The 60,461-nt window shown below is 39.6% G+C and overlaps 2 protein-coding genes and 2 pseudogenes across 2 annotated transcripts; 3 read left to right on the forward strand and 1 right to left on the reverse strand.

Annotated features, from left to right (window-relative positions):
• Nucleotides 1–7,631: 7,631 nt before the first annotated feature.
• Nucleotides 7,632–9,829, reverse strand: DEFB129 (defensin beta 129). Its single transcript, XM_008703250.1, has 2 exons — nt 9,772–9,829; nt 7,632–8,077 (listed from the first exon to the last, which is right to left on the reverse strand). The coding sequence occupies exons 1-2, from the start codon at nt 9,827–9,829 to the stop codon at nt 7,632–7,634; spliced, it is 504 nt and encodes a 167-aa protein (XP_008701472.1).
• A 33,213-nt stretch (nt 9,830–43,042) lies between these two features.
• Nucleotides 43,043–44,890, forward strand: LOC103674354 (annotated as a pseudogene).
• Nucleotides 44,891–48,670: 3,780 nt separating this feature from the next.
• Nucleotides 48,671–50,516, forward strand: DEFB128 (defensin beta 128). Its single transcript, XM_040637832.1, has 2 exons — nt 48,671–48,719; nt 50,254–50,516. Exons 1-2 carry the CDS (start codon nt 48,671–48,673, stop codon nt 50,487–50,489), a joined length of 285 nt encoding a protein of 94 aa, XP_040493766.1. The 3' UTR covers nt 50,490–50,516.
• Nucleotides 50,517–55,066: 4,550 nt separating this feature from the next.
• On the forward strand, nt 55,067–58,210 carry LOC103674484 (annotated as a pseudogene).
• The last annotated feature ends 2,251 nt before the right edge of the window (nt 58,211–60,461 follow it).

The raw sequence follows: 60,461 nt of genomic DNA on the forward strand, positions 1-60,461 counted from the left end.
AGAAATGTAAGATGAACACAGGCCTGCCCTGATTTATGATACAGAAGGAAAAAAACCCATTTCTATTGAGTATAACTGTGGGCTACAGAGTGTTCCAGGGGTGTTATATAAGTGATATCATTTAGTACTTTTAACTGTTATTCCAGGCAAGGAATATTCTCCCTATTATGCAGATAAGGAATTGGAGGCACTGGGGATTCAAGTTTCTCAGCAGAGGTCTTACTATGAGTAAGTAGCAGAAATAAAATTCACATCCATGTCAATCTGACTCCAAGGGTGTGTGTGTGAGAGGCTGGCACCTTGGTTGGAGGAAAGGCGTCAAGGCCATGACTGAGGCAATAATAGTAATGCTATAAGGTGAAGCTGCAGCCAGAGGATGCAAATCAGGAATCTTTTTTTATGAGGTAGCAAGAGACGGACGAGCCAAGCAGAAGGGCAAGATCTGCAGAGCGAGCATGGACAAATGTGCGCCCCAGAGGCTAGTGGGGGACATGGCCCTAATTGTCCCCAATTGTTTTTTACAATTTTTTGTTCCCTTTTCAAACCAGAATCCAATGAAGGACAATGCATTGTATTTCATTGTTATGGCTCTTTATTCCTTTTTAATCTAGGGTAGTACTACCCTCCCCCACCATCATTGTCTTTTCAAGAGCTGAGGCAGTTTCCTTGTAGAAAACTTGATTCTTGATTCATCTGATTATCTTCTTGTGAGGTTGTTTAATTTGTTCTTCTGTTCTCTGAATTTTCTATAAACCTGCAGTTAAATATAAATAGTTCATTCAGTTTAGGTTAAACATTTTGACAGTAATATTTCACGATGTTGCTGTGTGTTTCACATAACACCCCATTAGGTGGCACACATTTTCAGAATGTACCAGTATGTCATGGTAAGTCTGGACACTGGGTTAAGTTGGTGCTGCTGGATCTCTACCTTCTAAAGTTACATCTCCCCCTCTGTCACTGGCTAATAACCTGTGGGGTAAAACTTTGACACCAAGCAAATACCTAGTTCTCCATCAACATTTCACCTAATTTTTAAAGTATCTGTTTATGATTTTTATTGGAATCTGTTGTTTCATTTGGGACTACAAATCGGTGATCTTCTCATTCTATCATTTGAGGAATGCATCTTTTTGAGGCCCATTACCATATGTGTGATGAAATGATGCAGGCATGCTATGTCCAGGGAGATAATCTTTCGGATACTCCTGGCTGAGTCGAAGTAGCCATCCTTGTCTTTAGGTCACTTTTCTCCAGGCACCCTACTAGCCTGATCACTCAGTTCTTTACTTTGCACCTGGCAATCCTGGGATAACTAACCAGGTGTCTTAGTCTGTTTGGGCTGCTATAATGGAATAACATAGAACAGGTGATAAAAACAACGGACATTCGTTTCTCATTTCTGGAGGCTGGGAAGTCCAAAATCAAGGCTCTGACCAATTCAGTGTCTGGTGAAGGCTTGCTTTCTGGTTTATGGATAGCTGTCTTCTCACTGTGTCCTCACATGGTGGAAGGGGTGACTGAGCTCTCTGGGGTCTCTTTTGTAGGGTTACTAATCCCATTCCCAAAGGCCCACCTCCAAATAATGGTCACATTGGGGGTAGGATTTCAACATATGAATATATATTTTTCAAGATTTTATTTTGTTTTTAAAAAAGATTTATTTATTATTTTAGAGAGAGAACACTGTGGGAGAGGGGCAGAGGGAGAGGGAGAGAGAGAATTTCAAGCAGATTCCTCATTGAATGTGGAGCCTGACGTGGAGCTCAATCTCATGATCTTGAGATCATGACCTGAGATGAGATCAAGAGTTGGATGCTTAACCAACTGAACCACCCAGGCACCCCTTAAGATTTTATTTTTAAGCAATGTCTACACTCAACGTGGGGCTCCAAATCACAACCCCAAGGTCAAGAGTTGCATGCTTCACTGATTGAGCCAGATAGGCACCCCTCAACATACTCATTTTGAGGTGACGCAGACATTCAGATTATTGGACTTCTAGTTCTGGCCCTAGCTTATTGGTTAGCCCAGCTTGAGGTTTGCAGGCCCTCACCAAGGCATTTCAGCCAATCAGTGGTAGAAATGTCTGTCTCATGGAGTTTCTTAGTGATTGAATTGAATGTTCAAATTTATATTCCGAATCCTTGGGCTGGCATATGAAGCAGGCGCAGCCTTGTGGACATGTTTGTTTGTGTGTTAGGCAGTGAACACCACAGTAAACCTCTGACTAAATATGGAAACAGGGATAATTTGTATAGAAAACCAACTCAAACCAGCTTAGGCCCAAAAAGACATTTATCAGCCCAAGTATCTGAGGTGTCTAGAAATGTGGCTGCTTCAAGCAAGCCGGGTCCAGTGATTGCAGTGTCATCCAGACTCTCTAACCATGTGCTTCTCTCTGGGTGTTGATCTTGTTGTCCTGTTCTGCAGACAGAATTCTTTGTGTGATAGAGAAGGTGGCTCAGAGCAGCACCAGATTCATTCCTTTGCAGGATGAGGTCCTGAGACAAGATCTTAGTTCCAAATGGAAATATCCTGGGAAAGAATTCTGATTGGTCCAGCTGGAGCCACTTGTGACACCATTCACTTTGGCCAGGCCAATTTCAATTAAAAAAAAAAAAAAAAGGGTGAGACATAGGTCTGAGCACCCAGTTTGCGGTCGGGGGAGGAGGTAGTGTGATTGATGGAGTCAAAAAATGATTTGGTTTGGGAGACAAGCAGAGAGCTAGACTCAGAAAACAGCAACCATTCATTCCATAATGGAACCAGCAGCCAGTTTTCTTTACATATTCCTTTGCCGATCAGTCAGCATTTGATAAGAGTTGGTTAATAGTTAAGTGGTTGTAGGCTTGCAGACTCCCAGAAACTCTGGGTGAGAGAGCAGGGCAAGGGAGCAAGAGGAAATAATCTGCCCTGGATAGGTGTGGGGATGGGGGTTGAGATGGGGGATGTGGGTAGAGAAGGGGGGGTGGGGAGGGGTGCTCTGGGAGCAAAGATTTCCTCTGACACTCAGTGTCCAAGAGAGCTTACTCTGGGATGAATATACTTTTTTGCTGGAGGTGGGGAAGGGTGGGTCCAGAGCAAAGGTTGGAATCACCCAGTTGAAGTTAGACCCCTACATCCCTCACTCCCTCGAGACCAGAAACACTGTTAGCATCTTCTCTGAGTTCAACAGACAGTGAATGCATCTTGTTTGTAAGGAATAATTTGAGTGCTGCCCAGTAATCTTGAGGAGGTCAAGGATGAGGGTCCCTCAGGTCTTCTTGCCACTGACTTTGGAGCTTGGATTGCTACATGGGCTTTCCACATTCTCTCCCACTCAAATCTCAGAGATCAGATAAAGCCACCCAGGTTCTCTGGCAACTGAGAGTACACATTCTGTTGCCCCCACTGCCCCTACACTCTTAGTCATGCAGTTGCCACGGTGTTGAACCTCCCTGCCTACCTCCAAAAGTCCCACCTCACACACAGACACCTAACTCTACTCAGTCTTTTTTTTTTTTTTTTAAGATTTTATTTATTTATTTGACAGAGAGATGCAGCGAGAGAGGAAACACAAGCAAGGGGAGTGGGAGAGGGAGAAGCAGGCTTCCCACCAAGCAGGGAGCCCGATGCGGGGTTCGATCCCAGGACCCTGGGATCATGACCTGAGCCGAAGGCAAACGCTTAACAGCTGAGCCACCCGGGCGTCCCATAGCTCTACTCGGTCTTTAAGAACAGGTCAGGTATTGCCTCTTCCTGGAGCCCACCCCTGTTTCCTCTCTTCCACAGCCTCAGCACACACCCCCTGCCTACCCAGGGCTAGAGGCTCTATTTTTTCCCTTGAAGATATATTTATTTGAGAGAGACCTAGCACATGGGGTGGGGGGGGGGAGGTGGAGGTGTGGGGAGAGGGAGAGAGAATCCTAAGTAGACTCTGCGTCAAGTGTAGAGCTGGATGCGGGGATCCAGTCATGACCTGAGTCTGATGCTTAACCAACTGTGCTACCCAGGCACTCTGGAGGCTCTTTCTACCTGCAAGTGGCAGTGAGCACTTTTACTGCGGCCTCTTACTGTTCCACAGTCATTTACTTTCTATTTCTCTATCTTGGTTGACTGTAAGTGTTTTACAATACAAAAATAATCAGAGGTCATTCATCTGCCAATCCTTAGTGTCTTGCCCAGTGACCAGGAAGGAGTAAATGCTAATAAATATTTGCTGAATGCCTGAAGAAATGTAAAGAATGTACTTAAAAAAATTCAGGGCGCCTGGGTGGCTCAGTCGATTAAGTGTCTGCCTTCGGCTCAGGTCATGATCCCAGAGTTCTGGGATCAAGTCCCACATCGGGCTCCCTGCTCAGTGGGGAGCCTGCTTCTCCCTCTGCCTCTGCTGCTCTCCCTGATGTGCTCTCTCTCTCACTCTTTCTCTAGCTCTCAAATAAATGAATAAATAAAATATTAAAAAAAATGAACACAAAAAAGTTGCCAGCCCCTTCTCATTGACCTGGCCTACTTACAGTCAAGTGGAATAACATTTGTAGTCCATTTTGATTGAAACTGTGAAGGCAGAGAAGCCATATTTGCTCAGTGTCATTACCACCGTCAAGGAGAAGGAAATAGATTTCCCTCCCCTCTTTTGATTAGTAAACTCAAACCCAGTGTATGTGCAAAAATCCAAATTATTTGACAACAATTAAATAACCATTCCATGCTTGTTGCCTTCCACTATGCATTCTGTGAGTTTTACTCTTATAATTAACAATAAATTGTCCCATCTGACCCCAATTTTTGTAAACTGATATCTTGGGTTTAAAAATCCTAGTAAGGTTGTTCAGCCTTGCCTAGAGTCAGTGACTGACAAACCCAGAACAAAGGCTCAGGGTATTCTCAGAAGCACCTGTGGTTCCTATATCTTTTTACCTAGAGCTCAGAAAGGAGGAGGAAAGGATCTCATCTCTTTTTTGGGGCTGTATCAGTTTGCTTGGGCTACTGTAACAAAATACCACAGACTGGGCGGCTTCAACAACAGAATGTATTTTCTCACAGTTCTGGGGGCTGGGGTTTAAAGATCACAGTACTGGCAGGTTTGATTTCTGCTGTGGCTTCCTCCTTGGCTTGCAGATGGAGAAGGATATTCCCCAGTATTATTCATGCTGAGAAGACGGGTGAGTTCTATGATAGGACTCAAAAGGAGGCCTTACATTTAGACGAGAAAGAAATTTCTCTTCTTTTGGAGGGTAGACAATGAAGAGGGCACTCGAACTGTGGGAAGGTAAACCGGACATTCAAGAGTTTGGCAAATAGCGTAGCAGGGAGGGAATCTCATGCCTGTAAGATACTTGGGGTTCTTCGGGGATACGTGTTTAGCAGGAGTTGAAGTTATTCTTTGTATGGCAACTCTTTCGTGTTGTACAAAAACTTCCAGGAGCATGTTTTATTTTTATTTTTAAAATATTTTTAATTTAAATTCAATTTAATTAACATATACTGTATTATTAGTTTCAGAGGTAGAATTTAGAGATTCATCAGTTGCATATAACACCCAGTGCTCATTCCATCAAGTGCCCTCTTGAATGCCCATCACCCAGTTACCCCTTTCCTCCCACCCACCTCCTCTCCAGCTACCCTTGGTTTATTTCCTGGAGTTAAGAGTCTCTTATGGTTTGTCTCCCTCTCTGTTTCCATCTAATTTTGTTCTTCCTTCCCTTCCTCTATGTTCATCTGTTTTGTCTCATAAATTCCACATATGAGTGAAATCATATGGTATTTGTCTTTCTCTGACTGACTTCCCTTAGTTTAATACCCTCTAGTTCTGTCCACATCATTTGCAAATGGCAAGATTTTGTTCTTTTTGTTGGCCGAGTAATATTCCTGTGTGTGTGTGTGTGTGTGTGTGTGTGTGTGTAACATCATCTTTATCCATTCATCTGTTGATGGACATCTGGGCTGTTTCCATAGTTTGGCTATTGTGGACATTGCTACTATGAACATGGCGGTTCAGGTACCCCTTCAGATGACTACATTTATATCTTTGGGGTAAATACTCAGTAGTGCAATTGCTGGGTTGTAGGGTAGCTCTATTTTCAACTTTTTGAGGAACCTCCATACTGTTTTCCAGAGTGGCTGCACCAGTTTGCTTTCCCACCAACGGTACAAGACTGTTCCTCTTTCTCTGCATCCTCACCAACATCTGTCATTTCCTGACTTGTTAATTTTAGCCATTCTGACTGGTGTGAGGTGGTATCTCATTGTGGTTTTGATTTGTATTTCCCTGATGCCAAGTGATGTGGAGCATTTTTTCATGTGTCCATTGGCCATTTGTATGTCTTCTTTGGAGAAATGTCTGCAGGAACATATTTTAAAAAGATCATGGGAAAATCTTTGCCTTGCTTAGGGTGACACTGTAGTAAAGAATCAGTAGCTTAAGGAAAGGTCGTCTTTAACTTGAAGGAGGTACTAGATAGTAGAGAGGAACATGCTCAGAAACTGGAGTAGGGTCTGTGCCGTTTTAATTTGGGCAATAAAAGAAGCGTGACCTGGGATAGAAGAAAGTAGATTCTGGGATGTAATGTCGTGTTTACATCTCAGTTTGTGAATGATTAACAGATGCTCATATATGGATCAATTTTATACCACAGCCCTTAGAAACATGGCTGTCTTTTGATTAGCACCATCCCCTTCGCCTAATAGTTCAGTAGCTGCTTGTGCCCTCAAAACTCTCTAACCCGATGCTCTCCAATATGGTAGCCACTAGCTTCCACTTGAAATGTAGCCAGTATGAATTGAAATGTGCTGTAATGGTAGTATACATGTGAGATTTCAAAGACTTAGTGCAAAAACAGAATGCAAAACATCTCAAATAATTTTTTATATTGATTATATGTTGAAATGATATTTTAGATTTAGCTCATCAAATAAAATGTATTATTAATATTCATTTCATCTAGTTTTACTTTTTTAAATGTAGCTATTAGAAAATTCAAAATGACCTATAGGATTTGCATTTGGTTCTGCATTCTGTATCTGTTGGAAGCACTACCCTGCCTATTGCCTGTTGTCCTTTGGGAAATGCTTTGGACAGAGATAGCAGTCCTGTGCCTCTCCCTTACCGCTCCTCCCTTCCACTATTCCCCCATATTTTTATCTTAAATGGCTCTGAACTGGGTTATACGCTTTTGTGGGGAAGGTAGACTTGCCACCCCCACATTCTGTTTTTGCATTTGGGCCTTTTCCACAAAACCTATGAAAAAAGAAAATAATGTCTTTTGCTGTTTTTTGTCCTGTTACCTCAAGGAAGGCACATCATATGAGAACCATAAATCCTTGTTACAGAGGCCTAATCTGAGCTATCCGTGAGCCAAATTCAATGCTACAGTCACCATTCCTGGTGCTTGCTTTTTCTTGGGCATACAAACTAAAATTCCATTCCTCTCCAGCTCTACCTCCTCTGTGAGGTTTCTGTGCGAATGATAACATGATGTAAACTATAGGTGCTGAAACAGTATTTATTGAATGACTGATGACCAAGGAAACAGTCCTATGTTTCATTTTACAGCTAGCAAAGAAGAGAGGAACTTGGTGCTCTAAGGGAAAGGTCCACAGCCCTGCTCATCTGCTTCCTCCAGCTCCAGTCATGTCGTTGGTAGCGTCTATGGCGGTGGTGCTGGTTGTGGGGAGTCAGCAGCTGAGTTTCTGCTTTCTTTGGTGTCTCTCTTGGTAGAAACAGCAGTATATGAAATCTTTCCTGAGAACACAGGGTTGGTGATGAGAGAGTTTACATTGGTGGCATTTGGGCTGATGAGGGTGTTGATGTGGGCAAAAGGGCTGATGCGTTTGATTTGGGGGAGAAGAGATAAAATCTGACTTTTTGTTTGTATCTCAGCATCAGAATTCTTGGTAGTTTGTAGGTGTTCTTGGGAGCCTTCTCCAAGTGTGTTGGACATTTCATTCTGCATGTAGTTTGTTATCATTTGAACCACTTTTGGTCCAATGCAACATTTTTTCTTCTTGCATTTCTGTATCTCTTTTTCATCCACGGCACAGTGGTCTTTGCATCTTCCAAAACCCATTAAACATCGTCTCAATCCGAAGTACTCTGCACAAAGAAAAGAGAAAACCATTGGGCTAAGGTTACTAGCTAGATGTGATGTTAAGACTGCTGAAGGGTGAGGCATAGAATAAGAGGGTGTTTATTAATGCTAAGTTTTAAGTACAGTGTTTAGGGATGTTGGTGGAAGCACCTGGCAGAGCAAGAAAGTCTCTGTACACCCCTGAAATCCAAAATAAATCTCTCTAGTCCCCCCCATTGAGTAACTTTAAAAATCTAGGGCACATAAAGGAAAGGAGAAAAGGGAATACATTTTTTTTTCTCCAGAATAGGATTTTAGACACTCCAACTTAGACACTTAGACATCTTAGACACTTACGGAGCATCGCTCTCTCCTCATGACCCTAGGAAATACCAGCAAGACCAAAATCTGTCATAGAACTAATCCAAGAAAGACTTTCAAAAGAGATGACTAGGACTTTCAGGATGCTGACTTCTTGCCAAATCCAGTGGTGCATGACCTCACTCACGCTCCTTGACAAGTGCTTGACCTGTGGTTCCTGGGGCATGGTGTTCTATCATTTGTAGTCTCTCTGGACATTCTGTCCCTCAGAGGCCTTACTCATCAAAACAGCCTTGACCTCATCTCTATCCAGGGAACTCCCACATGGTTATCCATAGCTCTAAATTCTCTGCTCAGTTTAGTACTTCCTCTGCTGAATTTTTTTTTCATCCCAGTGTCTCACCTTTTTTCCTGAATCAAGGACATTCTCCCTCACTCTGTACTCTTAATGAGAACTACAATTCAGCTGATTTCCCATAAATAACAAGAAACTTATGTAGCACCTAAGATTCACATACATTTCAACATCATTTCTCTCCAGAGACAAAACAGTAAAATTCTTATATTTCAAGCAGCTACATTGATTAACCTGCTATACTCATGTGGAATTTGGGGCTCAAAGTGGCTAAGTGACTTTACCCAAGATGACACAGCCAAACTTGCTTATGTTACTGCTCTTCTCTTAAAGGTCCCAAGATAAAAACATTAGAAATATCTTGACTCTTTCACTTTTTCTTCCCTGACCCTTGCCAGTTATTCTAAATATCAGGGTGATTCTTTTATTCTGAAACAAATTTTCATGCTTCTCTATTCTTTCCAAAAAACAATGCCCAATCCTCTGGTTCAGCCTTTTGCCAAAATGTATTCCTAGATGCCCTGATGAGTGATTTGGGGGTTTCCAAGAAGACAAAGCCTGAGAAAATCTGAAAAAGTTGAGATGGAGAACGTAGACCTATTTACTGGATCCTTAGAGGAGATTTTTTGAACACAAGGGTAAGGACTTCCTCCTTATTATACCAAGGTATAAACTAATCTGAACATTTGCTTCAAGAGATGGTTTAAATTAGAAATAGAGCATAAATGAGGTATACTTGGCTGAGTGCCAGATGATAACGATGTGAGGGCAGGAAGGCAGCCTTTATATGTTGGATAGTTTCTGAGTACACAGAAAACATCCTGCTTTCTCTGTAGCTCTCTATGTATCCCCATCAGGCAGAGTCTAGGGTTGGGGCCTATGGGGATGCATGGGGGATGGTGCATGATTGAGGCAATAGGTAAAGTCTTCAGCCATCTGTTCGGGCATCTCCTCTTTCAGCATTACTGGGGTTCCCATTGTCATGGACAGGCAAATCCCTGCTTCCCCACACTGACCCCTTCTAAATGCAGGATTCCACATTACCTGTGTTCACCTGGTGCTGTAGCAGGAGGCTGGCAAAGATAGGAAAAAGGAGCTTCATGGCTGGGTGCCAGAGAGGAAGCCTTGGATCTGGGTTGGTGTTCTTGAGCTCCAGCCTTTATTGGCCTCTTCATGGCCTTAGGCCATGAGCAGTGAAGTGCAGCCAAAGCTCATAGCAGTTACGTTTTCACTGATTCTGTCCCAGAACAGCCTTTCTTCTGTACAACACATTCCCTGCTCTTGGTCCTGGGGGAAACATAAGACATATAAGATATGAAAGAAAGTGCATCCCTTCTTAATATGTGAGCATGGCAAGAGTAATATGTTTGTTTTTCTATTTGTCAGCTAATTATGCCTAAGGCACTTAACGTGGGAGAGTCAGAAGCATAGAAATTGCTATAACCATAGAGTCTCGGAGGATTGTCTCTTGTCTTTTTTGTACTGGTGTCTCCACTGTTAGTAGGGGCACTGGATCAACATCAGAGCTCAGTACATGCATGTTGAATGAGTTTGTTGGAGGCAGCTCCTGGCATAATTTTAACTTCTTTTATTGAAATATAATTGGACATATAACATATTTGTTTCAAGTATACAAGATAAAGTTTTGATATTTGTATAAATTATGAAATGATTGATAGTAAGTCTAGTTAACATCCATCACCACACTTTTAAGACTTACTCTCTAGCAACTTTCAAATATACAAAGCAGCATTATTAACTATAGTTACCATGCGGGACATTACACCCCTGGGGCTTAATGATTTTGTGACTGTGCATTTGTACCATTTGATGATCTTTACCCATTTTGCCCCCTAGCTCCTCCTCTGTACCTTGGCAACCAGCAGTCTATTCTCTGTATCTATGAGTTCATCTTTTTTTTTGATGTTACATATAAGTGAGATCATATGGTATTTGTCTTTCTCTGTCTGACTTAATTCACTTAGCATAATGCTCTCAAGGTCCATTCATTTTATTGCAAATGGCACTGTTTTCTTTCTTATGGCCAAATATATGCCATTATATATATTACATTTTCTTTATCCTTCATTCATTAATGGACACTAAATGTTGCTTTCATGTCTTGCTATTGTAAATAATGGTGTAATGAACTTGGGGATGCATGTATGTTTTTGAGCTAATGTTTTTGTTTCTTTCAGAAAAATACCCAGAAGTGGAATTGCTGGATCATATGATAGATCTAGTTGTCATTCTTTGAGGAATCTCCATACTGTTTTCCATAGTGGTTGAATCAATTAACATTCCCACCAAAAGTACACGAGGGTCTTGTTTATTCCATATCCTCACCAGCACTTGTTATTTCTTGTCGTTTTGATAATAGCCATTCTAACAGGTATGAGGTGTTATTTCATTGTGATTTTGATTTGCATCTCCCTGATGATTAGTGATATTGAACACCTTTTAATGAACCTCTTGGCCCTTTGTATGTCTCTTTGGAAAAGTATCTATTCAGATTCTTTACCCATTTGTTAATCAAATTTGTTGTTGTTGAGTTGTATGAGTTCTTTATATATTTTGGATGTTAACTCCTTATCAGATATATGATTTTCAAGTATTTTCTCCCATTTGGTAGGTTGCCTTTTCTTTTTGTTGATGGTTTCCTTTGTTGTGCAGAAGCTTTTTAGTTTAATATAGTCCCATTTACTTATTTTTGCTTTTGGTGTCAAATCCAATTTCTGTGGTATCAGTTATAACATCTCTTTCATTTCTGATTTTATTTGAATCTCTGTTTTTCTTGGTGAGAAGATTTGTCCATAAACAAATTATCTTTTCAAAAAACCAGCTCTTAATTTCATTTATCTTTTCCATTGTCTTTTTATTGTTATTTCATTTATTTCTACTCCTATCTTTGTTATTTCCTTCCCTCTACTAACTTTGGGGTTAATTTGTTCTTTTTCTAGTTCCCTGAGGTGTAAACTTAGGTTGTTTATTTGAGACTTTTCTTGTTTCTTAAGCCTGTATCATTATGATCTTTCCTCTTAGGACTGCTTTGCTGCATCATATATGTTTTGGTATGTTGTATTTCCATTTTCATTTGTCTCAAGGTATTTTTTAAATTTCTCTTTTTATTTCTTCTTTGACCCATTGGTTTTTCAGTATCATGTTGTTTAATCTACACATATCTGTGAGTTTTCCAGTTTTCTTCATGTAATTAATTTCTAGTTTCTATACAGTTACTGTCAGAAAAGATGTTTGTGCAGTGCCTGGATGGCTCAGTTCGTTAAGTGTCTGAATCTTGATTTCAGCTGAGGTCATGACCTCAGGGTGTGAGATCAGGCCCGTGTTAGGCTCTGCACTCTGCAGAGTGTCTGCTTCTTTCTCTCCCTCTTGCTCTCTTCCTGCTCATGCTCTCACAGTGTCTCTCTCAAATAAAAATAAATAGGTAAAGAAAATCTTAAAAAAAAGAAAAGGTGTTTGATATGATTTGGGTCTTCTTAAGTTTACTAAGACTTATTTTGTGACCTAACATGATCTATCCTGGAGAATGTTCTATGTATGTTTAAGAATAATGTGTATTCTGTTGCTTTTAGATGAAATGTTCAGTATATGTCTGTTTAGTCTGTCTGGTCTAATGCCTAGTTTAAGCCCAATGTTTCCTTATTGATCTTTAATCTAGATTATCTATTCATTGATGAAGCTGGGCTCTTAAAGTCTCCTACTATTATTGTATTGCAATTTCTCCCTTTAAGTCTGTTAATTTTGCTTTATCTATTAGGTGCTGCTATGTTGGGTGCATAGACATTTAGAAATGTTATATCATCTTGTTGGATCACTCCTTCATCATTATATAATTACTTTCTTTGTCTCTTATTAGTCTTTGCCTTGAGTGTGTTTTGTTTGATATATAAGTGTAACTATCCCAGTTTTCCTTTAGTTTCCATTAGTATGGAGTGTTTTTTTTTTCATCCCTTCATTTTCAATCAGTGTGTTTACCTATATCTGAATTGAGTCTATTGTAGACGCATTTAGATGGGTCTTATTGTTTCATCCATTCAGCCACTTTATGTCTTTACATTTACAGAATTTACATTTAAAGTAATTATTAGTGGGCATGCACTAATAGCCATTATGTTAATTGTTTTCTGGATGTTTTGTTACTTCTTGGTTCCTTTCTTCTTGCTCTCTTCTCTTGTGACTTGACAGGTTTCTGTAGCAGTATGCTTAGATTCCTTTCTCATAATCTTTTGTGTATCTATTGTAGGTTTTTGATTTTTGGTTACCATGAAAGCTTACATAAAACAACTGATAACAGTCTAATTTAAATTGATAACAGTTTAAATTCAAATGCATTCTAAGGCTCTACAATTTCTCTCCCCTTCCCATTTTGTCCTTTTGATGTCAAAACTTATGTTTTTTATTTTGTGTATCCATTAACAAATTATTGTGGTTATGTTATTTTACTACTTTTGTTTTTTTAACCTTCATACTAGCTTTATAAGTAATTAACCCATCACCTTTACAACATTAAATTGTTCTGAACTTTACTATGTATTTACTTTTACCAGTGAAATTAATACTTTCATGTTTTCCTGTTACTAATTAGTTCCCTTTCATTTCAGCTTAAAGAAGTCCCTTTAACATTTCTTGTAAGGCTGGTCTACTTGTGATGAATTTCTTTAGATTTTGCTTATCCAGAAAGCTCTGTATTTCCATCAAATCTGAAGGACAATTTTGCCAGGTAAGTAGTCTTGGTTGGCAGTTTTTCTTTCAGTGCTTTTCACATATATTGTGCCACTTTACTCTGGCTTGCAGAGTTTCTGTTAAAAAAAATCTGCTCATTGTCTTATGGTGGTCCTTGTAGGTAACAAGTTATTTTTCTTCTGCTGTTTTAAGATTCTCTTTTTGTCTTTAAATTTTGAAACTTGAATTATAATATGCCTGGTGTGGGTCTCTTCGGGCTCATATTTTTTGGAACTCCCTGGGCTGCCTGCATCTGGATGTCTGTTTCCTTTCCAGGGTTAAGGAAATATTCAGTCATTATTTCTTCAAATAAATTTTCTGCCCTTTTTTCTTTCTCTTCTCTTTCTGGGACCCCTGCAATGTGAATGTTGGTCCACCTGGTATTATCCCACAAGTCCCTTAAGCTTTCTTCTTTATTTTTCATTCTTTTTTCTTTTTGCTGTTCTGATTGGGTGAGTTTCCACTGTCCTTTGTGGTCACTGATCCTTTCTTCCACTGCATCTAGTCTGCTGTCAAACCCTCTATTCTACTTTTCAATTTAGTTATTATATCCTTAAGCTCTGTGACTTTTACTCTGTAATTTTTAATATATATATTTTTTATTTCTTTGGTGAACTTCTCACTTTGTTCATCCATTCTTCTTCTGAGCTTGGTGAGCAACTTTATGACTGTTATTTTGAACTCATTATCTGGTAAATCACTTATCTCTGTTTCATTAAGATCTTTTCCTGAAGTTTTTTTTTTATTTTTTTTATTTTATTTTTTTTTTTTATTTTTTTAAAGATTTTTATTTATTTATTTGACAGAGATAGAGACAGCCAGCGAGAGAGGGAACACAAGTAGGGGGAGTGGGAGAGGAAGAAGCAGGCTCATAGAGGAGGAGCCTGACGTGGGGCTCGATCCCGGAACGCCGGGATCACGCCCTGAGCCGAAGGCAGACGCTTTAACCGCTGTGCCACCCAGGCGCCCCTGAAGTTTTATTCTATTCCTTTGTTGGAACATATTCCTGTTTCTTCATCTTCCTTGACTCTGTGTGTTGGTTTCTATGCATTAGATGAAACAGCCACTTCTCCCAGTCTTGAAGGATTTGCCTCAAGTAAGAGATGAATCTTATTGTTCAACCTTACCTTGGCTTTGGTTGTCTCTCAAATCGTTGTGATTGTCCAAGCAGCCTAATTTATTTTTAGTGACTACCAATAGTTGAGGTGTGACAAGACCTGTCAGCGTTCCAAAGGGAAGGATCTCAGTCAGCGCTTAGGTTCAGGCTGATTGGAAGCCTGACTCAAGCAGCAACTTTTAAAATACGTGAATATACTTTTTCCAGGAGGAGACTGGGAGATGGGCNNNTTCCTGTCTGCTCCGTCTGCACTGAGCTCTAGGGAAACAGCCATTTGAGAGATGTTTCTTTTTTTTGCTATCATACCACTGAACCTGTGAACACAAGCCTCACTGGTTACCAGAGCCAGGCTCTCAAGGGATGTGTCCTCTGGGTGGCAGACATGGAAGCTGGGGTGCAGATGTATACACAAGCTCCTTTCCTGGAGACACTGATGACTTGGGGCAGGTCAGAGGGAGAGCATGAAGATGGCACCTGCTGGTCTTCCTGGTCTCTAGAGAGGATTGCTGGTGCACCCTAGATGTGTGTTTAATTTGAAGCCTATCCCTCAGGCCACAACTGTGAAGGAAGCTAATAGGCCTCTTTCACAGAGAGACTGGGGATGCATTTCAATCTGATGTCACTGTGCTGTGCCCTGCAGGAGGGTGTAACTGGCTGAGAATTCTTTCTTCCTTTGTAACAGTCCTGCAGGCCCTGTGAGTGCAAGCCCTGCTGACTACTAGAGCCAGGTGATAAGAGATGTCCCCTGTGTGGCAGCTGCAAAAATCTGGGTGCCCTGTGAATACACAAGCTTCTTCCTTGGAGATACTTGTGACTCAGAGTGAGGCAGAGGGAAAGTAAAAAGATTGAGGCCACCGGCCTCTGTCCCCAGAGAGCATCTCAGTAGGCCTCTAGATGTTTTCCAAACCAGAAGCTCCAAGATAAGAAATAAGCTTCTTTCACAGAAAGGCTGTGCATGTATTTCAGTCTGCTGTCCCTGCATTGTGCCCTGTGGGTTTGGTAGCTAGCCAAGAACTGTCTCTCCATTTGTTACAATCCCATGAGGCCCATGAATGCAAGCTCTGCTGGTCATCAGAGCCAGGCAATCAAGAATTGTCCCTTGGGTGGCAGCCACAAAAACTGGGGCACCAGATGTAAAAACCAGGGCACAATACATGTGTATAAACTCCCCTCTGGGCAATAGTGGTATTCTGTAGCAGCAGAGGGAGAGAGCAAAGATAAGTGCCTTCCTCTGAAGTCTCTGGAGAGGATAACAGTTGGTTCTTAGAGTGTGTTTAATTAGAAGACTGCTTCTCAGCTGCAGCTCCGAAGATAAGCTGATAGACCCCTTCACAGAGAGACTGGGCACCTCAGTCTGTTATTGTCCTGTGGGACCTGTAAGTGTAAGCCCTGCTGGCAACTAGAGGCAGGCAGTCTAAGGGTGTCCCCTGGGCAGCAGCAGCAAAACCTGGGGGGGCCAGATGCTGTATAAGCTCCTTTCTGGGAGATAGTGGTGAACTGAAGTGAGGCAGAGGGAGAGCACCAGTGTGGCACTCACCAGCGCCAGTCTTTGGAGAGTATTTCAGTAGTCCCCTGGATGTGTGTTAAAATAGATGTCTGCCATGCTGGGGGTTGGGATTTATAGGGAGATTGTGTCTCAGCCTCTCCTACCTACTTTAGTGTGTAGGTCCATTTGTCCAACGTGTAGGAGTTGTTCAGCTAGTCCCCCATCCCTGTGGAAATTGTTCTGTATGTAGCTGTAGATTCAGTGTGACTGTGGAAGGAGGTAAGTTCAGGATCCTCTTACGTTGCCATCTTGAATTGGACCCTCCTTGCCTGTCTTTTGATTGATTAAATGTTTTTCACTTTAAATTTTTTCCCATCCCTTGTTTGGAAGGCATACACTATATTTACTTAATTGTTAACTTAGAAATTTTATTATACATACTCACCTATCGAAATCTAAAGTTAATTAGTATCTTTCTCTTCCTTATAAAGATTTAGAGCATTATAACTCCATCTCTCTGGCTTATTCACAATAGATATTGTGTATTTAGTTTTATATATATTTAGTATTATATATATATAAAATATTTGTTACATATATAAATATATATATATATACTTTAGTTATATAATTTTTAACCTGACATCAATATTATTGTTTTATAAGTCAGCCTTTTCTCCTGATATTATTCCATGATCTGAAGTCAACTTTGTTGGATATGAATACAGTAACTCCAGCTTTCTTTTTCCTGGTGTTTGCATGGTATATCTTTTCCCACCCTTTTATTTTGAGACTATTTCCATACAAAATATATGTATATATTTATAAATAGCATATAATAGTTTAAAAATCCATTTATGTTTAATATATCATTCATCATTAGGGAAATGCAAATCAAAACCACAGTGAGATACTACTTCACACCCATTGGGTAGCTACTCTCGCAAACCCCAGAAAATAACAAGAGTTGGTGAGAATGTAGAGAAATTGGAACTCTTGTGCACTGTTGACAGGAATGTAGAATGGTGCAGTTGGACAGGAATGTAGAATGGTGCAGTTGCTAAGCGTAATAGCATGGCAATTCCTCAAAAAATTAAAATAGAACTACCGTATGATCCAGCAATCCACTTCCGTGTATATGACCCAAATAACTGATAGCAGGGTTTAGAAGCTGTATTTATACACTCGTATTTATAGCAGCGTTATTCATGATAATCAAAAGGTGGAAGCAACACAAGCTACAGACCAATGAATGGATAAACAAAATTATGATAAATACATACTATGGAATATTATGCATATTTGAAAAGGAAGGATGTTCTGAAATGCGCTGTAACATGAATGAACCTTGAGGACATTATGCTCTATGAAATAAGCCAGTCACAATAAAGACAAATACTGTATGATTCCTTTTACATGAGGTACCTAGAGGAGTCAAATTCATAGACACAGAAAGTAGAAGTGTGGTTTCCAGGAGATGAAGGGAGGGAGAAATGAGTTATTGTTTCATGGGTAAAGAGTATCAGATTTGCAAGATGAAAAGAATTCTGAAAACTGGTTGCACAAAATGTGAATGTATGTAACACTATTGAATTGTACACTTAGAAATGATTAAGATGGTAAATTTTATGTTATGTCTGTTTTATGACAATTAAAAAATATTAAAATAAGCCCTGGATCTTTTATGGGTCACTAATTGTCTAGTGAAATAAAAATCTATCCATTTTTAAATTTTGTATTTAAATCATTTGCACGTACTATGATTATCAATATGTTTGGAGTTTGGTCTTCCATTTTAGTATTTGTTTTCTGTTTGTTCTCTGTCTTTTTATCTCCCTATTTCACCTTTTCTGCCTTCTTTTGGATTATTTGAATATGTTTCTAGTATCTCTTTAAAATTTTTTTAGTTTTTTTTTTGACCATATAGTTTTTTTGTAATTTCTCTAGGGATTACAATATATAACCTTATCGTTTCATAATCTACATAGAATTAATATTTTATCATTTTGAGTGACATGTAGTATTCTTACTACTTTACAAGTCCCTTTATACTATCCTCTTTATGTTGTCATATATATTACATTTACATATAATGAAAACCACATGAGACATATTATAACCGTTGCTCTCAATTGCTATACATATTTTAAAGCTCTTAGGAAGAAAAGCTAGTCTATTGTATTTACCAGAATATTTACCATTTCTGTTGCTCTTCTTTGTTGAAGTTCCATTTCCCTCTGTTCCATCCTCCCTCCCCACTCCCCTTTTTGGGAAGAAGTTTCTTCAGTATTTTTTTTAGAGCAGGTCTGCTAGTTTTCCTTTATCTGAAAATAGCTTTCTCTCTTTTTTTTTAAACCACTTTATTGGGGTATCATTGGCATCCAAAAGGTGTATGTACTTAATGTATGCAATTTGATGAGTTTGGAGATAGGTATACACCTGTGAAACCGTCACCACAATCAACACCACATACTCAAATACATGTATGACCTCTAAAAGTCATTTAAAATCTATTTAAAATCGTCCTACATTTAAAATCTATTTTTTAAATTTGAACATTTAATATTTTATCATTTAAAATATATTTTTATTGTTTTAAATTAATTTAAATTACTTTTTATTTGTTTTTTGAAAAGTTTTATTTATTTAAGTAATTGCTACACCCAACATGGGGCTTGAACTCATGACCCTGAGATCAAGACTCACACAGTCCTCCAATTGAGCCAGCCAGGCACCCCTAAAATCTATTTTTTAATTTATTTAGTGATAAGAACACTAAACATAAGATATACTGTTTTAGCAAATTCTTAAGTATGCAATGCAATATTGTTATCTGTGGGCACTGTGCTGTACAGTACTTATTCATGTTTGCATAACTGAAACTTTGTACTCTTTGACCAACATTTCTCCATTTCATCTTCCCTCCAGTCCCTGGTGACCACCATCCTGCTCTCTGCTTCTGTGTGTTTGGTTAACGTAGATTCCTTATTTAAGTAGGATCATGTACCATCTGTTCTTCTGTGTCTGGCTGATTTCACTTAGCATAATATCCTCCAGATTTGCCCGTGTTGTCACAATGGCAGGATTTCCTTTTTTATTAAGGGTGAATAATATTCTATCATACATAAATACCACATTTTCTTATCCATTCATTCATCAATGGACATTTAGATCACTTCATGCATTGGCTATTGTGAATAATACTGCAGTGAATATGAATGCAGATACCTCTTTGAGTTAGTGATTTCATTTCCTTTGGATATATACCCAGGAATAGGATTGGTGGATCATTATGGCAGTTCTATTTTTAATTTTTTGAGGAACCTCCATACAGTTTTCCATAGTGGCTAAACCAGTTTTCTTCCCAACAACAGCGTACAAGTGTTCCAAATTACATATCCTTGCCAACACTGGTTAACTTTGTTTTATTGGTAATAGACATCCTAAGAGGAATAAGATGATAATCTCATTGTGGTTTTGATTTGCATTTATTTCCCTGATAATTAGTGTTGTCAAGCACCCTTTTCGTATGCTTCTTGGTCGTTTGTATATTTTTGGAGAAATTTCTATTGAGGTCTTTTACCTGTTTTTAAAAATCTGGTTAATTTTTCTTTTGCTACTGAGTTGTAGGAGTTCCTTTAATATTTTGGATATTAATTTCTTATCAGATACGTGGTTTACAAATGTTCACTCCTATTCCATAGATTGCCTTTTCGCTCTATTGGTTATTTTCTTTGTTGAGTAGGAGCTTTTTAGTTTGTTATTTTGGTAATTGTTTGCTCCTCCTCCTCCTCTTCCTCCTCCTCTTTTTTAAAAAAAAATTTATTCATTTATTCATTCATTCATTCATTTATTCATTTGAGAAAGAGAGAGAGCACAACTGGAAGGGGCAGTGGGAGAGGGAGAAATAATCTCAAGCAGACTCGTGCTGAGCATGGAGCCTGATGTGGGGCTTGATCTCATGACCTGGAGATCATGACCTGAGCCGAATCAAGAGTTGGACGCTTAACCAATTACAATTAAACCACCCAGGCACCCCAAGACTTTCTTTTTTAAATGAAATTTTAGGTTCATTGCAAAATTGTTGGTGGGGGGAGATACAGAGATCTGTCACATACTCCCTGCCCCTGCACTTGCACAGCCTCCACCATTGTCAACAAACTCCAGCAGAGTGGTTTACTTGCTACGATTAGCATATAATAATCGCCTAAAGTCCATAGTTTACATTATGGTTCATTCTTGGTGTTGTATTTTCTATGGGTTTAGGCAAATGTATTGACATGGATTCATCATTCTAGTATCATAAAATAGTTTCACTGCCTTAAATACTTACTGTGCTCCACCTACTCTTCCATCCCCCCATCCCAATCCCTAACAACACTAATCTTCTTGTCTCCATGGTTTTTCCTTTTAACAAATGTCATACAGGTGTAATCATACAGTTTGTGTCTTTCTGAAATTGGCTTCTTTCACTTAGTCATATGCATTTAGGTTTCTTCTATGTCTGCTCATGGCCTAATAGCTTATTTCCTTTTTGACACTGAAAATATTCCATTGTCAGGATGTATCACAGTTATCCCTTTACCTTCTGAAGTATATCTTGGTTGTTTCCACATTTTGGCAATTATGAATAAAGCTGTTTTAAACTTCTGTATGCAGGTTTTTGTGTGGGGATAAGTTTTCAACTCCTTTAGGTAACTACAGGTTTCCCCCAGTATCCAAAAGTGGAGCATTCCTATGAAAACTTTTGTGAGATGAAATGGTGTAAATAAAGAGATAGTTATCATTAACTTATATGGAAAAATTTGAGGGTGTTCCCAGACAGGAAAAGTAACCTCTCTTAGGCTTTTCTGAGACCTTTAGACACATCCTGTCAATGAATGCACTAAATAAATTGAGATAAAGCACAGATGCTCACTGATCCAGTTTAAAGGCCTGGCAGCTTGATGCTGGGTTGCTGAGATGGTGAGTGTGGATCTAGGGGAAGGGGTTTGGCGGCGTCACCCTCGTTACTCAGGGTGCACGCTGCCTCTGGAATAGCTTGCCGCAAAACAAATGCTGAATGCTGTTTTCACTTTTTTGCTTTTTTTTTGAAAAAGCAAGAATCCTCTTAAGATTTCTTTTGGTTAGTGAAAACAGTACTAATGGAGGTCTTTTGTACAGGTGAAGTGGTGTAACGTGAACTTTTGGGAAGTGGGGGATACCTGTACTGAGGAAGCACAATTGCTGAATCATACAGTAAGAATATGTTTGGTTTTGTGAGAAACCCCCAAACTGTCTTTCAAATTGGCTGTGCCATTTTGCATCCCCACCAGCAATGAACGAGGGTTCCTGTTGTTCTCCGTCCTCACCGGTATTTGGTGTTGTCAGTGTTTGGATTTTGGCCATTTTAATAGGTGTGTAATGATATCTCACTGTTGTTTTAACTTGAATTTCCCTGATGACATATGATGTGTAACATCTTTTCACATGCTTATTTGCCATTTGTGTATCTTCTTTGTTGAAGTGTCTGCTAAGGTCGTTGGCCCATTTTTTACTTGTTTATTTTTTTATTATTGAGTTTTAAGAATTCTTTGTATATTTTGGATAACAGCCCTTTATCAGATGTGTCTTTTGAAAATACTTTTCCCCAGTTTGTGGCTTGTCTTCTCATGTTCCTGACATTGTCTTTTGCAAGGCTGAAGTTTTTAATTTTAATGAAGTTTACCTTATCAATTACTTCGTCATGGATTGTGTCTTTGGTTAGTCATGAAATACTTCAGCTCTAGGGTTTTTTTGGGAAGGGAGGGGCAAAGGGAGAGGGAGAGAGAGAATCTTAAGCAGGCTCCACACCCAGTGTAGGAGCCTGACGTTGGGCTCGATCTCACCACCCTGAGATCATGACCTGAGCCGAAATCAAGAGCTGGGTGCTTAACCATCTGAGCGACTCAGGTGCCCCTAGGAATTTTTTTTAAAGTGATTTTTTTTTTTTTTTTAGATTTTATTTATTTATGTGACAGAGAGACAGCCAGCGAGAGAGGGAACAGAGCAGGCGAGTGAGAGAGGAAGAAGCAGGCTCCCAGCAGAGGAGCCCGATGTGGGACTCAATCCCGGAACGCCGGGATCACGCCCTGAGCCGAAGGCAGACACTTTAACGACTGCACTACCCAGGCGCCCCTAAAGTGATTTTTTTTAAACTTATTTTGTTTAAGTATTGTTTTCCTAACTTTATTTAGTTGTCTGTCTGTGTTTTCTTGTAGTGCACTGAACTTCTGTAAGAGGATTCTTCTGAATTCTTTGTCATTTAGTTCATGTATCTCTATTTTTAAGTATCAGTCATTGAAATCTTACTAGTTTTCTTGGGTGGTGTCATGTTTCCCTGATTATTTGTGATCCTTGTATCCTTGTACTGGTGTCTATGCATTTGAGGAAGCAGTCACCTCTTCTAGTCTATACAGGTTCAGTTTGGATGGAAAGACCTTCACGACTCCGTTGAGCCCAGGGTTCTGGTTGGGCTAGCTCAACCTTTCACTGGCAGGTGGGGCTTGCCAAGGGGTCTCTGTTTGGATGGAGCTCCTGCTTGTGCTGTGAGCTTTGATAATGCTGCTGGCTGGGCTCCCACCCACTGGGTGGGTTCTGTAGTTGAGCAGGGCTGCCTGTTGGGATCTGTGGTCAGGCAGGGCCAGTTGCTGGGCTCACGGGGTGGATATGAATGCAGGCTGGGCTCCTTCTGCCACTGGCTGGACTCAGTAACTGGTCAGGCCATTGGCTAGTTTCTGCAGTCACCCCTGATTGGTTGGGGTTGCAGTTTGTACTCCCCGGCAAAGTGGTGCCTCTAGCTGGATTTTATGTTTAACGAAGTTGCAGGCTGTGTTTCATAGTTTGGTGGGGCTACTGGCTGTGGCCTGCAATTGGGCAGGGCTACAGGTTGTGCTTTGTGGTTGGTTGGGGGTGTTGGCTTTGCTCTCTGGTCCAGTGAAGTCACTGGCTGTTCTCTATGATTGGTAAAGGTCCCTGACTGTGTACCATGATCAAGCAGGGCCATAGTCTGTGCTCTACAGCTGGGTTGGACCGCTGGCTGAGGCCAGGCAGAACTGCTGACTGTTCTCTGGCTAGAGGGACTGTTGACTTGAGTTCACAGGTGGGAGGAGCTGCTGACTGGCCTCTCTTTGGGCAAGATCACTGGCTGGGATGTGGTTGCAGTGCTAAGATCCACTTGCTGGTCATTCTGAGCCCCACCCCTTCTTTGTTCCAGCTGCCTTCCTGTGGTCTAGGTCTGTCAGTTGTCCCAGTGTTCTCCAAGATAGAAGTGGGCTTCCAGGGAGTAACCCAGAAATGCTGGGGAGGCTGCATGTCTGCTTCTGGTCCTCTCTTCTCCACTGGAGGAAATCGTGGGCCCAGAAGATCACTCTTGGTGCGGCACTTGTTGGCCTGGGGAAGGGTGATATGGTCAAAGTGAACCTGCTTCTCTTACCTTTCTAAAGTAGATTTTTTTGGTTTTCGTGCTTCAAAGGACATGCTTCAGCCTCACTCCCAAGTTCTGGGATTTTCACAAAGGCATCTTATCTGTGGATATTTGCTATTTTGTATTTCTGTGAGGAGGATTTGATCCAGGGGCTCCTATTCCACTATCTTGCTTGCTTCAACAGCAGAAGTGCATTTGGTTGCAAGGTAGAGACCGAATCTGAGTGCATTCATAGAAGTTACAGTGGGGCTGGAGAGAATGGAAGAGCTTTGAGTAGAGAGAGTATTCAGAACACTGTGTGTAAAGTAGGAAGGTGGGATCTTAGGAATGCATTTCAATTTTCCTTTAATGCTGTCCTTTCCAGCTCCTCTCATGAGCGAACTCCTACTTATCTCTCAAGTTTCTGCTTAATTGTAACTTCCAAAGCAAGTCTCTGTAAATCCTGGACTACTGTTGACCACTTTAAGCTCTTATTCATTTAATTTCTTCATTAGATATTTATTGAGCATGTATCATGTTCTAGAAACTGTCTTAGGGGCTAGCAGTATGTACCACAGGCAGTTCCTACCATCATGGAGTTTACATTAAAATGGTTTGAAATAACAAACAAAACCAGATATTGCTCTTACTTTCATCAAGCCTTCTGTTGAATGGCAGTCAAATGGCTGCTACTGAGGGCTCTGTAAAGATTGAGAATGACAAATTCAGATGCCACTAATCTGTACAGCTTTGTGATTTTCCTCCAGCATTCTTATTAGGGTTGGGATTTTTGTTTGTGGAGAAGGCAAACACTTAAAAGGATCTGGGGTTGGGGTGCCTGGGTGGCTCAGTTGGTAAAGCGTCTGCCTTCTGCTCGGGTCATGATCACGGGGTCCTAGGATCGAGCCCCTTGTTGGGCTGCCTGCTCAGCAGGGAGTCTTCTTCTCCCTCTCCCTTTGTCCCTCCCCGCTGCTATGCTCTCACTTGCTTTCTTTGTCTCTCTCAAATGAATAAATAAAAAGTCTTAAAAAAAAGAATCTGGGGTTGAATTTTTTACTTACAGATAGGTGCAGAAAATAATAATGTTTGGATTCTTAAGATGCTGGCAAGAAAGCAATTGAAGTGATGAATCATGGAGTGGGCACTGATAAAGAAAAGTGAAGAAGGAAAAGTCTGATGCATGGAATGTGTTTGGGTCAAGGGAGTGTACATCTTGATGAATTCAAGGAGAAGGCTTCTGTAATAACAAAATCAGGGAGCTAAAGATGTGACTGGGTGTGATTACAGCAGGTGGAGTTAGGCAGAACGGATTTCATTCAGCTTGCACTGCGGATGCATTAACGAGACCCTGGAAAAGTCATATCAAACCTCTGAGCCTCAGTTTCCTAATTTAAAAAATGGTGGCAATGACATCAGCTCAAAGTGTTATGAGTTTCAAGTGTGATAACTTAAGTGAGACTCAGCACATGGTTGGTGCCCACAGAATATTTGCTCACTACTGCTTGATGCCACCCAGCCTTCTTTTATTCCTTTCTTCTCTCCTGTCTCTATTGTTAGAGGCCTAGCAGAGTTACTGTCCTATGAAATAAGATGAGGAATAAAGAAATTGTGCAGGAAAGGCAGGTTAAGGGACTAGAAGATAAAAGACCTGAAGTGGGAAAGCTTAGCAAGGTCAGTTCCTTTAGCTAGGTCACATGAGCAGGGTGATTTCAGGGATCAAGGTAGTCCAGTGTGGGAAGTACAGTGTACTGTTCAGGCAGCCTCTGATAACCCCTCTGTCTGGGCAGACAGATCCCAAACTCTTTGTACCTGTGACTTATCTCTCCTAGTCATACTAATGAGTCCTCACCCCAGGGCACAGCATGATCTGCAACCACTTGTGTACATACACTTCTGCCACGGTCCAGAGAGCAAAGCCTTAGGAGAGATTTCCCCTAATCTCCCAGAGAAGACAGTGTAGCATGCATGCCACTGAACATCTGGACGGGTAACTGTGGAGTGGATGCGAAGTACGTGCTCCTGTAACTCCCCAAAGGAGAAAACTCTGTGTCAGAAACAGGATAGCTTAATTTATAAAACTATATAATAGCAGCATAAGCAAGTTGAATACATGTAACAATTCTTTTTGTTTTGGGAGAGTGAACAATGGTTTTTTTGTATTGTAATAGCAAGTATAAAGAAAACATACCATTTTAATATAGTAGTTTCACATTTTGTGTAATCCCAGACTGGATGGAGTCCTGATTACTTAGCCACATAGTTACTTTTTAAGTTTAGACTCCTAATTACTTTGGTACAAAAATGTCTTTTCTTGGGGCGCCTGGGTGGCGCAGTCATTAAACGTCTGCCTTCGGCTCAGGGCGTGATCCCAGTGTTCTGGGATTGAGCCCCACATCAGGCTCCTCCGCTGGGAGCCTGCTTCTTCCTCTCCCCCTGCTTGTGTTCCCTCTCTCGTTGGTTGTGTCTCTCTGTCAAAAAAATAAACAAAATCTTAAAAAAAATGTCTTTTCTTGTTGAATGCTTGCATTTATAACAAAGGTTGTGCTTTCTTTTTTGGTGATTATTATTTGTGATACAAGAAAAGAGTTTTCACTCTTATTTATCATTTGGTGTCTATGACCTTCTGTAATAGATGTTTGACAGTTTCTTTTAGCTGCCCAGCATCTTTCAACTCCTCTGTACCTCTCTGTATCTTTCAACCCTCCCCTATACCTGTGGTGACTCTGACCAGCTTTCCCGTGAAATGCATCCTCCCCTTCCATAGTATATAATTGTCACTTGGGAAAGGTTGCCAATGTCCCATTCCCCCTACATCTAAGTGTGGTCATATGATTTGTTCTTACCAGTGGAATGTGAGGAGAAATGATTGGTGTCACTTTTGGGAATAGACTTTTAAGAATGAGGTATGACTTCCTTGTGTTTCCATACATTGGTACCAACAGTCTGGACCTCATTGATCTGTTTATGAGAAACATAAAGTGTATAAAGTTGTTAAATGATCAGAGTTAAGGTCTCCTTACAGTGGGATCCAGGTAGGAAGGCTTACTGATGTATATGATGGTGGCTTCAGCAAGTGACATTGTGGCAGTGCCTTTCTGCAGTGTAGCTAATGGGAACCCTAGTCCCTGTGCTGCTGCACAGCTTAATACTGCTTGTTAGGACAGATCATCAGGGACCCTTGTACTTGGTAATAGAATGGCGTAATGCATTTTACAGTAACGCAAGGCTTTATAATAACCTACTACCACATCAGGGAGCACCGAATGTCCTAGAGCACCCTCTAGAGGAGCGACAGGATGTTTTGCAGGTGTTTCTTGTAGGGCGAGTCCCAGTCTTCTCTTTACTGTAGATCTTATTTTCTTAAGTGCTATGGGCAGTGTGTGTGGTCTTCACTTTCTTAGTTGTATACTTCTAGATCAGTTTAGTTTTTACATAAAATCATATAGAACTTTGCCATTTTAGAAACAGAGTAGATTATATATAAAACTATAAAAAATGAATCACTCTGGTTGTTGGAGTGCACGATTGGTGGCAGGGAAGCCTGGGAAGAGAGACCTGCAAGAACAGGTGGGAAATAATGGAGTATGAAGCCGAGAATAGAAAGTGGAGCTAGGGAGTGGAGCATGGGTGTGGAGGGTTTAGGGGTGGCCAGTAGACGAAATAGCAGAGGATGAAACATCTAGGATTCTGTTCCAGTTACCAGTGTATGTGGTGTGGACACAACCTCCCCTCCCAATTGTCTCGTGTGCCCCCAAATTATAGAATGGGTCTTTCCTGAGAGGACAAAAGGGAATTTTCATCCCTGGGGATAAGCTGAACTCATGGCTTAGAATACAAGGACTTTGGTGGACATCTAGTCTAACATTTATATGTTACAGACAGGAAGAGTGAAGCTGAAGAAAGAGAAGGGAATTATCAAAGGATCACCATGAATTTGAGTCCTCACTGATTCACAGACCCACGATCTGTTTCCTTTATCCCTGAGACCCTTCTCATCCCCCTCTTCAGAAAAAACCAAGATTAAAAGTTGGTTGTATAGACTTCTATACATCTTTTAAGGCCTTTAGAAACACAAGCGCTTAGTACATTTAAAAATTATTATTTTTTAATGACATACAGTTGACATTGTGCCAGTTTAAGGTGTACAGTGACACTGTATAAGTTAAAGTTGTACATTTATATTTTGTAATGTGATTACCGCTGTACTGTTAGCAAACGCCTCTGTCATGTCATATAATTATCATTTTTTTGGTTCTTTTTACATTTTGAATTTTTATAATAAAACAATTTCTTTTTAAAAAAAGATTTTATTTATTTATTTATTTATTTATTTATTTGAGAGAGAGCACGCACTCACACTTGTGCATGTGTGGGGGGAGGGGCAGAGGGGAGGGAGAAATAGACTCCCCACGAAGCAGGGAACCCGAGGAGGGGCTCGATCCCAGGACCCTGGGATCACGGCCTGAGCCAAAAGCAGGTGCTTAACCAACTGAACCACCCAGGTGCCCCTATAATAAAAGTTTCAAGCTTACAGAAAAATTGCAAAAACAATACTGCAAAATACCCATATATCCTTTACCCGGATTCACTTATTTAGTCTCAGCGTTTTGCAGTATATAATACAATATTGTCTTCTATACTTAATATGCTGTGTTTTAGATCTCCAGGATTTATTTATTTACCCAGTTCTCTCACACCGTAGTCCCAGGTAATCACCATTCTACTCTCTGTTTCTACAAGTTTGGCTTTGGCTTTTTTAGTGATATCATGCAGTAGTTGTCTTTCTCTATCCGACTTCTCTCACTTAGCATAATACTTTCAAGGTCCGTTCATGTTGTCAGAAATAGCAGGATTTCCTTCTTTTCATGGCTGAAGAATATTCCATTGTAGATGTACATATAACACATCTTCTTTATCCCTTCATATGGAATAAAGCTATTATCATTAGGGGAAAACAATCCAATGCATCCTTTGAGGCCTATTTATATGTGTTTTCTTTGGGGAGCTTTCTTTGATCCATATTCCATGAGACCCCCAGACTGGAATGGGAGCCCCATCTTTTTTTATAGCTCTTGGCATGGCCCTATCTTTACATCCTCTTAAACCTCTGGTCTTTTTGTTGTTTGTGATGGTGGTCAGTGATACATTGTATTTATTTATTTGTTTTTTGTTTTTATCTTTGACCATCTTCACCCATTTCTCCCATTTCTCACACATTTACTCTGGCAACCACCAATCTCTTCTCTGTATCTATGAGTTTTTTTTCTTAAAGATTCCACATGGAAGAGAGATCCTATGGTATTGTCTTTCTCTGTCTGACTTATCTCATTTAGCATAATGCCCTCAGGGTCCATCCATGTTGTCACGAATGACAATATTTCATTCCTTTTTGTGGCTGAATAATATTTTGTTGTATATATATACCCCACAATTTCTTTATCCATTTACTCATCAGTGGACACTTAGGTTGTTTCCATATCTTGGCTATATAATGCTGCAGTGAACATGGAGATGCATATATCTTTTCAAGTTAGTATTTGTATTTGTTTTTGGATAAATATATATTATAAAATTTCAGGACCTGATGGCTGCACTGATAGATTGTACCAAACGTTCAATGTAGAATTAATATCTTTCTCAAACTATTCCAAAAAATAGAAGAGGGAACTCTTTCAAACTCATTCTATGAGGCCAGTATTACCCTGATACCAAAACCAGACAAGGACACTATAAGAACAGAAAATTGTAGGCCACCTATCTACTTGATATCCTATTTTCATTTCCTTTAGGTATGAAACCAGAAGTGGTATTGCTGAATCATATGATAGTTCTATTTTCAATTATTTGATGGACCTCCATACTGTTTTCCATAGCAATTTGCATTTCCACCAGCAATTTTTAAGGGCTTCCCTTTCTCCAAATCCTCACCAACACTTGTTACCTCTTGTCTTTTTGATGATAGCCATTCCAACAGATATGAGGTGATGTCTCATTGTGTTTTTTTTTTTTTTCTTCGTTTTACTGATGTTTAGAGATGTTGGACATCTTTTCACGTACCTGTTGACCATTTGGGTGTGTTCTTTGGAAAAATGTCTATTTCCTCTATCTACCTATTTGTTAATCAGATTTTGTTGTTGTTGAGTTGTATGAGTTCTTTATGTATTTTGGGTACTAATTCTTTATCTGATATCTTGTTTGCAATTTTTTTCTCCCATTCCATAGGATGCCTTTTCATTTTGTTGATTGTTACTTTTGCCGTGCAGAAGATTTTTAGTGTGATGTAGTTCCACTTGTTTGTTTTTGCCTTTGTTGCTTGTGTTTTTTATGTCTTATCTAAAAAATCATCGCCAGGACTAATGTCAAGGATTTTCTTCCTTATATTTTCTTGTAGGAGTTTTGTATCAGGTATATGAGGTCTTGTGTTTAGATATTTAATCTATTTTGAGTTAATTTTTGTGAGCGGTGTAAGGTAAGAATGCACATCTTTCTGCATGTATTTATCCAGTTTCCCCAGTGCCATTTGTTGAAGAGACTATCCTTTCCCCTTTGGGTGTTCTTGGCTCTCTTGTCAAATATTAGTTGACCATAAATGTGGAATTTTATTTTTTTATTCTGTTCCATTGGTCTGTGTGTCTATTTTTATGCCAGTATCATACTGTTTTCATTACTATAGCTTTATTGTTTGGTTTGAGATCAGTAAGTACAATTGGTGTTGCCAGCTTTGCTCTTCTTTGTTATGATTGATTTGGCTATTCAGGGTATTTTGTGGTTTCATGCATTTTTAGGGTTATTCTATTTCTGTGAAAGATATGATTGGAATTTTGATAGGGATTGTCTTGAATCTGTAGTTTGCTTTGGGTAGTATGGACATTTAAATGATATTAATTCTTGCAATCCTTGAGCATGGAATATCTTTGCATTTATGTATGTGTTCTTTAGTTAGTTTTCTATGGATAGGTCTTTCACCTTTTTGCTTGAATTTATTCCTAAATATTTTATTCCCTTTGATGCAATTGTAAATAAGCTTATTTTCTTAATTACTCTTTCTGATAGTTTGTTATTAGTGTTTAGGAATGTGATAGACTTTTGTGTATTAATTTTATATCCTTCAATTTTACTGAATTTGTTCATTTATTCTAATAGGTTTTTTTTTTTTTGGTGAAATCTTTAAGGTTTTCTATATATAATATTTTGTTATCTGCAAATAGTGACAGTTTTACTTCTTTCTTCCCCATTAGGGTGCCTTTTATTTCTTTTTCTTGCCTAATTGCTCTGGCCAGGACTTCCAAGACTATGTTGAATAAGTGGTGATGAGAATGGGCACCGTTGTCTTTTTCCTGATCTTAGAGGAAAAGCTTTTAATTTTTCATGGTTGAGTTTCATGTCTCTGTGAAGTAGATACAAAATAGCTTCTCCCATTTAACATCTGACAGAATATGTCATCTATCAGAAAGGTAGTCAAGAGACCTGACCCCATATCTGAGAAAGCAATATTAAAGGCAGTGACATGTTTGTGAATCAAAGTATCTAGCTTAAACTAAAGATATGTATCTTGTATAATAAAGCTGATTTAAAAAAAGATTCACTTCAGGATCATTTAATTTAGAGCTTTTCTTTAAAAAAAAAAGATTTAGTTATTTAATTGAGAGAGAGAGAGAGACAGTGTGAGTTGGGATTGGGGGAGGGGCAGAGAGAGGGAGAAGGAGAGAAGCAGACTTCCTGCTGAGTGCAGAGCCCGATGGCAGGGCTTGATCTTACCACCCTGAGATCATGACCTGAGCCAAAATCAAGAGTTGGATGCTTAACTGACTGAGCCACCCAGGCAACCCTAGAGCTTTTTCTTAACATAGTTTTTGCTTGATGTGGGTATGCTAGTGATGTGGTTGCGACTACTTGCCTCTCCTTTTATATGATTTTCAATTTCAGAACATATTGTGTACATAAATTTGTTGAGAGTTGCCTACACAAGGTGAAAACTATAATAGTTCCTTTTAAATTTTTAAAGGTTTTCCCCGATATTAGAAAGTTATTTTAAGAAACAAAACAGACGGGGTGCCTGGGTGGTGCAGTTGTTAAGCGTCTGCCTTCAGCTCAGGGCGTGATCCCGGCGTTCTGGGATCGAGCCCCACATCAGACTCCTCTGCTAGGAGCCAGCTTCTACCTCTCCCACTCCCCCTGCTTGTGTTTCCTCTCTCGCCGGCTGTGTCTCTCTGTCAAATAAATAAATAAAATCTTAAAAAAAAAAAAGAAAACAGAGGATCATAGGGGAATGGACGGAAAATTAAAATGAGACGAAATCAGAGAGGGAGACAAATCATAAGAGACTCTTAACTATAGAAAACAAACTGAGGGTTGCTAGAGGGTAGTGGGGATGAGGGAATGAGGTAACTGGGTGATGGGCATTAAGGAGGGCATGTGATGCAATGAGCACACTGGGTGTTATATACAACTGATGAATCACTGAACTCTACCTCTGAAACTAATAATACACTATATATTAATTAATTGAATTTAAATACAATAAAATAAAAAAGCAACAAAAAAAGAAAATTATTTTGTTAATGTTTTAAAGTCTCTAGATGTCCATGGATCATGCAGAACAATTATAAAAGCATATTGTTCATCATTTCTGGGGAGCTGTCTTAAAGTTTTGGAATTTGGAATGCTTGGTCAGCAAGTGAGAGGAGTTTCTTTGGCCACTAGGTGATACTTGAAATCCAAACCACCGAATTTTTAATTTTTATTTTACTTATTTATTTAGTTAAGTTTTTTATTTTAATTCTGGTATAGTTTGTAAGTGTTAAGTGTTATATTAGTTTCAGGTGTATAATATAGCAATTCAACAATTCTTTTTTTTTTATTTTTAAATTAAAAAAATTTTTTAATAAAATTCAACAATTCTATATATTACTCAGGGCTCATTGTAAGTGCAAACTATCTGAATTTGATAGTGAAAACGGGCTAGGCATTCAAGGGGTTTATGATGGAAGAAAAGGGGAAGGAAGCATGACTGTAATGGGTTTTGCAGGGGCTCCAGGGATATTGAATGGAGTATTTCAACTGGGAAAAATATGCCTAACATCTTCTGTTGCCTCTTGGGCTGATATGAAGGGAATAGATTAAGAACAGTTTTGACTAACCTGAAAGTTTATATGTGCTCTCTGAGGTATATCAATTTTATTGCTCGAAAATTTTATAATTATCTATAACTATTGTTTTAAACCTAAAATAATCAGGAATAACTCTAGATGAAGTCGGTATTTTGTTGAGCCATTACCTACATACATAGTTTTCTCTCAATAGATGAGTTTTCAAAATAACATTTTTTTTTAAAAATTTTTAAAAGATTTTATTTATTTATTTGACAGAGATAGAGACAGCCAGAGAGAGAGGGAACACAAGCAGGGGGAGTGGGAGAGGAAGAAGCAGGCTCCCAGCGGAGGAGCCTGATGTGGGGCTCGATCCCAGAACGCCGGGATCACGCCCTGAGCCGAAGGCAGACGCTTAACCGCTGTGCCACCCAGGCGCCCCCAAAATAACATTTTTATATCAACTTTATTTTGATAGAAAAAAATCATTTTCTCATTTTTTCTGGACATCTGAAGGTGTATATAAATTCCTTCTGGGAGTACAAGCTTTACTCTGTAACCGGCTGTAAGTTGGCCTAGAGGTACCTCAGATCTCTCTGGCCTAGAAGATACCAATTGTCCTGCGTGAATCAAGTCTCAGTTCACAGTTTGGAAGCTTGCTGGCAAAGTATGTCCTTTCTTTTTTTTTCTTTTAATTATGATATATTAGTCACCATACAGTACATCATTAGTTTTTGATGTAGTGTTCCATGATTCATCGTTTGTGTATAACTCCCAGTGTTCCATGCAATACGTGCCCTCCTTAATACCCATCATCGGGCTACCCTTCCCCCCACCCCCCTTCCCCTCTGAAACCCTCAGTTTGTTTCCCAGAGTCCATAGTCTCTTGTGGTTCATTCCCCCTTCTGTTTAACCCCCTTCATTCTTCCCTTCCTTCTCCTACTGATCTCCCTGCTATTCCTTATGTTCCACAATCCAGGGAGGTCTCACCAGTCGACGTCACAGCCAGGTCCAAAGGGCAGGTCTCACCTAACACAGGCGATGGCATCTCCTTTTTTGGTCACTTTCCTTCCTTGGCTCCTGGGCTGTGGATCTCTGCATCTGAGGCTGCTCATTTTCTTTCCTTTTTTTTACAATAATATTTTTTTATTATGTTAGTCACCATACAGTACATCCCTAGTTTCTGATGTAAAGTTCCATGATTCATTACTTGCATATAAAACCCAGTGCACCATGCAATACATGCCCTCCTTAATACCCATCACCAGCTTACGCCATTCCCCCGCCCCCCCAAAGCCCTCAGTTTGTTTCCCAGAGTCTATAGTCTCTCATGGTTCATTCCCCCTTCTGTTTACCCCCCCTTTCTTCTTCCCTTTCTTCTCCTACCGATCTTCCTACTTCTTATGTTCTATAAATGAGTGAAACCATATGGTAATTGTCTTTCTCTGCTTGACTTATTTCGCTTAGCATTATCTCCTCCAGTCCCGTCCATGTTGCAGCAAATGTTGAGAAATCGTTCTTTTTGATGGCCGAGTAATATTCCATTATATATATGGACCACATCTTCGTAATCCAGTCATCTGTTGAAGGGCATCTCGGTTCCTTCCACGATTTAGCTATTGTGGACAATGCTGCTATGAACATTGGGGTGCATATGGCCCTTCTGTTCATGACGTCTGTATCTTTAAAAATAACGACCATAAAAATCGCTGGATCATAGGGTAGCTCTCACCTAACTCTTTAGGACCTCCACACTGTTTTCCACAGTGGCTTTACCAACTTGTATTCCCACCAACAGTGTAAGAGGGATCCCCTTTCTCCACATCCTCTCCAACAATTGTTTCTTGCCTTGTCAATTTTTGCCATTCTAACTGGCATAAGGTGGTATCTCAATGTGGTTTTGATTTGAATTTCCCTGATGGCTAATGATTTTGAACATTTTTTCATGTGTCTGTTAGCCATTTGTATGTCTTCATTGGAAAAGTGTCTGTTCATATCTTCCCATTTTTTGATTTGTTTATTTGTTTCTTGTGTATTGAGTTTGAGAAGTTCTTTGTAGATCTTGGATACCAGTCTTTTATCTGTAGTGTCATTTGCAAATATCTTCTCCCATTCCGTGGGCTGGACCACATCTTCTTTATCCATTCGTCTGTTGAAGGGCATCTCAGCTCCTTCCACAGTTTAGCTATTGTGGACAATGCTGCTATGAACATTGGGGTGCATATGGCCCTTCTCTTCACTATGTCTGTATCTTTGGGGTAAATACCCAGTAGTGTAATTGCTGGGTCATAGGGTAGCTCTATTTTTAACTTTTTGAGGGACCTCCACACTGTTTTCCAAAGTGGCTGTACCAGCTTGCAATCCCACCAGCAGTGTAAGAGGTTTACCCTTTCTCCACATCCTCTCCAACATTTGTTGTTTCTTGCCTTGTCAATTTTTGCCATTCTGACTGGCATAAGGTGGTATCTCAATGTGATTTTGATTTGAATTTCCCTGACAGCTAATGATGTTGAACATTTTCTCATGGGTCTGTTAGTCATTCATATGTCTTCACTGGAAAAGTGTCTGTTCATATCTTCTGCCTATTTTTTGATTTGATTATTTGTTTCTTGTGTATTGAGTTTGAGAAGTTCTTTATAGATCTTGGATACCAGCCTTTTATCTGTAGTGTCATTTGCAAATATCTTCTCCCATTCCGTGGGTTGCCTCTTTGTTTTGTTGGCTGTTTCCTTTGCTGTGCAGAAGCTTTTTATCTTGATGAAGTCCCAAAAGTTCATTTTGCTTTTGTTTCCCTTGCCTTTGGAGATGTGTCATGAAAGAAGTTGCTGCGGCCAGTGTCGAAGAGGTTATAGCCTATGTTCTCCTCTACGATTTTGATGGTTTCCTTTCTCACATCAAGGTCTTTCATCCAATTTGGAGTTTATCTTTGTATATGGTATGAGAGAGTGGTCAAGTTTCATTCTTCTGTATATAGCTGTCCAATTTTCCCAGCACCATTTATTGAAGAGACTGTATTTTCTCCACTGGATGTTTTTTCCTGCTTTGTCAAAGATTAGTTGACCATAGAGTTGAAGGTCCATTTCTGAAGTCTGTGTTCTCTTCCATTGGTCTATGTGTCTGTTCCTGTGCCAGTACCATGCCGTCTTGGTGATCACAGCTTTGTAGAATAGCTTGAAATCAGGCAACATGATGCCCCCAGCTTTGTTTTTCTTTTTCAACAGTTCCTTGGCGATTCGGGGTCTTTTCTGGTTCCACACAAATTTTAGGATTGTTTGTTTCAGCTCTTTGAAAAATGTCATTGGTATTTTGATCGGGATGGCGTTGAAAGTGTGGATTACTCTGGGTAGCACAGACATTTTAACTATGTTTATTCTTCCGATCCATGAGCATGGAATGTTTTTCCATCTTTTTGTGTCTTCTTCAATGTCTTTCATCAGTGTTCTGTGGTTTCTAGAGTATAGGTCCTTTACTTCTCTGGTTAAGTTTATTCTGAGATATCTTATGGTTTTTGGTGCTATTGTAAATGGAATTGATTCCCTAATTTCTCTTTCTTCAGTCTCATTGTTAGTGTATAGAAATGCAACTGATTTCTGAGCATTGATTTTGTATCCTGCCACATTACTGAATTGTTGTATGAGTTCTAGTAATTTGGGGGTGGAGTCTTTTGGGTTTTCCATATAAAGTATCATGTCATCTGTGAAGAGAGAGAGTTTGACTTCTTCTTTGCCAATTTGAATATCTTTTATTTCTTTTCGTTGTCTGATTGGTGTTGCAAGGACTTCTAGTACTATGTTGAACAATAATGGTGATAGTGGGCATCCTTGTCATGTTCCTGATCTTAAGGGAAAGGCTCTCAGCTTTTCCCCATTGAGAATGATATTCTCTGTAGGCTTTTCATACATGGTTTTTATGAAATTGAGGAATGTACCCTCTATCCCTACATGGCAGAGAGTTTTTATCAAGAAAGGATGCTGTATTTTGTCAAATGATTTTTCTGCATCAATTGAGAGGATCATATGGTTCTTGTCTCTTCTCTTATTAATGTGATCTTCTCACACTGATCGATTTATGAATGTTAAACCATCCTTGCATCCCAGGGATGAATCCCACTTGGTCATGATGGGTAATCCTTTTAATATACTGTTGGATCCTATTAGCTAGGATCTTGTTGAGAATTTTGGCATCCATGTTCATCAAGGATATCGGTTTGTAATTCTCCTTTTTGATGGGGTCTTTGCCTGGTTTTGGGATCAAGGTAATACTGGCCTCATAGAATGAGTTTGGTAGTTTTCCTTCTGTTTCTATTTTTTGAAACAGCTTCAGGAGGATAGGTATTATTTCTTCTTTGAATGTTTGGTTTATAGGTTTCCAGGAAGGCATCCATTTCTTCCAGGGTATTTAAATTATTGGCATAAAGCTGTTGATAAAAGTTTCTAATGATCTTTCCTATTTCATTGGTGTTGGTTGTGATCTCTCCCCTTTCATTCATAATTTTATTAATTTGGGTCCTTTCTCTATTCTTTTGAATAAGTCTGGCCAATGGCTTATCGATCTTATTTATTCTTTCAAAGAACCAGCTTCTAGTTCTGTTGATCTCTGCTGTACTATGCTCCTCGTTTCTAATTCATTGATCTGTGCTCTAATCTTGATCAACTGCCTTCTCGTGTGTGGGTTAGGCCTGTTCTTCTGTTCCAGCTCCAGCTTCTTGAGGTGAGAATATAAAAACTGCATTTTAGATTTTTCTGTTCTTTTGAGTGAAGCTTGGATGGCTATGTATTTCCCCCTTAGGACTGCCTTTGCAGTGTCCCATAGGTTTTGGACCGTTGTGTTTTCATTTTCGTTGGTCTCCAAAAATTGTGTAATCTGATTTTTAATTTCCTGGTTTACCCAATCATTCTTGAGCAGGATGGTTCTTAGTTTCCAAGTGTTTGCGTTTCTTCCAAATTTTTCCTTGTGATTGAGTTCCAATTTCAAAGCATTGTGGTCTGAGAATATGCAGGGAATAATCTCAGTCTTTTGGTATCAGTTGAGACCTGTTTTGTGACCCAGTATATGGTCTATTCTGGAGAAAGTTCTATGTGCATTCGAAAAGAATGAGTATTCTGTTGTTCTGGGGTGTAGTGTTCTGTATATATCTATGAGGTCCATCTGGTCCACTATGTCATTCAAGGCTCTTGTTGTTTCTTTGTTGATTTTCTGCTTAGGTGATCTGTCTATTGCTGATAGTGGAGTGTTGAGGTCCCCTAGTATTAACGTATTATTATCTATATGTCTCTTTATTCTGGTTAAGAGTTGGCCTGTGTATCTAGCTGCTCCCCTGTTGGGGGCATAGATACTTATAATTGTCATATCCACTTGTTGGATACATCCTTTAAGAATAATATAGTGTCCTTCTGTATCTCTAACTACAGTCTTTAGTTTAAAATCTAATCCGTCTGATTTGAGAACTGCTATCCCAGCTTTCTTTTGAGGTCCATTGGCATGAAAAATAGTTTTTTTTTTTTAAAGATTTTATTTATTTATTCGACAGAGATAGAGACAACCAGCGAGAGAGGGAACACAAGCAGGGGGAGTGGGAGAGGAAGAAGCAGGCTCATAGCAGAGGAGCCTGATGTGGGGCTCGATCCTGTAACGCCGGGATCACGCCCTGAGCCGAAGGCAGACGCTTAACCGCTGTGCCACCCACGCGCCCCGAAAAATGGTTTTCCATCCCTTCACTTTCAGTCTGGATGTATCTTTAGGTTCAAAATGAGTCTCTTGTAGACAGCAAATGGACGGGTCATGTCTTTTTATCCAATCTGCAACCCTGTGGTGTTTTATGGGAGCATTCAGGCCATTCACATTGAGAGTGATTATTGAGAGATATGATTTTAATGATGTCAAGTTGCCTGTGAAGTCTTTGTTTCTATAGATTGTAAATTTCTGTTCTGTATCACTCTTGTGGCTTTTTTACTTTTATAGGCCCCCCTTAATATCTCATGTATGGCTGGCTTGGTGGTGGTCACAAATTCCTTCATTTTCTGCCGATCTTAGAAGGTCCTTATCTCTCCATCAATTCTTAATGACAGCCTTGCTGGATAAAGGATCCTTGGCTGCATGTTCTTCTCAGATAGAGCTTTGAAAATACCCTGCCAACCCTTCCTGGCCTGCCAGGTCTCTGTAGACAGGTTCTGACGTTATTCTGATATTTTCCCCTCTGTACGTAAGGATTTTCTCCCACCCTGGCCACTCTCAGTACTGTATCCTTGGATCTAATATTTGCGAAATGCACTATGACGTGACGTGGTGTAGGTTTGCCATGGTTGACCTTGGGAGGGGTCCTCTCTGCCTCGCAGACACGAATGCTTGTTTCCTTTGCCAGATTAGGGACGTTCTTAGCTACAATTTGTTCAAATATCTCTTCTAGACCTCTCTCTTTCTCCACCTCCTCGGGGATGCCGATGATTCTGACATTGGAACGTTTCATTGAGTCAGTAATCTCCTGTGATCTACATTCTTGAGATTGGATTTTTTTTGAGGCAAGTTTCTGTTTTAACTTCCTCTTCTACCATCCCATCCTCCAGTTCACTAATTCGTGCTTCTGCCTCATTTACCCTGGCCGTCAGAGCGTCTAGTTTAGACTGCATTTGATTCATAGCATTTTTAAAATCTGTCAGATTCACTCTCATTTCTGCCCTTAGAGATTCTATGTTCTCGTTAATATTTTCGTTAATATTTTTTTCAAGTCTACACATCGTCTTGACCATTGTTACTCTGAACTCCATTTCTGACAATTTGGTTATATCCATATCCATCATTTCTGTGGCAGAGGCCACAGTCTCTGTGTCCTTTCTTTGCCGAGGTTTTCTCCTCTTCGTCGTTCTGATGAGGAGAGGTTGTGGGGATGCACAGAGCCCAAATTATTGACCAGGACCCAGGCAGTGTGCACTTGTTTTATAGGCACCTTAGGGATGTGGGCTTCGTGATTTTTCAGCCTGCCTTCTGGGGGAGGGGCCTGCCATGCTGATACTCAGGCAACCCTGTTTGGGTAGAGTCTCCCTGTCCCCTGCAAGGGGGGATGGGGATTGGCACAATATGAACCGGTATTTCCAGGCTTTTGTTCTCTGCTGGCTTTCCCTGGCCGTTTTCTGTGGCTCTTCTGAGAGTCAGAGCAGCAGTGGCCAAATCCCAGTCTCTGTCTCAGAACAGAGAGATCGCAGTCCGCTCTCCACTGAGCTCTCCTGACCACTTTAACTCTGCTTCTGTCGGTGCTGCTAAAAACCCTGCAGCGTCCTGGGTTGTGCACCCCACAGCCACTCTCCCAGTCCTCGCTCCCAGGCCCCGGACGTCTCTGCCCTTTGTGCTTCTATCACTGCCAGCCGCCCCCTCTTCCCGCACGCGCACTCCTGAGCTTCCGGTTTCAGTCTGGTCCCCCCCCCCCCCCCCCCCCGGTTTTTTTTTGTCACCACCACAGGCGGCTTCTGCTTCCCGGTGCCTGAGCCTGGCAGCTCCCTCCCCCTTCTGTTTATCTTCCAGTATCTGTGCATAGATTCATGGCTCCCCGCTTCGTACCTCATTACCCAGCACCAGAGAAGTTTGTTTGTAGAGATCCAGATGTATCTTCTTGCGTCTCGGGCTGATTTTGTGGGTGTTCAGGATGGTCTGGTGGATAGCCAGCTCGATTCAGGGGACTGGCTGAAATAGGGTCCCCTGCTCCTCTGCCATCTTTTTTCATGACCTCAAGTTTGTCCTTTCTGACAGTACATGCTTTATTCCAGTCACTTGGCTGAGTCATGGAATTGTTCTAGATCACTGGAGGGAGTCTGACATGATAACATGAGATTGAATATTGTCTTAGTTTCCTATTGCTGCTATTACAAATTACAGTAAATTTAGTGGCTTAAACAAACACAGCTTTACCATCTTACAGTTCCGAAGTTAGTCTGAAATGGGTCTCACTGGGCTAAAAGCAAGATGTTCCCTTTGGAGTTTGTTTCTAAGGGAAAATCTCCTGGTCTTTTCCAGCGTCTAGAGGATTGAGTTCTTTGGTCATGGCCCCTTCTTCCATCTTTAGCTATGTAGCATTGTCAGATATTTCTTTGACACTGACTCCTACCTCTCCTTCCACATTTAAATGATCCTTGTTATCACATGAGACCCACCCAGATAATCCAAAATAATCTCCTTATTTTAGGGTCAGCTGATTAGCAACTCTTTTCCATCTACAACTGTGATTCTCACTTGCACATAACACATTCACACCTCTGAGAATTAGAATGTGGAAATTTTTAGGGGACCATTACTCTTCCTACCATAAATATTATTAATGCAATTTGTTTTTTCCATCTTTAGAACTCAAAATTGTACATACGGGTGGTTCCTGACTTACAATGTTTCGTCTTAGGATTTTTTGACTTTACGATGGTGCAAAGGTGACACATGTTCGGTAGAAACCATACTTTGATTTTGAATTGTGATCCTTAGGGAGGGGCAGAGGGAAAGGGAGAGAAAGAATCTTAATGCAGACTTCATACCCAGCCTGAAGTCAAACGTGGGGTTTGATCTGACAACCCTGAGTTTGATCTCATAACCCTGAGATCATGATCTGAGCCGAAATCAGGAGTTGGATGCTTAACCAACTGAGCTACCCAGGCGCCCCTTGAATTGTGACGTTTACCCAGGCTGGCGATATGTGGTAAGATACTCTCTCTTAATACTAGGTGGTGGCAGTGTGCTGCAGCTCCCAGTCAGCCATGCGACCATGAAGGGAAACAACTGATACACTTACAACTATACTGTTTTTCACTTTCAGTACAGTATTCAATAAGCTACCTGAGATATCCAATGCTTTATTATAAAATAGGTTTTGGGTTAGATGATTTGCCCAACTGCAAGTTGATATAAGTGTTCTGAACATGTTTAAGGTCAGCTAGGCTAAACTATGATGGTTAGTAGGTTAGGTGTATTAAATGCATTTTCAATTTATGATATTTTCAGCTTAAAATGGGTTTATCAGGATGTAACCTCATCATAAGTTGAGGAAAATCTGTATAATGTATTGTTTTTACTATCATCAATTTTCTATTATTGAGGGAGGAGAAGATAAATATTTAACTGAGATCAACTTGGGCTTAGATATTATAGAAGATGAAATATGAAAGCATCTGGCATGTCGGTTGATCAACAGATTGAGTTTCTTCATGTTTATCTTTAACTAGAGTTCCAAATAAAAGGATATTTGGACCATCCAGCCCTGGGCACGGCCTAATCATCATGGGCCTGCATGTGATTTTCTCTTCAAGTCATACCAGAAGCAGAGTCAATCTAAACCATCCAACACTCTTTGAACTTAACTTTATTTATTTATTTATTTGTCATGCGGACATTTATTTAATACTTTCTATTTCAAGAAGATGTTGCGTATGCATCTTCAGCTGTTCTGGGATCCCCAAGTCCAGGTCCTGTCTGGTTTTACCTTATTGGAAGTTGATCTGGGTGGAGTAAGAAGTAGTTGTCTGTCACCAGCCCCTTTCTGTATTCCTTCCTTCAGTAATATCTTGTGTCTTTAATTCGTGAGCGTTTCCTGTGTTTTTTGAGGCCAAGATAGGCTTGCTATTTGATGACTACTATTACCACAAGCTTAGATTTCAAATTTATCTGACCTGCAAAGTCAGCCACTACTTAGTCATCAGCTTTCCATTTTTCTAAGATGTTTGCTTGTCTGCTGTTTTCTCCCGCCATTCTCTTTGTACTTATGGGTTTATGCGTTTTTATTTATTTATTGTCATTTTAGTGGGGATTCAGGAGAAAGTGGAGATAAACAGTGTTCAGTAATCCATGTTTAGCCAGAAGTCTGAGCATTAGATTTTAAAAATTATTCTTGTATAAAAATGGTTCCATCAGCCTGGTGTGCTTGCTTGCTTTCTTTCTTTCTTTCTTTCTTTCTTTCTTTCTTTCTTTCTTTTTTTAATAATAATTTTTTATTATGTTAGTCACCATACAGTACATCCTTAGTTTTTGATGTAGTGTTCCATGATTCATTATTTGCATATAACTTAAAAAAAATCACTTTAAGTTTTTCAGTCCTTTATTACTGGAGACCTCTTCTGATCATTTCCTGAAAATAGATTCCCTAATTATCAATTACCATTTATTTCTCATTACTAACATATGATCTTTTTCTTTTATCTTGTGTCCCTCTGACCTGACAGTTTTCATCAACAAAAGACTGGAAGAATCAGGCAGACATGGGTAGCCCTACACACACACACACACACACACACACACCCCTCACCTGGAGAAAATTTTCACTTTGGCATGCTGTGGAATGCTGCATCAAAGCCGCAGGTGATAACTTTTCTATTTTAGATTAACCTTTCATGGTATTTTTTAACTATCAAAAAATAACAAAAACAGACCTGTGGGTTGCCGGAATTTCAGGTGCAAGTTCGGCTGTTGCTGGCTCTGGAAGTTTCAGAAGTATGTCTCAGGAAGGTGATTATGGGAAGTGGACAGTATCCAGTAGTGATGAAAGTCAGGAGGAAAAGACAAAACTAGACAAGCCATCTATTTTTTCCCTCCCCCATGCTGGGCAGGGAGCAGCAAACGAACCAAGATACACCCTCTGAGGCTAGGAGAGCTGCCCATAGAAGAAAATTAACACTTGTGAAGGTCAGCAACACAGAGTCACAAGTTTTACCTCCCAAAAGGCAGAAGAGTGGTTCCCAGGAAGACCTAGGTTGGTGTCTCTCCAGCAGCGATGATAAGGGGCAACCAGGAACATAGCAGAAGTAGGCTAAGAACATGGTGGTCAAAGAGGAGAGTGGCATTTCTTCTCCCAAAGACAGTGCAGCCCAAAGAACTGGGAATCACGGCCCTCCTGCCCACCATGGACTAAAAGAGGAGGAAAAGGAGTATGAAAACTCAGGGGAAGGCCAAGACATTTGGGACATGTTGGAAAAAGGGAACCCCTTCCAATCTTACCTCACTAGAGTCTAGGGAATTAAGCCAAAGTATAACTCTGGAGCCCTCCACATCAAGGATATTCTGTCTCCTCTGTTTGGGACACTTGTATCTTCAGCTCAGTTTAACTACTGCTTTGACATGGACTGGCTCATAAAACAGTATCCACCACAGTTCAGAAACCAATCCTGCTTGGGCATGGAGATAAACAAGAAGCTAAGGCTCACTTACATGCCCAGGCCAAGCCTTATGAAAACATTTCCCTCTGCCAGGAAAATGATGTTACTACTGTATGAAGAAGGCCCCCTGGGTTGTCACACACACTTCCAACCTCATCCGTGCTGACTGTCACCAGAAAACTCAGGGAGAATGGTTGACCCCTTTATACCCACGGATTATCCATGGAACCACAGATCTGGAGAATCAGCAACACATTTTAAAGCTGATCTCATCAGCTACTTGATGGCTTACAATGCTCCTTCACTCAAGGAGTGGATAGATACTGTCCACAAACGTGATCTCTCTGAAACCAATGTTTATCTTATTGGATCAACCCCAGGACACTTTCAAGGAAGTCGAAAAGATCACTAGGGACATTTTAGGCTTAGAAAGCTTCTGAAAGAGCATGCCTCATCCATACCTAAAGGAGAGTCTTGGCCAATAGTAGGTCAGTTTTCAAGCATTGGGTCTTTGGGAGCTGATGACTTGAAATGGCTGTGTTCTGAGTTTAAAGAAAGCTTGGCGACACTGGGGAAGGAAAGCAGGACCCCAGGGAAAAGTGCCGTTAGTCTTCACCTGATCTATCCTTCTGTGGAAAACGTGCGAACCAGCTTAGAAGAATATCCAGCTGGGGGCTCTCTTCCCTCTAGCATCCAGATAGCTGAAAAACAGAATTGTCTCCATTCCTATTTTCACAAACAGTCGGCTGACACATCTGGCTGCAACAATGCTATGCCACATATTAAAAGATATATGAGACCTTCTCCAGACTTCAGTCAAATTGCTTGGTTGCTTGTCACAAGCACAAATCTGTCCAAGACCACCTAGGGAGCATTAGAGAAGAACGGCAACAGCTGATGATCCATTCCTATGAGCTGGGGTCCTTTTCCTGCCGTTAGCATTTGGCCTGGACAGCTTCAAAGTAGAACAGAAATTATCAGGGAGCAAGGAGCCAGCAGCCACTTTTCCTGTGTCATATGACCTGCCTCCAGAGCTGTATGGAAGTAAAGATTGGCCATGAATTTAGAACATTCCTTATACCAAAGCACCAGATACACATGGGTGGGTTCCCTCCTGAGAATATTAAAGTACTGTGAAATTCAGGTGTAAGATGTCAAGCCCCAAACAATGTTCTTATATGTACTGGATGTTCACCCTTAAAGTTTTATCTACACCCCTAACAAAACTCTGCATAGCTCAAACAAAAACAAAAACAAATAAAACTTCAGATTCATTTTGATTTTATAAAATGATCTGAAACACACTGAAGCAAGGAGATAAAACCATGACATCATTTATTTCAAATACTTTAATCTTTTAGTAGTTCTGGGGGAAAAATAGTTAAATGGCATAATTAAAGCTACTTAAAGCACTTACATCTTTAGTATTTAAGCAAATACAGTTTATGAGCCAATATTATCACATGAGATATTTATATGCTTTTTGTGTAGTGTTTTACAATTACTGTCTGAACACACACATAAAACATCCAAATGTGCATTTCATAAAATATGACACATTCCTAGTATACTTAGGCCTCAGGAGTACAGTGCAATGAGAAGGAACAGTAATATATAGCAAATTGCAGCCCTAATTGGGTCCCATAGTCTTACCCAAATAAATTTATTTTGTGAGACAATTTATGGATTAAAAGCAGATTCTCTTAAAATGAATGTTATATTTCTAAATTTATATCAGTCTTCTGCAAGAGATGCATACATGTTTTGTTTCTATGATATTTTTTTGCCTATTTTCTACTAGGTCATTTGTCATTTTGTTATTGATTTGTAAACATTGTTTATATATTATGGTTATTAATCCTCTTATGGTATATAGTGCATTAATAACTTTTATTCTACTCTGATTATCTTTTAATCTTATACTGGTTTGAACCTTCTTCTGCATGGATTTTGTTTTTAAGATGTTATGCATTTTATGTAATCAGATTTTATGATTTTTAATAATTCTCTTCTGTCATTATTATTAGCTTTATTTCCTTTGAGGTCATTTATCCTTATTGTTCATTTAAGTTCTTCTCTTATATTGTTTATTTTCCTGAAACTATCTGGTGACGTGTATTTTGGCATAATGGTAGATTAGTAAAGACAGCTGAATGTGGTTCCTCTGTATTGTGTCATGTCTGTTTTGCCAATAGGCCTGCTTCTTGAAATGGAGTGGTGAATGTAGACTTCGTATGTGTATTAGTGTGTGTGTGCTCAGGGAGTGTTGACTAGCAGACTTTATTTTAAACCGAGTGACTGAAAAGCAAGCAAGCTTACTTTGTTTCATCTTACCTCTTACACAATTGTCAAATTACTTTTGGAGTGAAATATTTAGAAGGTTAAACACCAGAATGTTAACAGAGGTGAGATTATGGGTGGTCTATTTTCACCTTTTGGTTTATCTGTGTTTCTGATTCTTCTAGCATGAAATGTTAATTCAACTTCCTCACATCCCTAAACAAAGAACAACAAAAGAATCTTGCTCAACTCCTCCAGTCTTTATAAGAGGGAATTAGTAGTCCTCTTTCTTGCCTGGATTCAGCCTATTCAACAGTTTGGGAAGATAAGATCTTAAGTAGAATTCAGAGAATATTTCTAAGAAGTAAAACACATTTAAAATTCATTTATAAGTAAGGTATTAAAAGCAGTTTGTATGACTGTGGGTCACAGTGAGAGGTGCAGTAACAAATGTTGATGGGTGATTTTTTTTAATGACCATGACTAAAATGCACATTTAATTATTCATCCCAGCCTATTCAAGGGGAAATGTATTACTTAGCCACAAATGACTTTGAAAATGAGGAGACTGTGTACTACTTGTGCCCCACAAAGATTGCAGAAAGTCTCTTTGATATTAAGGAGTTGACAAACAGATTTAGGAATCTATTAAAACAAGCAATATTATTTCCAGGTTGTAACAGTATCATCTGTGGAAATCAGAAATATGAATTCTCTAGATAGACACAGCTCTCTGAGTGCTGAGTAGATATAAGAGGTAGGTGGGAGGAGGATGAACAGCCAAGTGCATGACAATAAATTTTGTGAACAAGCAACATCTTGTATTTGAATATTTTGTCTTTGTCTCCCAAAGATTGACCCATAGGAGGCAACTGGAGAGGCAGGTTAGCACAATGGCTAAGGCCTTTCCTTTTAGGTTCATGCAGACCTGGGTTGATCCTAGCTCATTCCTTACTAGCTATGTGACATTGGACACATTACCAATTCCCTAAATTGTAGTTTTCCAATTTGAAAGAGAGAGGTATTTAGTTTGTACTTCACGGTGTTCTTGTAAGGCTTAAAGTAAGTAATGTATACAGATGCATTTGTCATCTAGTAGGCACGTGTTAGAGGTCATGAAGCTGAGACCAGATGCGATACTGATGGGGCTAGTGCAAAGCTGGTGGGGCCACTGGTCAATTCTCATTCGCGCACCTTGACATATCAGTAGCATTTGATACTTCCTCCTCATTGACAAATTTAATTCATTCTGGCAATCTATATACAATACTCATTCCTAACCCTAGCCCTAACCTGAACCCTATGTTCTGATAACAAGTTTAATCATCATTAACAAATACTTATTCAGCCTTCACATATTCCAAAACTCTTCCAGGTACTGTCACAGAAAGGTATTTGGGTGGGCCCTAATTACTGTAAGGTCAAAGTTCTGGTGTCCAGAAGTTATAGAACATGGTAAACAGAATTCTTTAGGAAATGTCTTAATTAACTTTATTACTGTCTTGGGGTATTTTATAATATTATTATTTTTTTATTATTATTTTTATAATATTTTATAATAATTTATTTGGTAGTTTGCAATCATTCTTTCTATAATTACATACTGAGGATATAGTATGAGTTTCATACTGTGCATTAAGAACTCCAAATTGAATGAAGCCAGTGGCCTGCCCTTAAGGGGCTCATAGGTTATTACAGATGAGCGGATAATTGGAACATGACATGTTGTGACTGCCAAGAAAAATATGGACAAGATACAGTCTTGACACAAAGAGGGGAGTTTGCAGCTCTATTTAGTTGGGTCAAGGGAAGCTTTCATAGATGTGAAGATGATTGAACTTAGTTTTGAAAGAAAATTAGGAGCTCATTCGGGCCAATTTGATGGACAGGATGGGAGAGCATGATATAAATTTGTGAAGAGGGATTTAAATATACAAAGAAACAAGTTATGGAAGTAACAAGTTGGGTTGAGGTGCCCACACGAATCTGGCAAGAAACATAAGTGGTTCTGTAAAATGCCTAGGAGAGGTGAGCAGGGACCAGTTCATAATTAGCTGAACTCTGTGCTAAAGAGATTTGATCTTTTGGAAGACTTCATTTGTAGAATTGAGCTGTATTGGGGAAGACCTTAGGGGGCTGAAAAAATATCAATTTATCTAGCCACACTTAAATGCAGTTTTACTCCCAGATGACTTTCTGAAGTTTCATACATTAAAAAATGTAATTATTATTGGATGTGCATATGTGTCTGCCTTGGTTAGTTCATGATTTAATTAATATTCCAAATGGGTAACTTTTGTGAGTAAATGGTGGCATTAGCTGGATGGGATATTGGAACACGAGGAATAAACTAGGACTGATTCACACAAACAAGAACATATGACCAACCAGCCTTGATCCAATTGGGCTGATGGCCCAGGTGGAGGAATCAATATTTCTGCTCTCTGGGAGCTCTCATCCTGAGTAAAGAAGTGTAGGTGTGATGTGATGGAACGTTCTGTGATTGTGAACTCCATATATGGGAATAAAGGTGGGGTGGACTTAGATTTCCTGTCCTTCCATGTGGGTTAAAATGAGAGCTCAGAATGCTAATAGCACTGAAAGCTCTTGTCTCATCTTGAAAAACTGTGACAGAGATCACTGGACGAAGAAATTGTGCTGCCTATTTCTCTTGGGAAGTCTGTAAACATGAAGCTGTTTCTGGTTCTCATTATTCTGCAGTTTGAGATACCAACAGGTAACTTGTCCAAATGTACCATGAAATCCTAGGAGATATTACTTTCTGTAGGAGTGGGATCAGGGCCTTTGAGATTGTTGGTATCTTGCCAATATCATCAAAAGTACTCACTCTCCTTAAGCCTGTGTCTTAGAAGAATGCATTTGGGGAGGTAAGAGGTAGGAAGACATCAGGGCTGTACTCTCAGAAGTCTTCTCCAAAGGTAGGCATGAACCCATCATCTAGAATTATCTTTGTAATGTTGAACATAGTTTTCACTCAGGAACCCTGTCCTCTCTTTTTCCATTCAAACTCATTTTCAGCCTTTACAACAGTAATGAGAAGAGCACAAGCTTTGGAGTCATGTAGATGTGAGGTTAAAATATATTTTGACCACTGATAAGTTGTATGAACTGAGCTAATTATTCCCTTTGGCTTTTTTTTTTTTTTTAAAGATTTATTTATTTTAGAGAGAGAGTGTGGAGAAGGGTAGAGGGAGAGGGAGAGAATCGTCAAGCAGACTCCCTGCTGAGTGTGGAGCCCAATGCAGGGCTCAGTCCCAGGACCCTGAGATCACAACCTGAGCCAAAACCAAGAGTTGGATGCTCAACTGAGTGAGCCACCCAGGCATCCCTAATTATTCCCTTTGAATCTCAGTTTTCTCATCTGTCAATTGAGTATAATGACCCAATTTCATAATGATTGAATTTCATGTGAGGGAATGTCTTTTTTTCCCCTTTTTATTCCATGAGCTTGTCCAAATTTGTGTCCAGGGGCACATAAAGAATTTGAAACAGGTGATTTAGGACCTCAGTGCAATACTCCGAGTAGGTGACAGTTTTGATCTCTAGGGAGATGGGGTACACATGGGATTGAGTTTGATCCCTGGTCAACACATTTATCTGAGATAAAAAGGAGGATGGGGAGAGAGAGAGAAAGAGAGAGAGAGAGAAAGATTGAGATTGGAGCCAGGAGGATCATGGTCATGAAGACATAGACGCAGAATAAGGGAAGTTCTCAGCAGCATTTATTGCTGAGCCCCATGAAGTCTTGGCCTTGGCAAAGGGAGATTTCTACTGTTCATGTCAGTGAGTGTGAAACCCAATTTCCCTCTTAAAAAGTCCTGTCTGTGGTACTCTTTTAAAAGTTAATACGGTTCTGAATAATGCCACGGTGGCAAGTTGGTACTCTCTGGGGACACTGAACTGTGGGTAAGGCTCAGGGAGTGCTGACTTTGGAGCATGGAAGACCAGAGTCAGATTGGCTGGAGTCCAGGTGTGGGACATAGCTCCAGTTGATAACCATGAATTGATCTCTCTTCTTTTTTGTCATTTAAGTTCTGATGTTCTCAGAGCCAGTTGGGTGTATTGGCTAGGAGCATTGGGTTTTGATGTTCTTAATTTGGGATGATTTTCAAGCAGAAGGCTCTTAGTTTTCTTTTATCAGCATAAGGTTCACTTTGGAAGTACAGGGGGACAAAGCTTGTGGGAACCACATACTACTTCTACTCTGCCTCGGAAACTAATCTGCATTCCATGTTGTTTCCTGTGCACAGATACAGCACGACCCAGAAAATGCTTTAGTAATATAACAGGTTACTGCCGGAAGAAATGCCAAATGGGGGAAATATATGAAATTGCATGTCCAAATGGGAAATTATGTTGTGTTAATGAAGACATAAATAAAAAACACAAGAAAGCCCCAGAGTCACCTCACTCTTTACCACAGCCTGATGAGAAGATAGACTATGTCATTTTACCTACCACCACACTTCTCACAGTGCGACTGTAAATCAAGCACTTGCTTCACTGGTCTCCACTCTTCCTAAATCAAAAGTGCCACCTCCTTCGACAGCCTGGAGCAAGAGATTTATCTACTTCTTCTGTGAACTTGATTCTCTATGTAATAAAATTTTATGCTTTTCTCTCTGGATTCATTTATTAAGGTATTCACTCATTTTTTAAAAAAAACACTATAACTATAAATGAATAGTTATCATATTCCTGGCATTATACTGGTAAGATGGGTGATACAGAGATGAAATGACAATGTTAGTAGAAGTGAAGCTAGCCCCTCCATTTTCTATGCAATTTCATAGCATTTCAAGTATTACTCCTCTTTTAAATGAAATTTCTTTTGTCTAAGCAGATCTTAATGTCCCAACTTTGTATGTGTAGGATAAATAAGGGTTTTGCTAACAACCAAGAATTCATTAAAAGAAGGCAAGATATTGAACATTTTCTTTTTTTTTTTTTTTAAAGATTTTATTTATTTATGTGACAGAGAGACAGCCAGCGAGAGAGGGAACACAAGCAGGGGGAGTGGGAGAGGAAGAAGCAGGCTTCCAGCGGAGGAGCCTGATGTGGGACTCGATCCCGGAACGCCGGGATCACGCCCTGAGCCAAAGGCAGCCGCCTAACGACTGCGCTACCCAGGCGTCCCTGAACATTTTCATAACATTTATTGGCCAGGTCTAATGGGCAATGATGACAGCTAGTGATAATTCCAATACACGTTTCCCCTGCTATACAAAAGTAGAGTGATCCTGGGGCGCCTGGGTGGCATAGCGGTTAAGCATCTGCCTTCGGCTCAGGGCGTGATCCCGGCGTTAGGGGATTGAGCCCCACATCAGGCTCCTCCGCTATGAGCCCGCTTCTTCCTCTCCCACTCCCCCTGCTTGTGTTCCCTCTCTCGCTGGCTGTCTCTATCTCTGTCGAATAAATAAATAAAAACCTTTAAAAAAAAAGTAGAGTGATCCTATGAGAACTTTCATAGGCTAGAATGGTGTAAAGTGAAGAAGCAATTACCACGAACTTGTATGGAAAAATTTTTGAGTGTTCCAGACCCAAAAAATAACCTCTCTTAGGCTTTTCTGATACCTTAGGACACATCTTGCTAAGGGATGCACAAAATAAATCAAGATAAAACAGATGCTCACAGACACAGTTCAAAGCTATGATGGCTTAGTGCTGGGGTGCTGAGTGTAGGTCCCAGGGAAGGAGCTTGGTGAGGCCACCGTCACTGCTCAGGGTGCCCACAGCCTCTGTAATCATTTGCCGCAAAACAAACACTGAGTGCCATTTTTGCTTTTTGCCTTTTTTATGCAAAAGACAATATCTTCTTCAGATTTCTTGCAGTTAGTGAAAACAGGTACTAATGTAAGTCTTTTGTGAAAGTGAAGTGGTGTAGCTACAAACTTAAAAAAAGCAGGGGATATCTGTACATCATTTGAAGCTTATTAAATGTGTATGCTCCATTTTCTTTTTAGTAGCAATTAGACCACTCGGTTGACACACATTTTAGACAATATTACCCTTAGAATATTTGAAAACATTATATATTCAATAGTTGGTTTGTTAAGTGTGAAATTTACAAGCTTTCAGTTACAAGGTGAATGCAGTCTGAGGATCTAATGTGAAAAGCAGTGACCATAGTTGAGAACACTGCATTGTGTAATTGAAATGTGCTAGGACAGTAGAACTGAAATGTTCTCACATACACGCAAAAACAAACAAAACCAAACACCACCAAGTAAATACGGGAGGTGATGGGTGTGTTAATTAGCTAGGTGAGGGAGTCCTTTCATGACAAACATACATATCAAGACACCATGATGTACCCTTTAAATATCTTACAATTTGTAAGTCAGTTATACCTCAGTAAAACTGAAAATAAATAAAAATATGGTGAAATTTAAAGCCTTATAAATGAGAGAGATATATTTAAGAAGCTCATGAGCTAAATAAAATCTTAATAAGTCATGATGCTTTCCAGAAGAACAGAACAGAACATTTTGTGGTACCATCCATTGATGTTGCTTGGTTAAGGTACTGGTCATAAATAACTTTTGTGGGGCTACCATTTGCTCACCTGAGATAAAGAAATCAATGGGCCTATTCCTCCATGTGCAGCTCACCATCTCATTTCACAGGGCAGACAGAGACAGATATTTAGATATGTTAACATTTTAGGAACCTATAAAGATATTCCTTTTAATAGTTGTGGCTTTTGAGAATCCTGGAGAAGTGTATAGGAAACAAGGACCAGATTAAATTGTAGAATTAGAAATTACTTTGTTGATGATTTCACTGTGGAAACTAATGTATGACTATTTCAGTCTAATTCTCAGAAGGGTTTTTCAAGAGGCCCACATAAGAAAGCCCTTTCTTTATTGCAACACTTCATAAACTCCCCCCCCCTTTTTTTTAAGGAGTGTCCATTTTGTCACTATGATATGAAGATAGGTCTTGCCCATTGTCTTTGATCTATATGTGTTCTCTACACTATACGAGTCCATTGACAAATTAGATACAAGAACCCATTTTGGCTTAGTTAGTATGAAATCAACCAGTGAAGTGTTGCCTGAGTGAGGAGAGAGAGGTATAATGAAATGAACACACAAATTAAGTCTTGAATTCTGCTTTGAATGGGTGGACCTAATCTTTGCTTTGACTTTTCCCTGTTATCCTTTTTGTATCCCCTTCATACTCATAGAAGAGTGTATGTGATCAGTATTGTTAGGCACATGTTTTTTTGTCCACCTTATTTTTATATATAAAATCAAATCGAAATCCTAAATTTTTATTATGTACCTTTCTGGCACAGGCAGTATTATTGGCACTTTATTTTTCTTGGATCTGTTTTAGAACATTCTCCAAAATCTTATTCATAGAACATTTTAAAATTGCCAGAATGTTCCAGATACATTTTTCTACTAAGTCCCAGCAGTTGGGACCACCCATCTCTTTGGGGGTCTTGGATAATGCTCATGAAAGGTGCTGGAGATATTAATCATTTCATATCCACACTCACACCTTCTTAGAAAACTTGCTCAGCGTTTCTCAGGGAACCTATTTCAGTGGGTCCCAGCAAGAGAGTAGAAGGCTGGAAAACCTTGTTATTTTGGCTACAAGTGACTGGACCAGGGTGGATGACCCATTCCAGATGTGTATGTAGAGACTGAACTTCTTTGGATATCCAAGTTGGGTCCTGGTAAACTGATGAATAGGAAAAGATGGAGGGAAAGAGAGAAGGAGTGAGCGAAGATGAGAGGGAGGGAGAAGAGAGATTTCTAGTTACTGGTTCTAGTTCCTTAGGCCTCATATAATTACTAACATTTCTTATAATAGGTCTTCCTTTTCTAAAGTGGGCTTGAGTGGGTGTATGTTTCCTATGACCTCATATCTAAGACATGAAAATTGTATGTAGGGCAAGTTTTCAGGCACAGAGGTACAAATAGAGGGTTTGCTCATTAGCAATACTTAATGAGTAAAGACTAGGATAACGATAGTGACAGCAATTCAGATCCACTTGAACAACTAGTTTTAGCGATACCCAAGTAGGTAAGAGAAGCCATGTTCAAAGCAACTTTATGGTGATATTTAGTATTCACAGATAAGTTCAAAGTTAGCTTCAGTTACTCAGTGACCCTTGGGAATATAATGTAGATACTCATTACCCCAGTTTGGTACTTTTCAAACTTCTTAAAAATAGCCAATAAATATTATTAGAAAACACAATCAACTAGTGGAAAATAATTATAAGGGATAGTAATTCAGATATTATCATTAAATAACCCCTCCCAAATAGTGCATGTCAGATAAATAGGAAAAGCCCAGATGCCATTAAATAATATTTCCTGAGTCCAGGAATCAGGTCATGTAAGACTTAGGCACATCTGAAATCCCTATCTTACGGCAAAATGGAAGCACAGAAATGATAGGCTAGCTATTTTTCGGCATTTTTTTTTTTTTTTTGCTGTCTTTCAGCCTGGTAAAAGTTGGAAGGCAATTATTTGTAACTTCTACAAATTAAAATAAATTACAGTGCATAGTGAAAGTAAAATATAGCTAACCAGTTTGAAGTAGTAAAAAATAAACTTAGCAATGTATCTGTATTCTTTGGTTAAGAGTAGTGTCACGGCAAGCATTGCCATGCTGGGAAAGCTTCCTCCTTCCCCAAAAAAGCATATTTTAAGTAACATGTAACTAATGACTTGCAGACACAGAATATTCCGCAGAGTTTGCACAAAGCCTATATTTATTTTAGAAAGTTAAAAAGTGTACAGTGAATATTACCCAAATTAAAAACATTGGGGCTTCAAAGGATACCATGAAGAAAGTGTAAAGGTAATTCACAGAATGGGAGAAAATTTTTGCAGATCATATATCTAATAAGGGACTTGTAACTAGAATATATAAAGAACTATGGCAACTCAATAATAAAAAGACAACCCAGTTAAAAAATGGACAGAAAATAGCCCTTATCTTACGCACATTAGGCCAGCTGGTAGTGCTGGTAAGTCAATACACTGCAGTCTGCTGCCACTGTTAGTGATCGTGGCTCTGTGGACCAGGACCTTAGCCACAATGGATGAAAATGGTGATAATGAAAAAAATGGCTGCTCTGGAGGCCAAACTGTCATCAATTTGAGTATGATTCTGGTGACTTCAATTTGCCACAAACCTTAAAGGCACAGATCAGACTGGATAAGGGTTGGTTACCTTTAAAGATAATGATAAAATTCATCTATCTGTCTAACTTTAATGTAATAGCAGAAGCACTGAGCAAATTAAAGGCAGGACTCATGGAAATAAATGAAGCTAAAACTAAAATCAGAAAATCTCCAAGCAAATCTTACCCTGAAATAACTGGTGAGTATAAAAAATGACGTTAAAAAAAAAGATCTGTTTATATTAAAAGCTTCCCAACTGATACAATGCTTGATGACATAAAAGAGTGGTAAGAGATAAAGGTCAAATACTAAATATTCAGATAGAACATTGCACAGAGTATTTAAGGGATCAATATATGCTGTGTTTGATAGTATTGAATCTAAGAAGTTTGTTGAGACCCCTGGCCAGAAGACAGGGACCTGATAATACTTTTTAAGGAAGACTACTTCGGAAGGAAAAGAAACAAGCAGAAGGAAGAGGAAGGGGTGTCTGGGTGGCTCAGTCAGTTAAGTGTCTGCCTTTGGCTCAGGTCATGATCCCAGGGTCCTGGGATTGAGCCCTGCATTGGGCTCCCTGCTCAGTGGCGAGTCTGCTTCTCCCCTTCCCTCTGTGATCTCTCTCACTCTCTCTCAAATAAATAAAATCTAAAAAAAAGAGGAAGAAGAAGAGAAAAAGAAGGGGGAGGGAGAGGAGGAGGAGAATGCTGAGGAGGAGGAAGATGGGAAGGAGTAGAAGGAAGAGGAAAAAGAGGAAGAAGAAAGAAGGCAAAATGAAGTGGAGCCTAAATTATATGCTGAACAAGAGCAAGAAGAGAAACAAAAGCAGAAAATGCTGAAATGAAATCTCTAGCAGAAAAGATTGGATGCTTGCTGAAATTTTGGGGGAACTTAGATGATCAGTCCTGTAGAGAAAATTTGCACATCTTTCTCTTAAATCATGGTGAAATAAAATGGATAGACTTTGTTAGAGGAGCAAAAGAGGGAATAATTCTATTTAATGAAAGAGCTAAGGAAGCATTGGCTAAAGCCAAAGATGCAAATAATGGTAACTTACATTAAAGGAACAAAGAAGTGACCTGGAGATGGGGCACCTGGGTGGCTCAGTTGGTTAAGCGTGGGCCTTCGGCTCAGGTCATGATCCCAGGGTCCTGGGATAGAGCCCCACGTTGGGCTCTCTGCTCAGCGGGGAGCCTGCTTCTCCCTCTCCCTCTATTTGCTGGTCTGCCTGCTTGTGCACGCACTCTCTCTGTCAAGTAAATGAATAAAATGTTAAAAAAAAGTGATCTGAGGAGTACTAAAGGAGGACATGCAACAAGAAGCATTGAAAAGAGTCGTAAATTAACAAAAATCCCTGGGGCGCCTGGGTGGCGCAGTCGTTAAGCGTCTGCCTTTGGCTCAGGGCGTGATCCCGGCGTTCTGGGATCGAGTCCCACATCAGGCTCCTCCGCTGGGAGCCTGCTTCTTCCTCTCCCACTCCCCCTGGTTGTGTTCCCTCTCTTGCTGGCTGTCTCTCTCTGTCAAATAAATAAATAAAATCTTAAAAAAAATTTAACAAGAATCCCTAAACAAAAGGAAGTCTAAATGTCTCAGATTTAAAGAAAAAAGAAAGGGAAATAAAGCTGCCTAGGATGGGTAAAGGAAAGTTCAGTTTCAGGACAAGAAAATGAAATGTGATCATGATTATAAAGGTGGTAAAAATGGTGCAGCTGGACGAGGAAAAAGAGTAAGAGAAGAAACAGACAAGGAAGAACCTGCACTGGAACAACAGAAAACAGAAAATTGTACTGCAGAACAGTAGTTAAGTAAACAAACTGTTTATTCATTTTATTTTTTAAAAAAATTTATTTTTAAAATTTTTATTCTTTTAGTTTCAGATGTAGTATTCAACAGTTTATCAGTTGCATATAACACCCAGTGCTCATCACATCATGAGACCTCCTTAATGCTCATCACCCAGTTATCCCATCTCCCTCCCCTCCCCTCCAGCAACCCTCAGTTTGTTTCCTATAGTTAAGTCTCGTGATTTTTCTCCCTTTCTGATAACTTCCCATTCAGTGTTCCCTCTCTTCCCCTGTGATCCTCTGTGCTGTTTCTTATATTCCACCTATGAGTGAAACCATATGATAATTGTCTTTTTCTGATTGACTTATTTCACTCAGCATAATGCCCTCCAGGTCCACCCATGTTGATGTGAATGGTAGGTATTCATCCTTTCTGATGGCTGAGAAGTATTCATTTTAATTAGATTTTAAGTTGCTTTTGTTTTTGGAGGGTTTTAAAAAGAAAATTGAATTAGGTGCCCTTCAGTGTCTCTTGTAAGAAAGGAAAACTTTTTTTTGTCTAATGTGTCTTTTTTTGTATCCAAATGAAGATTTAAAAAAATGTATGGTTGTTTGTATTATTTTAGATGATTCAAGTATCAAAAGAAAGATTCTTCCACTATATTGCTTTTATAATATGAGACTGTATTAGTACAAACTAATAAAATATATATGCTATATGAAAAGCAAAAAAAAAAAAAAAAAAAGGACAAAAGATCTGAAAGACATTTCTTCAAAGAAGATATACAAATGACCTGTAAACACATGAAAAAAATGTGCAACATCACTAGTCATCAGATAAATGCAAGTCAAAACCATAATGATATACCATTTCATACTCACTAGGATAGCCATAATCAGAAAGGCAGATAATAACAAGTTTTAGCGTGGATGTAGAGAACTTGGAACCCTCATACGCTGCTGGTGCGGATATAAAATGGTGTAGCCATATTGGAAAACAATCTGGCAGTTCCTCAAATGTTAAACATAGATTTACTATATGATCTGACAATTGCACTTCTAGTTATATATGCAAGAGAAATGAAAACATACTTCCAAAGACTTGTACATGAATGTTCATAGCACCATTATTGATAATAAATAGCCCAGGTCACATGCCTGCACCCTAGGAGCAACTTTGGATTGTGCAGACTCCTTCCTACAACCAAAATAAGAATCGTGTTGAGAAAGTGTTGAGAAGCCAATAACCTGACAGTTGTCCATTACACCAGTTTTGAGATAAGAATTCAGGAGCAGAGAACCTCTTCCTTTAACGTGTCTGGCACTAGAGTAGATTTTCAGGGACAGAATCAGAGGAATTGGCCTAGCCTTAGAGATATCACTAGAAGGGGTACAGGTGTATTGTGAGGAGACGCTGCACTACAACCTACAGTGCTTGCTTTTCGAAGAAACAAGGGAGACATTGCTCTTGGGTTACAGTTCAAGGAAAAAAATCGGTATTTCTTAGGGCAATGTCTCAGCTTCAGAGCCATCTCAACCCTGATCGCACCACATTCCCCAGCATAGAGAAGACACAGTCTCCTTTCCCTCCAAGAGTGGGTTTAAGCGAAGGGAGAGAGTGAATTGCGGCATGCAATTGTGCAAGGTCGGTGGACTGTAAGTGACTTGGGTGACTGTATTGAAGGAAGCAGAATCAGCACCATCTATAGTCACTTAAATAAAGGAAGATTTATATATTATTTCAACAATTACTGTATACATTGACTGTAGGATCCTGCTCTCAGCTTGGTGTATTGTCAGAATCTCACTGAGCTTCGCTTATCAACTCTATGTGCCATAATTGTTAAAACTGTACCACTGGTTCAATCCATGGCTTCCGGAATTCATTTAAGGGGTTTAAATCAGCAGCTGATGTTGTGATAATGAGACAACACAAGGACACATACTATCCATCAGGAAATGACATTACTGTCACTCAGTTTCTCATGTCACTGCGGGCTCAAACCAGAAAGTCATCCTCACTCCCACCGCAATGAATAGTCAACTACTATAAATTATAGCTAGTAAATACCTCTCAAATACATCCACTTTACCATCTTTGCTATCTTGACTTTGGTCCAAATCACCTCTCTCCTGGTCCATTGTAATACCCTTTATCTATTCTCTCCCTATCTACTCCCAGTTTCAATGCATTTTATGAACTCAGTACAGAGCGATTATAAAAGTGCAGACCTGACCACATCAGTTCCTGCTTAAAATACTTAATGGCTTCCTATTTCTCTTCAGTTAAAAATTAAAATGGTCTATTAGCCTCTGCCCTACTAGTCTGTTGGTCTCTGCCCATGTCTCCAGTATCATCCTTTGTCCTGCCCTCTGGCCACTAGCCCTGTTTCTTCATTTTTCTTTCTTTGCATGTGGATGTCCAGTTGTTCCAGGACTATTTGTTGAAGAAACTATCTTGTCTCCATTGAATTGATTTCCCTCCTTTGTCAAAGATCAGTTGGCTATATTTATGTAGGTCTGTTTCTGGGCTCTCTATTCTGTTCCATTGATCTACTTGTCTGTTTTTTCAACAATACCACACTGTCTTGATTACTGTAGCTGTATAGTAAATCTGTACGCCTGGTAATGTCAGTCCTCAGACTGTTCTCTAAATACGTGTATGTTTTAACAGTAGTATGCACACACCAAATTGGCACATTTTAAAAATTATTTATGCTTTAATATATGTTGTATTCCACAGGGAGGTTAATTGAAGAATTCCAGGTTTTACAGTCTGTATCAATACATGTGGATTCAGATACATGCAGTTGTTTTAAAAATCAGTTCATCATGATTCAGCTTGCTTCAGGTCCCGTTCATGTTTCCAAACCCTTAAGTACTATGTATTTCTGTGTTTAAATAGTGGATTTGAACTCAACAATGATACCAAAGTAATTGTAAAGGTGAAGGAATAGCACTAAAGTTAGTTAATTCTGTTCTAATCAAATTTGTGTTTTCTATCGAAACGGTGAAAGAGACTGCAAGTTGTAATATTTTTGTATTTTTAGTACGAATTTCAATTCATATATGAAATATTTTCCTGGATTTGAATTGTATCTTTTTTTTTTTTTAAGATTTAATTTATTCATTGACAGAGAGAGAGACAGCCAGGGAGAAAGGGAACACAAGCAGGGGGGTGGGAGAGGAAGAAGCAGGCTCCCAGCAGAGCAGGGGGCCCATTGCGGGGCTGGATCCCAGGACTCTGGGATCACGCCCTGAGCCGAAGGCAGATGCCTAACGGCTGAGCCACCCAGGCACCCCAGAATCGTATCTTTAAAATTGAAGTTTATTTTTCTTTTAGGTATTATTTTAAAATTAAAAAATAAATTAAGGAAATTATTACGAATTTTACACAATTATTACAGACAGATTTTGTTGTATGGCAATAAAAAGTGACCCACTCTGGGTATCAACTATGCCAGGGACTCCCCCTACCCAATTCTACTACATCTTCCATGGATTACTGTCACTGAGGAGGGGAGAGGG

This window comes from Ursus maritimus, unplaced genomic scaffold (assembly GCF_017311325.1).
Source record: "Ursus maritimus isolate PB19 unplaced genomic scaffold, ASM1731132v1 scaffold_22, whole genome shotgun sequence".
NCBI lineage: Eukaryota > Metazoa > Chordata > Mammalia > Carnivora > Ursidae > Ursus > Ursus maritimus.

What these genes read in the sequence shown, in the direction of transcription:
- DEFB129 (XM_008703250.1), bottom strand. Translation starts at nt 9,829, where the DNA reads ATGAAGCTCCTTTTTCCTATCTTTGCCAGCCTCCTGCTACAGCACCAG. An exon ending in ACAGCACCAGGTGAACACAG is followed by an intron (nt 8,078 to 9,771) that starts GTAATGTGGAAT and finishes TTCTTTGTGCAG; the next exon opens with AGTACTTCGGATTGAGACGA.
- DEFB128 (XM_040637832.1), top strand. Translation starts at nt 48,671, where the DNA reads ATGAAGCTGTTTCTGGTTCTCATTATTCTGCAGTTTGAGATACCAACA. An exon ending in GCAGTTTGAGATACCAACAG is followed by an intron (nt 48,720 to 50,253) that starts GTAACTTGTCCA and finishes TCCTGTGCACAG; the next exon opens with ATACAGCACGACCCAGAAAA.